The sequence below is a fragment of the Squalius cephalus genome (assembly GCF_949319135.1).
Source record: "Squalius cephalus genome assembly, chromosome: 4".
Classification (NCBI taxonomy): domain Eukaryota; kingdom Metazoa; phylum Chordata; class Actinopteri; order Cypriniformes; family Leuciscidae; genus Squalius; species Squalius cephalus.
This window is the reverse complement of record NC_137125.1, coordinates 51,734,829-51,788,123: the sequence shown is the minus strand read 5'-3', so window position 1 is coordinate 51,788,123 and position 53,295 is coordinate 51,734,829. Positions and strand designations below refer to the sequence as shown.

At 38.0% G+C, this 53,295-nt stretch overlaps 1 protein-coding gene across 1 annotated transcript; it reads right to left on the bottom strand.

Moving 5' to 3' along the window:
• Positions 1–7,983: 7,983 nt before the first annotated feature.
• LOC307157033 (B-cell receptor CD22-like) lies at positions 7,984–48,077 on the bottom strand (the record flags this gene model as incomplete). The annotated part of the gene is made up of 14 exons (XM_079868778.1): positions 7,984–8,254; positions 10,618–11,175; positions 11,262–11,328; positions 15,342–15,429; positions 19,589–19,888; positions 27,099–27,365; positions 28,270–28,536; positions 36,819–37,085; positions 39,727–39,993; positions 41,025–41,291; positions 41,384–41,716; positions 43,367–43,713; positions 43,860–43,923; positions 47,924–48,077. The coding sequence occupies 13 exons, from the start codon at positions 48,075–48,077 to the stop codon at positions 10,858–10,860; spliced, it is 3,006 nt and encodes a 1,001-aa protein (XP_079724904.1). The 3' UTR covers positions 7,984–8,254; positions 10,618–10,857.
• Between the last annotated feature and the right edge of the window lie 5,218 nt (positions 48,078–53,295).

Sequence of the window (53,295 nt, the reverse complement as noted above, 5' to 3'; positions counted from 1 at the left end):
TAAAGGCAGGTGCACAGACAATTCAAAAATAATAATGATTTAATCGGAAAATTATCTTACCCAGATGTTTAACATAATAAAAGATTTAAGAAGCTTAAACTTAATGGTCCCATGAAATGAAAATGGCTGTTTTTGCTGGTTGTAGTCCATGTCTGTAGCTCTTGAGCTCATCTTTCTGTATACTTTTGACCAAATTAAAGTTTAGCACATGTACAAAAGACATACTAATATTGTTGATTCACTGTACAGTAAATTCAAATGCTTCAAATAGTATAAGAATGTCTTGTGCGTCTCCAGCTGTGCAAACGGATGAATTTTATTGCTCAATCGCAATCCCAAACATGAACTGGTTGTGAAGGAAGTGGCTTGAATTGGTTCATGTTGAAAGTGTCTGTGGGGTTTTTCCAGGCTGTGATATGAGCAAAATGTAGTCGTAACGTCTCACAGCAGCAGCCAGTTTCTAGAAAACTGGGCTTGTCAAACCAGTTGTTGGGGTTTGTGAGGTGTAAGCTTGTGTCTGGAGGGAAGCATATCAGGAGAGAGTTCAGCCATTCAGAACGAGAGTAATTTATAAAATGTAATTAACTTTAAAGTCACCCTACAATAATAATAATAAAAAGACAATTATTTTTATTTTATTTTATGTAATACTTCCTTATTATAAAAGATTTATACGTGCACAACATTATTATTTTTTAAATTAATGTGCCTAGTAATCTTTAATCAGAATAGATCCCCTCCCTCTTATTGGTGCCAGAACCTGTCACACAGCAAACACAGAACGTTGGCACAACGTATCCAACCTTCTAACAACGTTTTATCAACATGGCCAAAAGGTTGCTATAACTACGTTGTGTGGTGAAGGTTGTTACAGCGTTGTCACAATGTTGACATTGAACCACCGTTCATGGCCATTGTCTTTAGGGTGTCTGGACAATCACTAGACGTAGTGGTGGAAATTTTGATTCTTTCCAGAGACTCGTTCATTTTCAGTTCGTTCACCAAAATGATTCGTTCAGACTCGTTCACTGATTCGTTCAGTGACAATTTCTTCATAAATACTGCAGCAGGTGGCGAAAAAGAGTGTATTTTATGATATGTTTTAACGAACGTATTTACTTGTTAAAAAAAACTGATTTGGCTTTGTTAAAATTTGTGCCTTATTTACTAAATTAATAAAATAAGTCTAAATAAGAGGTTCAGATGACCAAACCAAGGTTTTCTTGCATAATTAACATTTTAATTGTTTGGTCAGACATACACATTCATAAATCTGGGATTATATTAAACGTTGAGTTATGTTATGTATGTTAAATATGATAAACAATTATACGCACACCTATAACTGCGCTTTGAATGAGATTGAATCACATGCTAAATGACCGATCTACCCAGTACTCTCATACACGAACGAAAGTACCAGTTTGATCAATTCGTTCACGAACGAGATCTCTCTCTCGTTCAGACTCAAAACAGAGCGATCTCGGTCAGTGACGGGCGTATTCGTTCAGTAGATCCAACTAATTACATGCCCCTTCACAGCCAGAACTGAAATGTTATTTGCTGACGTTACGCAAATGAGACCTAACCAATACTGTCATATTTTTTGGTTTGTTTTAGTTTTTAGAGAAGTGCATAGACATGAATAAAACGTAATTAATTCATTTTTGATCATACAAAATGAACACAAGTAAAGTAAATTTTTCAAAGTGCAAAATACCACAAAACTAAGTCTAAAACACACAAACAAAAGAAAAGAAAAGCAGGTAAAGAGAAGTGTAAATTTAAATCAAGTAAACCGTCAAGTACAAAATGACAATGTTAATTTGTCTTTGTTATATTTAACCATGCTTGCGTTATTAAACTGTTTTCATTACAATGGTAAAGTGTTAATTTCCTTCTTTGATGCAAATATGCTGACTACACAAACCCAGCTCTATCGGTTCGCCACCATTATCGTTCAAACAACTGGTTCTTTTCGTTCACGAACGACATGTACCAGTTCGTTCACGAGAAGATCTCTCTCTCGTTCAGACTCAAAACAAAAGCAACTCGTGCTGCGTTCCAGTCCACTTTTAGACACGCACTTGCGAACTTCCCTAAGCACTTCCCCTCGGGGGAATCCCTGCCGCCATTTTGAAGTGCGTTCCACTTCGTGAAGTGGACAAGGGAAGTTTAAATGGACAGACCCTCGTTCCCTCGATTTTGACCGAGGGAGCGAGTCTGCTTCAAATGTACACTTCAGGCACCTATATGTCCCACAATGCAACACGATTGTGACGTCACCGCATATCTCGTCTAATCACCACCACACAGACAACTCTATGATATATTAATTATAATTTTTTTTAAATTTAAAACAACCCAAACACACCTATAAACATTTGGATGCTGCATTAAACAAATTCTTAAAGGGAAAAAAATGTAAATAATAAATCAACTCCACAGCTGATTCCAAGTGATCAAGGGCTTAGGACGTTCCAGTTCAGCCCATTGCAGTTTCCGCCAGTAGTGGGCACTCGCAATGACGTACATCCGAGTGAACGAGACGAAGGGAAGTTAGCAAGTGAAGGGCATGACAATTTTGGACTGGAACGCAGCCTAGGTCACAGTCAGTGAAGGGCGTCAGAGAACGGGCTCTGAGGGCGTATTCGTTCACTACATCCAACAAATCACATGCTCCGTCACATCTCATACTCGAACGCTTGAGGTTTAGTCATTCTTGACAGGTTGAAAACACAGAGCTATCCAGTTCACTGAGCTGCGCATGCGCTGCAATAGCGCCGCGCGGCGGTGGAGGGAGGAATTTCAGTGAACGAGAAATATGAGTCAATGGATTACGTGAACGAGAACGATTCGTTCACCTAAAAGATTCGTTCAAAAAGAACGATTCGTTCACGAACGTAACATCACTAACTAGACGACATATGTACTCGTCACTGCCCTGAAGCGCGAAAATCAGACTTTTAAATTTCAACTGACCATTGGGCCGTCTCTCATTCTTCATCGAGCAATCCATACGAGAATTGCGTTTAATTTACCTCAGCTAAATAAGATACGTAATTATTCAAACACAACCTACAACGTCCTTGTCTAATGTGACATTTACATCTTCTGGTCAGGTATGACACATATTTAATAACTTTATGCCAAAAGTATGAAGCCAAAATGACTTTAATGATGAGTAATTGATTTCAGCACGTAGCTGCACGTTATGCTTTTTCCTTTTTTTTTTTTTGAAAAAGCACAGAGAAAAAAATGTTTGTAACTGCTCGCACAACTGTTTATTTTTCCTTTCATTTGTCATCTCGTTTCTTTGCTAAATTTTCTCATGTCTGCTCATGCTAGTTAACGTTAATCCACTCCCTGTTTTGTTTTCTCCCAAATGTAGGCTACGACTTTTGGAAGTGCAATTTGATTACCATATGCAGTTTTAATAAAGTTGACTTAGGTAACCTTCAACTTATGTCATTTTTACTCTTCAAAGTGTACACTTGCAGATGTTGATTATAAGTAATTTACTGTTAGGCCCATAAATAATAATAGGGATAAACAATATTTAAAAAGTATATAATTTTTGAACATATGACTAATTAAAAATTAACCACAAAACATGCTAAATAAAAAATAAAAAAGGCCAGAACGTCGCCTCTCAGTTGCTGAATGTCGCGCAACAACGTTGCTAAAGCCCTGTCGCGTCACTGCCCTGAAGCGCGAAAATCAGCCTTTTAAATTTCAACCGCCCGTTGGGCTCATTGTGTTGTCTCGTTCTTCATCGAGCAAGGATACGCGAGTATTGCGATTCTGCTGCTCTGTTTCTATAATTAATGTGTTAACATAAACTCTATTACGGCTGTGACGCGTCTATTTAAAATGGCAGCTGCATGAATCAACAGAGTTTCAAAATACATACTGTGTGAAACATAACTGGAAAGCATGTACCTTACATGTAAAAGCATGCAGACGCTACTATGTGGTCACGTAGTCAGAGAAGTAAGTAGTTTGAACTTCTTAAGTGTTTCCCATTTCACACTACTCTTATATTTCTTGTTTAAATATATATTATGTGTGTTTCACGTCCTCTTAGTTGCTGTTGGGTTTTTTAGCCTTTATTTCGAGTGCTGCTTCATGAGACATGCTACAAAATGGCCGGCAGTTTTACGTGTTTAGTTTTGAAAGAGCAATATTTTCTGAACACAAATGTACCATTTATATTTTCTTAATCAAAGTAATGACATTACCCATTTATTTTTTTTAAAGAAAAAAAATGATGACTTCCTTGTAAGACTAGTGACTAGCGGTTTATGCAACCGGCCCCAGGCCTAAATGACTTATTAAAATATATATTAAACTTAAAACAAAAACAGAAATACAAATATTTTTAATTGAAATATTACTAATGACCTAAATAGAAGAGGTTAATTTAACAGCATTGTTCTTTGTCAATATTTCATCTCTGATATTTATGAAAACACTTATCTTCAGTCTTCATCTTGAAGGTTTTTCTAGAGATTGTACTATATGCATTTTTTTTTTCATAAACACTGGATGAAGCTGATTACAATTATAATCTTTTTTAAAGAAAAAAATAATACATTTTGAATAGAAAATGAAGACACTGATGCATAATAAAATACATTATAAAAAATAATGTTTTAAAATGTAATGTTTTATCCCTCCAGAAGGAGCTCCTATTTTTAAAGGAGTTTCTGCCTGAAAGTGTGACACCAGAAGAAGCTGACTGTGTTCTCAATCACAAATAATGTCCAACATAAACGACACACTGATGTACGTTTCCCACTGCTGATCTGGTAAGAAAAGAAATGCTTGTTCAAACTCATGCTATTTTACAGAAATGAACTTCTGACTCCTATATTTTCTGTAAGATCTCTGACCAAAGGTCATTAGGTAATGCTTTAGAGTAGGTTTTCACTTGTTATCATTAGTAAACGGGCAATTCCAGCGTTATGGACGTGACATTTGCAGTCAAAACTTGAAATATAAATTCTCAGAAAATGCATTTAATACCAATATATTGTAAACGTCTGTTTATATATCCATACTCCCTTAATAAAGGAGTCCAGACATTAGAAAAATATCAGTCTACGCATGCGTTTTATATTTAATATGAGGGAAATACACATGCGTTACGGACGTGACAAAAAAAATCTCTAACTTTTTGTTGCCAAAATATTTTTTAGTAATTCTGTGAATTACACTGCTCAAACCAAAAGTAATAGTACCCACCGAATGAAGAAGGGTTGGCTCTCCACAGAACATAAAATATTCATTTTATGTTATTTTTCGTTTTTGCATTTATGAGGAAAAAACAATGTTACGGACGTGACAGTTCTCCGTTACGGACGTGACCGCTCTGAAAACGGCACTAAAATACTGCTTTAAAACGTTCACAGAGACCTCAAACAGGCATTTAAAACACCAAATATTAAGGATTGGTATTATAAGCAAAAATAATATTTGATGTTTGTTCGAAAATCGTACCTCTCCCCCAACATGCTCACCGGTAAAACGGCGTTCACTCAAATCCTGCTCCAACATTACATTTGAGTAGGCATTTAGTCTCATATTAATGTTTAAATAAAATAATTGTATTTTTTATTTCATATGTTGATTTATATGAAAGGATAACAGCATGAGTAAGATCATAAGATGCGCAATATATCGGATACAGTATATCAGCGGGCAGACATGATTTTGACCAATTCTTTAGTTTTTTTTTTTTTTGTAGAAAGCTTTTCTTTAATGTGAATTTCGTTTTGTATAAATTGTAACTTAATTTTAATCAATGTTTCATCAACCAATTGCCTGGATTTTTTAAATAACAAGAAAATAGGCTATAGCAGACAATATAATCAGGACACAGAGGCGCCGTCGCGTGAAGTGGAGCGCGCCTCATAAATGAACCGAAACTCCGCGTATAATGTATACTTGCCTCACATACCTGAGAAATATATCTATAGGACGTCTGAAATGTCTACTTTTAAACTACTTTTAAGTCGTGAGTCAAAATGATTGCAATATCACTATTATTTTGTCAGCTTGATCGCGGGATTATGATGAATATTCATGTTTTAACCAAGAGGGAAAAACAAGACATCCCGAAGGAATTGTCCTATGGCTATAAGACACATGCTCTTCTTTAAGTTGTACTGTATCATATACTACCTTCTGATATTCATATTTCGTCCTGTAACTGGCAGAGGAAGAGAAGATCCGTTCATGTGCGCTTTATCCGCCGCGCACTGAGGCGCTATATACAGAAATATACCACGCCGTATTAAAGAGCGGTCTCTATTGTTTACATTTTGTTATAAAATAGACTGAATTTGAAAGTTGAGACATTTTTTCATATTAAAACTAACAAAGCACAAATATTATTGCAATTATTGGATATGCACTGAATATATGGTAAGCCTGAAACCGATCACAAGTGCTTATGATTTGATGTGAAGCGTTCGTAACGGTCACGTCCGTAACGCATTATTATGGTTGTTCAGAGCAAAGTAGTGGAATGAAATGTCGATCCAAGTAAGCATAAACATAGTTTAGCTTTGCATATAAAGTTTCAAGTTATTTGCATTTATAATTTTTATATTATATAAACTTAATCTTTAAAACGTTACGGACGTGACAGAGCACTGAAGCGTCGAGACCTCTTTATTAAAGCCCTTATAAATTCAACAAGCAGTGCTGTTATGACCAAATTAGTATATTTATTTCTCAGGCATGCCTCCATATTTCAGCAAAATGCTTTATGTTCAAATTAAGTTTTTAAAAGGGGGGTCTTTGATACCTCTTTTGAAAGCATGAAATATGGCTGGTTGAAATGAAAATTTTAGCATTGTTGCTCACCTCATATGTGGTGGAAAAACAAGGCAATTTTCTTAAAATTTCTGATACAGCACATTAATACAGTATATTACAGACCTAAATGGACAACTTAAAAGGGGTTTTGATCTTTAGGTAAAAACTTTATTTTTTCATGGTAAAGATGACCTTTGTGTGGAATTGCCCAAACACGAATGAATGATGAACAGTGCTTTGTTAATATTAGTTAATGTTAATTTCAACATTTACTAAACAAATTTTGCATTACCTAATGTTAAAGGGATGGTTCGGAGTAAAATCAACCTAGGGTCCTTTGCACCTTGACCTCGAGCCAAACACCCCCCCAGAAGCCTTTTCTCCCTTGGTTGAACATTATTAAAGTTAGAGCTTGTTTAGAGAAATCAACCAGATGGCTTATTGCAGGAGCTAACGGATCCAAGGATAAATGACTTAGCAGTTATCCTTGTAACTCAGGATCCGGGTTAGCAGTAGCATGAGCCGTCAGGCAAGTGTTATTTAAATAAACTCCTGATGTACTTACAAACTTTCCAATGCCTCGTTTTATGAGTACAGAACCTATTTGTACTACTGTATAAGTTTGTTACCATTCTGGGCATTATTAGTGGGGCAATTTAATTTGCATATTCATAGGACCGCCTATACTAAATGAGTCAAGGGTGTAGAGTTATATTCAAACTGTTTTAAACATTTAAATATGTAATTTTGGTGATCAAAGATGAGTTTTAAGGGATAAAATACAGGGGGACTTTAAGTGTTACTGATTATTTAAAGTAATTTGCCATAAAGTAGCTCATTTCTGTCCATCATAATGTTAGTTCATTCATATTGTATATGGATAGTTCATAAAAGAAGATATTTTGAAGAACATTGGCAAAACACTGGAACATTTTTCAAATTATCTTCTTTTATGTTCAACAGAAGAAAGAATGTCCTACAGGTTTGGAATGATAGAATTGCAATTTGTTGGTGAAAATTTGCTTGAAAAATCCATTTGTGGTGTTTGAGTTATGCATAAAAATTTGAAGGTTTCGGTTCATTGTAAAGGCTTGTTCACAACAAGAATGATAACTATAAAATCATAACAATAATATTGTCCACAGTCACACCAACGAACAATATCGTTCTGTTTATTATAAGTGCGCTCTGCAGTTTTGTTGTCTACTGCTTTAAATGCTTGAGCTCTTTACAGCAGGATGGATTCTGATTGGCTGTCAATGTTTTTATCGTTCATCAGCTGGATTTTTTTTTTTTAAAGTCGTTTATCTTTCGTATCGTTGTGGTTTTCGTTATAGCTATTGGTCTAAACAGGCCTTCACTGTTCAACAACATCTGCACTGACCAACGGTAAAATTGCATTCTGTCCGAGTTGGTACTATCATGTGACCTTTTGTCACGGTCATGTGACCTACAGCGTCAGCTGCGCAGGGATTAAAGTTCTCCGTCGCTACGACGGATTTCCGTCATTGCGGGTTCCAGTCTGTCCTTAAAGTCTTAAATTCACTTTTCATAATTTTAAGGCCGTAAATAGGCTTTCATTTCTCAAATAGTGTAATAAATATCTTAATTTTAGTTTGAATAGGTCTTAAATTAAGGAAAGACGAGGTGTATTCACCCTGCTGAGGGGGATGTGATCAAAGCCTGGAGTGGAGCAAAAGCATGTTCCTCTCTCCACTCTAAGCACTCTGTAATCACTTCGCTCATAGTCCACTCCGGGTTTTCAATTACCACTCACGGAAAGTGCATGTCAGGCTACAGCTGAGCGCTGAGGTAGAACTATATTTCAGTGACACCCTTATAATGCAGGTAGGGCTGGGCGATATCGATATAAAAAATATATCGATATATTTTTTAAATGCGATATGGAATTAGACCATATCACATCGATATAGTTCAAATTTGCGCTGTGATCCTTGCTCCCCGCGCCTCCGCTCCTCCTTTTCCACACTGCGTGCGTGTTTAGAGCATGTTATGTTATGAGAGGCGAATCATGACTACTTCAGAAAACCCAGCACAATAGGAACTACCAGGCAGGCAGTGACATAAGTGTACGCTGAAATAAAGTTTTTCACCTCAGAAAAACGGACTTTCTTGTCCTGTCAGTCGTTATCCTGTTCTCGTAGCGCACACTCAATTGCACGCGCAAATTCAGCGGCGCGCGCTGTATCGCCTCACTGATCAAGTGCAAAATAAACTACGAGCATGCAACGCCGTTACGTTGTAAATTACACGAAATAAAAGTAATGCAGGTATGATTCTCATTCTATTCACCAGTTTCCATGTTTCATTAACAGTTATTGTTAATATTGTGTATTCACCATGGCAACTGTCGTTTCCATATAACCCCAAAATGCCACTATTATTCTTTGTGTTATTTTTTATATTTTTAAATGACTGTAGTGGCTCATACCAACATTGTATTAACAAAAACTAGTTTGGGACTGCTATTTAATAGCTTTATCCTAGGCCTAATGTTTACAGTGCTATGCATAAGTTTAGACACCCATACTAAAGTTGACTAAAAAGAGGAATAAAAAATCATCTTTTGGAAACTGAACTTAATGCCTTAATTTGAAAAATTAGGAAAAATCCAACCTTAAAGGACACCAATTTTCTTTGTGAATAAATAATGTATCGTAAATAAATAAATGTTCTTCCTTAAAATACAGGGTGCATAAGTTTGGACACCCCTATGTTAAATTCCCATAGAGGCAGGCAGATTTTTATTTTTAAGTATTTTTTTTATTTATTTTTTAGGATATGTGCATCCTGATAAAGTTCCCTTGGCCTTTGGAATTAAAATAGCCCCACATCATCACATAGCCTTCACCATACCTAGAGATTGGCATGGTTGTATTTCAGTTAGCCTAATAGCTAGTTTGATTTGCATTGAGAGATGATCTTATGGAAAGTATCTCTAGGTATGGTGAATGCTATGTGATGATGTGGGGCTATTTTAATTCCAAAGGCCAAGGGAACTTTATCAGGATGCATATATCCTAAAAAATAAATAAAAAAAATACTTAAAAATAAAAATCTGCCTGCCTCTATGGGAATTTAACATAGGGGTGTCCAAACTTATGCACCCTGTATTTTAAGGAAGAACATTTATTTATTTACGATACATTATTCATTCACAAAGAAAATTAGTGTCCTTAAAGGTTGGATTTTTCCTATTTTTTTAAATTAAGGCATTAAAGGTATAGCGGAGGATCTTTTTACTTCCGGGTGGATACCCTATACTATTGGTCCTCCTAATTGTCAATCATTCTGGTGAATCAATCAAACTTTTCAAAAAGTGGAGAGGGCGGGACTTTTCTAAAATTCGGAAAGATCCTCTGCTATACCTTTAAGTTCAATTTCCAAAAGATGATTTTTTATTCCTCTTTTTAGTCAACTTTAGCATGGGTGTCTAAACTTATGCATAGCACTGTATTTATTAGTACTAGTCTTTACTATTAGTCATATTCTTACAATTTATGTTAAGTAAAGGGGAAAAGTAACTTACTTGTGTGTTAACAAATTTTGTGTAAACGTGTTATAATTTGCATATAAATTATTAATTATATTAGTATGTTCCATGCCTGGTTTTCATAGATTAAAATATAGCTTTTAAAATACGCCTACTGGCAATATTAAAGCGGTTTAAAACGTCTCCCCTTAAAACGCTATTGGTCTCGACTATTTAAAAAGTTAAAGGAATATGACTTGGCCTAAAAAAAAAATTTCAGTCAGAAGAATTTTTTTCACTTTAATCCCTGGCTGCGTCACTTCACTGCCATTCACAACTCCTCTCCCGGGGCCTAATTGGTATAATAAAGTGTTCATTGAATGCACACTTGAGAAGTAGTAGGTCATCCCGGGTACATTTAGCCTACTGTTTTTTTTTTTTAATACTATGTATTCGGACATGATACTTTTTCGCATACTGTATAGTATAGCAGGGAAGTATTCGATTTTGGACAAAGTGCAACTGTTCCTTTTCTGTCTTTAAACAACCAAGCGACGGGTCATGTTTTCATAAATCATGTCTTCTGATGACACATCCGGGATCTTCGCCCTACTATCTTGTGGGCTTTGGTCTTCCTTGAGGTCGGTTGCAGATGCTGCGTCTCCTGCAGAATGATGACGGATCTCAGCATATTCCTCGGTCAGCGAGGAGGCGCCCCTGATCTCTCCTGACGGCGGCTCTGCGTTCGTGAAGTCGATGGTGGAATAATGAAGAGATTCTGGTGATCTTGGTGTAACGGCTGACAGCATGTCTTTATTCCCGTAAACACACTCGCCGTCTCCATGGGAATCCGTGGCCTGATGGAGCAGAAACACAGCAGAATCAGATGAATGTCTGTTTGTGATGTCTTTGAAAATGAATAGTGTGAGTGTGTTTAACTCACTATTTGAGACAGTATGAGTCCAGATGTGTCGTCTTGCCTGGTTCTTGAAGTTTTGGGATTCCTTCTTCTGAAAAATGTTTTTAGGCTATCAAAAAATAGATTTGATTTCTGATATAATATGTCAATCAGAATCACAAATCCTCCTTGTGATGAGACTAGTAAAGTAAAAGTCTCATCAAATCAATGTGATCTAACTGTTTATTTAGCTTCACACTGCAAAAAATGATGTTCTTCTGTATTTTTGTCTTGTTTTCCAGTACAAATATATGAACATTCTTAAATTAACCCTCTGGGGTCGGCAAACGCGCCCGCGCGTTTTGCTGGATTTTCTTCACATTGTAGCACAATAAACTTAAATTACTCCGTCATTTATGGTCATACAGAAAAAAGAAATATAAAAAAAAGAATCTGTGATATTTCTACTTTTGTATGTGTCCACTTAAAATCAAATCAAAACATTGTGCTTTTGTAAAATAAAGAAAATAAACAGGGTGTGCTTTCTGCCTCCCCGTCGTGGTGAACCTTTTTTTCTTGAGCACGTCTATAAACTGAAACAAAACTCAGCGAATACTTGTCACACATTTATGAGCCATATACCTTTATAAACATTTAAGTGTGTACTTTTAAATGATCGGATTCAAACTGAAAACAAATATTCTCTGTTTAAGTAATTTGTATAAAACCAACCAGATTTATAAGTCCAGTATCTCAAACGCTTGCTCATTATTTTTAATTTGACCATGCCCACGCGCGCAAAAGAGGTTCACATGCAAATCTCCTCATGGAATGCGAACGCGCTCGTTACCTCAAAAACAAAGCACGAAAAAACTTCACAAGTCTCTGTTTTTCGTCGAGTTTGAAAGACGTGCCGTGAGCTTACATTGGATTTACCTCAAAAGAAGAAGAACGCGATTTGAAGACAAGAAAGATGTAAGGTAAGAAATTCTTACATATTAGTTTGTTATTGTTGCATAAATTTCACATTGCAGTTGAACTGTTGCTAGATATATGGTGAATATTATAATATTTAGACCCGTGTTTACTGTTACTGTGTTTGTGGATATCTGCTCAAACGTAGATATGTATATGGTAACCATAATGTTTCATATTTTGGTGCGCGATCGCGTTTGAAAAGCAAAACGCACCAAACGGCTTCATGTTTTTACTATTATCTCATTTCATATCATCATAACGAATGGAAACATTTGAAGTAACATAATAATCAATATATTTTTCTCTAGCGTAGTTGTTACTGAAATCTTTTGGAAGATTTATAGGCTGCTATAGGTTATTGGTATTATTATTTTATGCAGCACTGCCCATAGCCTATGCCTACAAGGCACAACAAACCTGGTGTTCATTATATTATATATTGTTGGAAACATTTGTGTGTGTGTGTATTCTGTGAATTTTAAAAAGCAATTTTAACCAGAAAAATCTAAAATTTATTCCCAAAATCGTGCAGGCCTTTCTCTTGATATCAGTATGTTCACTTTTTTTTTTTTTTTTTTTCAGGGACCAGATGCCACTGAGTCCTGCTGACTTCAACATTCACATGAGTCTCTGTACATGAACATGGTAAAGTGAAAATCAAACACCTTGGAAATGAAAGGTATGTACAATGTTTTTAGGAATGGCACAAAGGTCTCTGTCTTTGGATCATTGTTTTCAATAAGTGCTTTTTTGTCATTTGTTTTGTATCTTTGGATTATGTTGTGTTGTAAATAAATCCAAACACTCAAAAAGCCATTCTTTTTTAAATCTCCTCATTCTTTGTGCAAGGTTGCTCAGAACGATGGGGCCTGATAGCTCCTAATAGGGCCGTTAGGGGAGGGTCTTTGTCTTTCTCAGGTGTGAAAAGCTTACATATTAATGATGTGATCACACCTCCCGCATAAAGCTTTCTCACATAAAACACGTCTTACAATTTTTAAATCAATATATTGTCTTATCTGAATGAGAAATCAGGGTGATTTTCACATAGTTTTGGAGTAAATATTCTAGGCTACGTGATACAATTTTCAAAAGTCTTGTGAAGAAATAATCAGTATGGGTTTCATGGCCTTATTTCAGTGAGATTTTTTTTGGTATTTTCACAAACCACGCATAAATGTCATTATCTCAAAACTACAAACTTTTACATACATGCTGCTGATATATTATTGTAGCAGAGTTTGTGCTGAATACAGTGTCATCAGACTTTAGCCATGAAAATGTCACAAGTAACAGAAATAAGCACAAATGTCAGAGCATGTCAGAACACCTCCAGGGCCCAGAAAACACCTCAGACCCCAGAGGGTTAAGACACATTTACTTGAGAAGCAAAATGGCATATAAAAGTCTTGTTTTCTGAAAAATCTATCATGTTTAAAACAAGAACAAATATCTGCCAATGGGGTTAAAAAAGTGTATTTTTCTGAACCCATTGGCATTTTTCTGAAAACAAGACTTAGGGCCCTATCTTGCACCCAGCGCAATTGACTTTGTACACCGACGCACTTTGATTCTCTCATCTACACAGAAGCAGCAGTTTTCATTTTTGCAAATCATACATTATTACGATAGATAGATAGATAGATAGATAGATAGATAGACAATTTATTATAAAAACATACATCTAGCTTACACATTTACCCAAATTATCATACGCCTTTTTAACCGAAGTTAATTTGGGCGGGTTTCTCCATCCCCAACATCCCTGACGAGAGCGTTGTTCTCCTCGGCTGTGAACCGCTCCTCGCGTGCGCCTGGCAAATCCGCCGTTATAATCCATACAACCGGCACATCCGGGAACTTAACTGTAAATTTCGTAACCGCCCATTTTTAGGGGAAAACAAACCAGACTTCCCATAGACTTCAATACAAAATAGCGGCACAAAACAACGTCCGTACACAGCCGGCAGACGTGTATAACTTCAGAAATCACTTAGATGAAATATGTCGAGTAATTATATGTCCACCCTGCCTTCCATAGAGCGTGAATGATACATTTATAAACTTAATTTGGGCAACTTAAAAACATGTCCCTACCAGCGTCAAGTTGGTCTAACCCCACCCATTGGCCAGAAGTGTATTACCTGGATATTTACTCGTACTTCATCGAGTCACCAGGTAGCCAGTGAATAATTTTACTTAGGTTTTAAGAAATAAACATCTTTAAATGTATAATATTATGTCTTTATATTTAGAGTGGCTACTGAGTGCACTTTTCTGTCCAGCCATACAACTAGCCTGATTTAGCTTTCGATAGCATCATCCGTAATTCATGATATTTCCATAACAGCAAGATATTGATGATGATGGCAGGCAGAGATGGGCATCAATACATGGAAATGTATTTAAAATAAAATAAAAATACAAAATACTATGTGGAAAAATTTAATTAAATACAAATACATAATAGGAGTAGCCTACTGTGTAAAAAAAAAAAAATGTTTAAATACAAATTACATGTTTGTAAGGGTTAGTACACGTCCTCAATCCAATACTGTGTATGGCGCTCGCCGGTTTGTTTTCCCCTAAAAGTGGGCGTGAACCTTTCCAGGGACGTTCTATGACGCTACGCCGGTTGTATGTATAGGAATCCGCTTTAGAACAAGCGCGCCTACTCTTAAAGGGAATGTGAGATGACGCTCTGATTGGTTTATTTCACGTTACGCCCAAACCACACCTATGAATAATGAAGCTACTTCAGACCAACCCATTTTAGATTTGCGCCTGGCGCAAGAGTCATTTATCCCGCCAGGAAAATAGCAACAGCGCCAAGACCCGCCCACAAAGTTACTTGCGCTTTGCGCTTTGACACTTGCGTTTCAGATCGTTAAAATAGGGCCCTTAATGTCTAAAGTCATTTTGCTTCTCAAGTAAAAGTATCTTGATTTAAGAACGTTTAGATATTTGTACTGGAAAACAAGACAAGCATATTTTGGAGTGAAACTTTTGAACACGTTTACCAGAATAGCCGAAAAAATCTCTGTAATCATCTATAGTTTAGCCTCAGCTCATTATATATTGGACGAGTTATGTGATAATCATGTTTTTTTTGTCTTTCCACAAATGACATTTGTCTGATGTACCCACCGTTCATTGTAGACTGCTATGATGCACAAGATCATCATCGCTGATGCGCCGACAGCAGCTCCGAGCAGCATAGACGGGTGATGGAAACCTGGAAAGCAGTGTTTTATTGCTCAGAGGTTGGTCTTAGGACTCTTAGCTCAGGACTCTTAAATGAGATCATTTAAGTGTCTAAAATGTTTCTCAGGAGGGATAAAAATGAATGTGAAGAGCAGCTCAGATCATTTGATTATAGATTTGATTCAAGTTCATACTGAGATCTCTGATATTTGATTACAGACTTTAGTGTCTTGGCAAATATGAGCACATTTCTCTGGAGAAAAGTTTCCATTTGGTCTCCATTTGATCTCATTGCTGTCTAGGAGAAAGAATTCCCCTGTGGAAAAGAAGTACACTTCAGCATACTAAAAAGTAAGAGAAAAATGTAATATTTAAGAGTGAACTGAAGGTAATGTTTTCAGACACATAATTGCATGTTATTTATAATTATAGTTTAAATTTATATTAAATTCAATTAGCCAAACATAGAGTTCTTTTTTAATTCCTCAATCACTTCTATTGTCTTTGAAATATGGTGAAAGTGTGCAGCCAAATACTGATAAGCATGTATGTAAACTAAAATAAACTTTAATGTAATTTCTTTTGAAAATTGAGTAACTTTATTTTACACTGTCCTTGTTACATGTTACATGTAGTTACTATAGTAATAAATATAAATTATGCATAATTACATGCAACTAACCCTAACCACACCCTAATCATAAGTACATGTAGTTAATTATTATTACTAAGTACTTAAATGTATAATTACACTATAACACAGACACCTTAAAATAATGTTTAACCGAAAATTGTAGGTTATGCATATTTAAACATATTTAAATGTTTTTAATTACACATTTGTAATGAAGCTGCTTTTAATATATTATCTTTAAAGTCCAACTGAAATCAAAATTGACCCTATTTACTTTGTTAGCGCATATTACTAGTCTTGTGGTGAAAAATTAATCCGTGCAAGTTAATACACAGAAAAAAATTGTTTGCCGTCATAATCTTTAATCAAAGTCTGAAAAGTTACTTCCAGTCTGGAATGGCTGATGATGTAGGTTTGACGGCTTGGGTTGGGAAACGCTTAACCACTCCCCTGGAGAGGAGGAGCGCTAAAGTAAAACCCTGCCCTCTGTTCAATATTCCGTTTCACTGGGAAATACGTCACAACACTGGAGAAAAGTCGTTTGCAACTTCCGGTTCACGCGGACTTTAAATGTAATATTGAATAACACACTAATATTACAATTAAAATTTTAATCGAGTACTTTGTGTGCTTTTAATATGTTAGTCAACACATCAAAACAAGTCTACTTCTTTAAAGCACAGCAAAATGTATTAAAACAATAATTTAAAATGTGCTTTAAAGTTAAACTTTTAATTTGGCATCATTACAAAGTGCACTTTTTAAAAGTGCAAGAAACAGTCATGAACGTGTAATCTCTATAAGTAAACTTGAACTGCAAGTACAGATTTTTAATACACTTAAAGGAACACTCCACCATTTTTTCATATTAAATTATGTTATTCCCTTAACTAAGACGAGTTGATTCATACCTCTCTCGTCTCAGTACAAGCACTCAATCGCTCTGGCGCGCGGCAACATTTTGATAGCACTTAGCTTAGCCCAGTTCATTCATTAGGGACCAAACAGAGATGAAGTTAGAAGCGACCAAACACCTCCACGTTTTCCCTATTTAAATACAGTTACACGAGTAGTTACACGAGGTGGAAGTAACGAATTACAACTACTCACGTTACTGTAATTAAGTCGTTTTTTTGGGTACTTGTACTTTTTTGAGTATATTTTTAAATCTGTAATTTTACTTGTACTCAAGTACATATTAAACTAAGTAATCTACTTCGCTACTTGTAAAATCACATTTCGTAACTGAGTATTTGAATTGATATTCAAATCTTTGACCGGCATTTCGGTAGCTAATAAAAATATTCGATCGTAAACGGACCAATAAAACCCCTGATATTTGGACTGAATTAAAACCGCCGCAGTCGCAGCAGGTTTTGGAGAGCTGGTCATAAGTGAAGGAGGCGAGGAGCTCAGAGTGATTAATGGCTGGACTGAAAGTTAGGAGAAACAACAATCTACATCAGGGGTGTCAAACTCAGTTCCTGGAGGGCCACAACCCTGCAGAGTTTAGCTTCAACCCTAATTAAACACACCTGATCCAGCTAATCAAGTTCTTCAGGATTACTAGAAACTTCCAGGCAGGTGTTTTTGGAGCTGGTTGGAGATAAACTCTGCAGGACAGTGTCCCTCCAGGACTGGAGTTTGACACATGTGATCTACATAGTAGTATTGTCAAAATATCTATATTTTGATGCATATCAATACTGAAATATCTGTCAATACTCATTTTGGCCTATAGGCCTACACCGATACGATACCAGCTGCGCGTTCTCATTCTCTCATCTCAACGACAGCGAGTTTGACACACCCGCCTCCTCTCAGCGCGTGATTGCAGGTAGGCCTATTGCGCATAATTTTATTTATATCTGCGATTTTCTATGGCATATTTTAATGGCAAATGTCACGAGTGCAATATTATAACGCGAGGGCACATTCATGTAATCGCAGAAAACTGGACGCAAGCTCTCAAATATACGAATGAACTGGACTCAGATATTGAGTGTGCGCTCTCGGACTGTGTCATATCATGTGCAATCGCGAATCTCTCCAAGTGGTTCTCACTGCAGACTCAAATGACGTCCAGCTCCAATCTCTCCATGCTCTTGAATTAAACGTTGTCAAAAGTTATGAAAAATCTAGTCTTTTTTGCAAATTAAATTCAGTTTGAAATCAAGCTTCCTTGTGCTGTGTGTGAGCTATTGCAACAGTTAACGTTACCCTATTGTAAAGAAAAATACACTGAGTGAGTAAATATTTAAGTTAGATTATTGTAATGGTTATTGATCAATGTTTAAATATGTAATCAAAAGCCTAAATTAAAATTTCACCGTATAAGGTGGACGTGTCTCTTCAGAAGACTTGAATTCAACTTTTCCATTCAAATAGATTACTGTTACAATGAGTGTTGTGCTTTTCGATGCTTGAAAATAATGATAGCCTTGACAAAATGGATGGACAAAAATGAAGATATTAAAATATTTAGTATGTGGTAGTTTTCCCGATGGTATTAAAAATTATAGGCTAGGCCTACTGAATATTGACATATTTCAAGGTGTCATATTGAAGTTAGAAATTCCAGTATCATGACCACTAATTAATGTCCTTCGACAATAAGGTAAAAACGTGTTAAAAGTAGCTATTTTCTACATAAATCTATGATTTGGTTGAATATTTATTGGTAATACATTAACTATCGCCAGCTAAAAAGTAACTAGTACTCTGAGTAGTTTTTGAGAAGAGTAATTTGTACTTTTACTTAAGTACTTTTTTGACACCAGTACTTTTACTTGTAATTGAGTATTATTTCAGCAATGTAACGGTACTTGTACTTGAGTACAAATTTTCAGTACTCTTTCCACCTCTGTACACGACCAAGTATGGTGACACAAAATAAAACGTGGCACTTTTCTAAGCGGGTAAAAAGGGTAACTATAATGGTGGAATAGCACTTGGGAGCACTTCGACTCAGCGCAGTAAAAAGTCATGCCTAAAAAATCCTCTCCCCCTCTCCCTCTCACTTCTGTCATTAGAACCAACGTGACTTTTTACTGCGCCGAGTCGAAGTGTTCCCAAGTGCTATTCCGCCATACATTATAGTTATCCTTTTTACCCTATATAGAACTCTAGGGTTCTTGAATTCATTTTTTTTTTAGATCACTTTATACCAAAAAGGTTCTAAGGAGAAATGTCTTAAATGATTGCGAAAATACATTAATGTTTAACGGGTCTTTCAGTTTTTTTCTAATGATTAAGTATGTTTATGAGCTGTTTAATTAATAAAATGTAATTAAAATAAAAAATTAATCAAAACAAATTAAGGACAACTAAATCTATAAAATCATCTCTAAAAGATTCTATATATGAAGCACCGTACAGAAACTTTTCTTCTAAGAGTGTATACTTTTAAGATTTGAAGTACACTACAAGCGCACATTCAATTCAAATTAAGTGCACTTATTTTTCAGAAGGGTTAAGATATTCTAGAGATCTCATTTGTGATCATTCTTGTTGATCAGATAAAGCTGTTGTCGTGCGTCAGAGAAGCGAATCTCACGTGTCTCTGTCCCGGACGTCCGTGTGACGGGATGAAACCGTTGGCTGGCGCTGGCGGTGCCGAGAGTGTTTGCACTGAAACACTGCAGGACGTCCGTGTCTGTGAGAAGGTGATGGATGGTCAGGATGCTCTTCGAGCTTGTGCTTCCTAAAGTTTCATTCCTGATGAACGTGTTTGTAGAATTGGTGAGAACATTTCCAGATCGATGCCACTCTAATTTAGGCGAGGGATTCCCATGAGCCTCACAGACACACGTGATTACGTTGCTTTTGTTGCAAGAGCTGGAGATTTTGGGCGCAACTGAAAGAGACAATAAGATCATTAACTGTAGTTTCTGTGTAGGATCAGAGCAAAATAAAACAGCTTGAGGACCTGTTTCACTTAAGAAAAACTGAGAAAAACATCTCACTAGAGCTTTTCACACTTGAAATATAGTTAACTCTGGGTCACACTAAAAACTGGGTTAACAGAATTCTTGGTTATCTTGCTTCACGTTTCACATTGGGGTTAACATTTATTCCTGAGTATTTATAAACACAAACCCTAAATGTTCTTATTTGCATATTTGCCATTCAGCCACATTGCACATCCTCATCGACTGAAGTATCAAGTTTATACCGAATGGGGTTTCGGACTATAAAGGTAAGAATGATATGGTCTCTTCTTCACAACAATTGTCACGTTTTCTGGCACCATTTGACAATTTCCCTTCAAACGCTAAACTACTGTTTATACAACGCCCATGACTGTTCAAAGCATGTGCTTATGAGCCACGCGATTGGCTGTTTGTTGCTAAGCGTTTAGCCGTAACATTCTGACACAGATCATTTCACAGTGCACTGGTTGCAACGCAATGCGGGATTAATGACGGCAAATTAGCAGTGCTACTCCTGTTCCCGAGCAGGATTTCATAACCCCGGGTAAAAAGCGGTGCTAACGGCACTTCTAAATTACAAGTGTGAAACATTCCTTTACCTTGGATTAAAAGTGCCCAGATAGCATGTAACCATTGAAACAATGTTGAGTCAGTGTTGATGCGTCAACGCTGATTACATTGAAATGACATTAGAAAGTGATGTTGTTTTACCATCACTCTTGCACCCTCAGTTAATATTGAAATAATGTTCAGATTTCAACCACAAATCAATAGTGTTAATATTGCTTCAACATAAAAAAGTGATGTTGTTTCAACATAACTTTTGCACCCTCGGTTAATATTGAAATAATGTTCAGATTTCAATCACAATTCAATGGTGTTAATATTGCTTCAACATTACAAAGTGATGTTGTTTTTGCATCACTCTTGCACCCTCAGTTAATGCTGAAGCAATGTTGAGATTTCAACCAAAAATCAACGGTAATAGTATTGATTCAACATTACAAAGTGATTTTTTATCAACATCACTTTTGCACCCTCAGTTAATGTTGAAACTGTTGAACAAAAAAGCAATAGTAATGCTACTGAATCAACATTACACTATGATTGATTCTACATCACCGATGCTGAATCAATACTGAAATTAACACAAATAATCAATGGTAATATTGAATCAACGTTACACTAAGATGTTGAATCTACATCACTGCTATTGAATCAACACTGAAATTAACTAAAATAAATCGATGGTAATATTGTTGAATCAACGTTACACTATGATGTTGAATCTACATCACTGCTGTTGAATCAACACTGAAATTAACAGAAATAATCTTTGGTAATATGGTTTGATCAATGTTACAATGTGATGTTGATTCTAAATACATTTTGTTGAAACACTGAAAATACAACTGAAAAGGAATGTCAACCAATGTTGCCATCTGATGTACTAAGTTAATGTTGAAACATTAATATTTCAACTACACTTCAATGATGCGTCAACAAATTCCTGACCAAAAATTTGGCAAAAACCTTTTAAAATATAAATGACACATTTCCAGCAGTTGAGTTAATTTATTTTATTCAATCAATCAATCAATGACAAAAATATATTAAAAGATCATTCTTTAAAAAAGAAAGAGGGAGAAATAGGACAAAAGCATTTCAACCTTTTAAAATAAAATTGGCTTCAGAAGTCTGATGTCATAACTACAGGTGGTCCAACGGTTCAGGTTTTTAAAAATCTGTCATACATCAGACTACTGCCTCTTTTCCTTTGGGTTCTCTGAAATCTGAAAAAGAAAGCATGATGTTACTCGAGAACAAGTCAATTCAGTTGCCACATTCAAGAATGTTAATATACTAAACACAATACGATTCACTTTTTAAAAAAAGTTGCTGAACACAAAAATATTCTAATTATGATTAAAGTATCGTTAAATTCTGATTATTTCATTTATTTTTCTAAAATCTATTAATGCTTCAATATCAAAAGAAATCACTATAACAGGGGTGTCCGATTTTATCTCCAGCCCTAATTAAACACACCTGAGGCAGCTAATCAAGCTAATCAAGGTCATTAGGATCAATGGAAACTTCCAGGCAGGTGTTGGAGCTAAACTCTTCATGAAGAGGAACAAACACCTATGAGCTATAGCCATTAACTATATCTCAGTTCATTTTCTGTGAAACTACATAGCATTCAAGTAACAAGTTTATCTTGTAGAATAAAAGAGCTTAGGTTTTTTCAATGAAAATTTCTTTAAAGGGATGGTTCAGCCTGAAATGAAAATTGTCATCATTTACTCACCCTCAAGTTGTTCCAAACCTGTATGAGACTCTTTCTTCTGTTGAACACAAAAGAAGATATTTTAAAGAATGTTGGTAACCAGAAAGTTGATGGTGGCCATTGATTTCCATAGTAGAAAATAAATACCATGGAAGTCAATGGCTACCATCAACTGTCTGGATGCCAACATTCTTCACTCTATCTTCTTTTGTGTGCAGCAGAAGAAAAAAATTCATACAGGTTTGGAACAACTTGAGGGTGAGTAAATGATGACAGAATTTTAATTTTGGGCTGAACTATCCCTTTAAAGCTGCAGATTCACCTTATGTAGACCTTAATCTCTTTAAATATCACAAAATAGCCATGTCAGTCACTTTCTTAATAAACACAAGATGTTTTTTGTTATTGTGTTTCAGTGGAAACAAGCTAAACTGATTGGAATTCAGTTGCATTTCTCAAATTTAATACAGATTCAGGAATATGAATGATTACCTGATTAAGCAGTGATAAGGCACAGGATATCATCAAGTCCCAGGTCAGGTGATTATGCTGTCGACAACAACTCGGTGTATAATCAATGTCAGCATTATCAGGAGGGGGGTGCTTTTTTTTTTTATTGTCCATCTTCGTCGGCCTTCATTCCTACTAAAGGAGCAATGTGCTCTGCATGCAAGCACTGATGGATGCAAGACATGGGCTATGTTTGCAGTGTAACTTTCTTGCTTATGTTCATGTCTCCTGCACTTCAAGAAATGTGTTAAATGACGTTAGAACTTTATTCAGGAAATTCGTAATAAACTTTACTAAAGCAACGTGCATTTTTTAAGTATGTAGATGCACCATTGTTTGAAACTGTGCTAGAGAAGTCATGCAAGTATGTCAGGTGCTTCACCAAACAAGACTTCTGTATAGGATGCACCTATGTTTTCTCTCTAATGAGGAAGCGTAACACTACTGAGAAGTGCGCATACAAAACCAAAATGGGCGTTTACCAATCAGTGGCCAATTTCAAACTACAATAAATGTTTTTCAATCATTTTTCAACAGACTTGCTAAACCACCCCACCCCTAAACCAAGCCCCCAGTGGATTAGAGCAAATCAGGTAAAGCGGTTGAAAATGGCCATTGTGGTTTGAAAACGCCCCACTGATAGATAAACACCTACTAGTGTTCTGCAGAGATATGAATGATCTTGTGCTCATCAACTACAAATCACTGTTAGTTCAATGTCACTGTCTCCACCCATGTGTGCTGTTGGCTTTCATTAAAATTTCAATGCTGATCCAACACACTTTAAACACTGAAATGTCAATCTCAACCAAAATTATGGTTTGGATCAAAACTCAACATTGTTGAAATAAATCGCACAGATAGCATGCGAACATTGATGCACTTTACTTACTTTGAAAATTAATGTATGTTAGTAGATTTAGTAACAATAAATAAAATGCAAGTAAAAAGCATGCTAAAAATAGAAATACATTATATGCACCATTGTTTGAAACTCGGAGAGTTCATGCATGTCAAACACACAAGACTTCCGTATAGGACGCACCTTGTGTTTTCTCTCTAATAAGGAAGCATCAATTAACTACTGAGAAGCCCACATGCAAAACCAAAATGGGCGTATACCAATTAGTGCCAATTTTCAAACTACAATTGGTGTTTTTCAACCATTTTTCAAAAGACTTGCTAAAATCATGAGGGCCCACCCCTAAACCAAACCCCCAGTGTATTAGAGCAAATGAGGTAACACCATTGAAAGTGCCCATCATGAACTGAAACGCCCCACTGATTGGGAAACACCCAGTAGTGTTTTGCACAGATACATGCCTGCAAGATCTTGTGCTCATAAACTAAGACTCACTGTTAGTTCAATGTCACTGTCTTCACCCATGTGTGCTGTTCCCTTTCATCAACATTTCAATGCTGATCCAACACACTTTAAACACTGACATTTTGATGTCAACCAAAATGATGGTTTGGATCAAAACTCAATATTGAATCAATGTTACCATGCTGTCTGGGTGGTGTTTAAAATGATGATAACCCAGGGTTAAGTGCAGTGTGAAAAGCCTTACTGAGTACAAAAATGAATAAGATAATGACAAGAACTGAAGAAAACCCCCATAACTGAGAGCTTATAGTGTACTGAAGTAGAAAAGAGAAACAAGCAATGATTTCAAAGTTGCGGTTACTGTTAGTTCCTTTAAGTCTGCAACATGCCACTCTGGTGAAAATGCCATTATTGCTCTGACAAACTCTTTAAAGCTGCATTTACTCTGCCAGAGGCTTTGTCATCAGTGGCTGGCGGTGAGGGGGCTTTCCACTACTGCCTAGGAACGTTTGTGAATGATATTAACGGATGTTATTCTATGTTTTAGACAGCGAATCAGTTTTCTTTTGGAGCGAAAAGATGAAATATAAATGGAATCAGTACATAAAATGCTTACTTTTAAAGATTAACGAAATAGCGAGTTCTCTTTGCTATCGTGGCCATTTATCTGTGGATGTTCATTCTGTTCAGGCTCAGAGTCAGCACAGCGAGGACCACCATATATACACAGAGACATATGCTAAATTAGGGAAGTTGCTGACCGCTAAGATTAACTTCTCCATATTGCCACAGACAATCCACTACAGGATGCAGTCTTGTATCACTCGAGCTCAACTGACTTCACTCGCTTTCATACCTGTCATGGCATTGCTCTGAGTAAGATCTGTTGGTTGTCACTCCCAAAAGTCACTTTTCATTTACATAAAGTTAAACATATCTCAACTTTGTTGCGTCGCTGGACACGCTAGAGGAGCATGATTCTGGACGAATTGAGACGATTTTTTGTTTTGTTTAAAATTCTCGCATGATTCTGAATGGACAACTAAACAAAACAACATGTAATTTACCAAAGGCTCTGACAAAATGTTAATTGCTGTAGTGTAGTCTATAAAGATTATTATTTTTATTTTATTTTTTTAAGTCGGGTTGAATGAATGATTCAACGACTCGCTCAAAGAATTCACTTGTTTCATTACTGGATGAATCAGCGTTTTTGAACAAATCTCTTGAATGAATGATGTAATGACGAATACATTTTTTAAAAGTCACTTGTTGTCTGTGTAACAATTTAATTGATACAATCTTTATTTGAAGCATCAAGTTACATTCACAAGGTGATTTACTGTATTTTGATCGCTACTGCAGACATCGGTGTTTATATCCAAACTATAAACATTTCTCCCAGTACTTCTATGATAAAATAACAATACTGTGTGGTTGAAAAGACTGTTTGTGAAGCTGTTTCATACTTATACATCACAACTGCTCTCTCCGCCAACGCAGATCTGAATGTTCGCTGTGATCATATTTGTGAAATGTTTAATAATAGACATATAGCTGAATCGCTGTCATTTAGGAATAAGATTGCATGGGTGTTTGAATCTAGATTGTGATCTTTTAACAATTAATCATACAGTTGTTAGAAACGCCTACATCCTGTTGCCAACGGTCAGTCGCTTGTGTTGCCGGAAATCGGCAGCTCTCCATTGAAATGAATGGTATCATGTCAGTTATGCGCATAAGTGTCGTGGTCAGTGTAAACAGGGCTTTACAAAGTAGTATTCAATTGTAAAAAGTGTCAACATTCTGTCACTTACTGTATACACCAAACCCGTATGACTTTCTGTCATGCATGTAACACAAAAGTAGATATTTTGAAGAACGTTGGGAACCAAACAACATTGGACCCCATTGACTTCCCTTGTATGAACAAAAAAAAAAAAAAGAAAGAAAAACACTGAGACAATATCTCTCTCAAAAAAGAAAGTAAGTCATACAGGTTTTGGATGACAAATGATAAATGACAGAATTTTCATTTTTGTGTAAACTATCCCTTTACTTCAAACTGTACACTTGTAATACATGCAAGCAATATACATGCCGCTCTGCTTTGAGTCTTTGCATGTATTACTATGTAAAGTGTGTTTCTGGCATTTTTTTACACATCTTTTAACAGAAGTACAATTTTAGAGATGTGCAAATGTTTGTACTGGTATAATTAACTTTTTTTCCCTCCATGTTCTGTACCGTGAAGTCTTGTATTAGTCATCTAATCATATTTTCGCATTACTTTAACATAAGCAATTGACTTGATGTTCAAGGAACTTTAGAGAACTTGAGATGTCAGTTACCTTTTTCTCTTACATTTAATCACATTGCATTAGTATTATAAAAAAAAGGCTGTTGACAGCTTAATGCAATTTCACTTGCTTCAGTGCAGTTTCACAAAGGTTTCATATTGAAACGTTGCATTTCAAAACTTGAACATGTTGCTCTGTAGGGGAACCAAATCTCCTGTGTTCTTTCCATATTTTCTGTATATGAAGAAAACACCCATGCAAAAATGTTACACACATTTCACAGCATTTCTAGCATGCAACTGAACTGCAACTTACTGTATTGTTGGTCACCGTCAGCCTGTCATACGTTTTTGTTTTTACGAATGTCAGTATGCATCCTTCATATAAGATATTTAACCACTGTGTAGTTTATTTGATCAAATAGTCTTTACCGTAAGCTATACATCAAGTCCTTTAAACATGGTTTTGTGGTTTTTGCAACTCTTCAATAGTGTCTTTTCAGTGCTGAAAGTCATATTGTGACTGCGTGAAACCATATCATCGCATGCCTTTATGGTAAATTTCACCTTTTTAATCTCAATACATGTTTATTTTCACCATAAATATTGCACTTTGCATCCAAATACAATGCAATGTTATGCTTTTGCTGTAAGGGATCAGATTAAATAAGTGAATATAACAGTGCAGTAATTTTTCTTTGTACTCACACTGAGCATCCAGTTCAATTGTTGCGCTGTGTTGGCCATGCTGGTTTTGAGCTGTGCAGCGATACCGTGTGGAGTGTATAGGGTTAGACACAACGTAGGTATGATTAAATCCGGTCTGGAGGAGCTCAAACTGAGATCCGGTCTCTTTGTACCAGGTGAAGTTGAGCACCGCTGGTTTTGCATCAGTGCTGCAGGTCAGAGTCACTGGACAGCCCTCCATCATAGAGCCGGAGGGAAAGAATGACAGTGATGTGTTTTTTGGGGCATCTGAGGAAAAAAGATGTGTAGTGTAGTGTAGCAGTTCAAGATCTGGGTTAGTAACTGAATAGCTGTATGTTTAAACCTTGTTATTTTACAAGTTTCAGTCAGATGTAGGCAGTATGTTGAAGCATGTGTGCAAACATCTAGACGAACACAATACAAAATAACCGACAAAACACCATGTGTCTGTATTTCACCTATCACGTTGTTCACTTTACACTAGCTGTGTAATGGTTTTAATTAGCTATTGTGCTTAAGCAAATCAAACACAGACTATATGATGAGAATTTGTAGTAAACATTATAGGACTGTTTTTCATTTGTCGACTGGACAGTGTGTTAGTCTGAACTTAGAGCAGCTGCACTGTGAGCAACTGAAGCACATCTGGGAATAAATCAAAACCCACTGACACTGAACATAAATTTGCAGTTCAGTGATGTTCAAAAACGTCAGTATCTACAGACAGGCCTCATTACTTGGATCATTAATGTAAGGGTTTGCACATTAAAATCCTAATCAAAATAACATTTTCTTTTTTTGTTGCATTGAGTATATTATGAGAAATCAATGAATTCAATCCTCTTGAATGTGAGTAACTGATTGATAATAGCGATGGCCAAACATTCACAATGGACGTCCAGCAGAATTCAGGCTGTCACAGTAGATAGCATTATGACAATCTTCCACATTTGTAAAATAATAGTAAAGACATTTACTGCAAGTATTTGCAATAAAAGTGAAGGTTTTTAAATGTGTTAAAAATATGAAATATATTTAAAATATATGCATTAAAATATGTATTTAATTTAATTGTATTTTTATTTATTTATTTTTTAGCTTTTAAGTCTGAAATCTGAAGTCTGATATAGTAATGACTGTGAGTAAATTAGAAGAGACTCTTGATACTCACACTGGACGTCCAGCATCACTGATGCGTTCTGAGCGCCGTGTTCGTTCTGAGCTGTACAGACGTATCGTCCGCTGTGTGTCAGGTCGGTGTTGCTGATGGTCAGGTTCTGTCCGCTCTGCACTGGTTTCAGTGGTTCTTCAGTGTCTCTGTACCAGGTGTAGTTGAGCACTGGTGGGTTTGCATCACTGCTGCAGCTCAGAGTCACTGAACGGCCCTCCAGAACAAAACCAGATGCACTTACATGCGCAGATGTGTTTTTAGGAGCATCTAATGGAGAAGAAAAAAATTTAGGCCATCAAAAAATTATGTTGGATAATTGTAAAGTCATTAATGCAATGAAATAAGACTAATGTAAGTATGGAAAGGAATTTGTGACAAATAAAAATGCTTTTCAAAGGAGTGGTTGATTATTGTAAGAATTGAGAAATTAGGAGATGCCGGACTGTCTGGTTGAAGAGCGACCAGACCCTGAGAGGACAAAGAGGACCTCTCTGGAAATTAACATTTGAACTCCCCCTCGTGCACTATTGAGACGAAAGTCTCACCTCAGAGTCATCCTAATCTACATCTCTTTCCCTCATTCCCCCCTCCTTCTCCCCCATGCGAAGATCACCAAAAACTCACCCAAGAATATATGGTTTAATGTGAATGATTAACATCGAGAATTATACATATTTAGTATCATTTGAAATGTCTCAGGGTGACTGGTACAAGTGTCACATTCCCAAATAAGTAAAAAAAAGGTTATAAGGTATTTAAGAGTTTAGGGATAACTGGCACACAAGGAGGGGTTGGTCTCTAGACAAATGGTCTCCCTACAACCAAAGGTGTCAACTCTGAATGCAAATTCAGATGTTTCCATGTGAAAGAGGTCTGTCTATATAATGGAATGTAGCAAGGGGTTGGGGCCTTCTGTTACTCAGATGAGCCCATGATGTTGAAGGACCTCAAAGAATTCAGCCTCATGTATTTTAATGTTGGGTTCGCATCTCTTCTCTTTATTCCAGAGCATTTGATGTTTTGTATCGATTATCTTTGAATTGATTATGAAATTGGCATGATACATTTACCTGACATAATAAATTGTTACATTTGATTATTCTAACCGACTTTGGCATTATTTTCATTAAAGAGTTAAAAGGAATAGTCAAACATTTCCTCACATTTAATGATGCACAGATATCATTAAAAACCTTTTCATTTATGGAGTCAGATGAAATAACGAGAAAATACATATTCAAATGTATTGCATTTTTCACTTTTCTAACTTTAGTTAGTGTGTAATGTTGCTTTTTGAGCATAAACAACATCTGCAAAGTGACAATGCTTAAAGTTCAAAGCAAAGGGAGATATTTGCTTTTAAAGAAATAGTTTTTTAAGGACTACAAAAAACGGCTGGTAGAGACTACACGAGCTTCCTCCCGGGTTAGTGACATCACTAACCCTACAATTTACACAAACCCGCCCCTGGGAACGCGATTAATAGATTATCAAGACATAATATGCTAATCAATGACCAGAAGATAACTACACATTAGGGATGGGCATTCGATTAAATTTTCTTAGTCGATCGTCGGGAGAATTAACGATCGACTATCGATTAATCATTAATATTTTTATATTGAAATTCATTATTTCTTTAACTTTTTATAAATTAAAAATGCAATGAAAATACAAAAATACAGTTTGTTTGTCCTCGATGAGATCTTTATTACAAGAAGATCAACTTGTGGCAGTGAAACGTCTCGGTTACGTATGTAACCCTCGTTCCCTGAGTAGGGAACAGAGACATTACGTCGGATGATGACGAATGGGGTTTCGCTTAGAAAGCCTCTCACCTTCGAGTATATAAAACGAGCCAATGGCCATGAAATGCCATGGGTCTGCGGAATTTGCATAGCGTATCTCCGCCCCACGCCGGGGGTATATAAGGAAGTACGCCGGCAACATGCAGATATGTTTCTTCGCTGAGGAGCCGAGACTGAACTCAGGCGTTCCAGCGGTACAGCGGAAGTGGCAGGGAGACGTAACGTCTCCGTTCCCTACTCAGGGAACGAGGGTTACATACGTAACCGAGACGTTCCCTTTCGTAGTCACTCCGAGTTACGTCGGATGATGACGAATGGGGTTCCCAGTGTAATCACGCCACCTCTCGACTGTCTTCCAGTGCCCTGCGTAAGTCTGAGCTCCCTGTCGTGAGACTGGCACGGACGAAGGACTCCTACTTAACACAGGAATACCAAGGTACACTGGGAAGCATATCTCAGTGGAAATATGCAATTATGCCCAGCCCGAAGGGGGGGGACTTGGAATACACCTATGACCCCGGGGGGCTGCATATGGAGTATCACTGGGGTGTCCAGCCGCAGGTGGAATATTTCAACCCCAGGGGTGGCAAGGTGGCTTGCCAAGGGAAAGACACATGCTCAGAGAGGCTTACAGTGGAAATACACATGTGGGGGTCACCCAGAGGGGGAACCATGCACATGGAGGCACCTAGCCAAGCGCGAAAGCTGCCGGTGGCATAACTCTGGCGTTGACGTCGTCAGTGCTGGAGGAGACTCAGGGCTTATTAGGCTCACCTGAGGAGAATATCGCACGTATCCCGTCCGTGGAGAGGAATGGCGAGCAAGCGAAGACACCTGAGCAGAATCTAGTACCGGCTAGTTGAAGCGAGTACATGAGAAGAAACTGGCTCCACTCGGAGATTGTAGAATCTCGCGAATGTGTTAGGTGTCGCCCAGCCTGCAGCTCTGCAGATGTCTGTAAGCGAGGCGCCATGCGCTAGAGCCCAAGAGGATGCCACACTCCGAGTGGAGTGGGCCGTCACACCAAGGGGGCATGGTCAACCTTGCTGCTGGTATGCCAAAGCAATGGCGTCCACTATCCAGTGAGACAACCTTTGCTTGGAGAGAGCCTTTCCCTTCAGCTTCCCACCATAACAGACAAAGAGCTGGTCTGAGGTCCTGAAACACTGCATTCTGTCGACGTAGGCACGGAGTGCGCGTACTGGACAGAGCAGTGCCAAGGCTGGGTCTGCCTCCTCCAAGGGCAGCGCTTGCAGGTTCACTACCTGGTCTCGAAAGGGAGTGGTAGGAACCTTGGGCACATATCCAGGCTGGGGTCTCAGGATCACGTGAGAGTTAGCCGGCCCGAATTCCAGGCACGCTTCGTCAACCGAAAATGCCTGCAGGTCCCCTACCCTCTTGATGGAGGCCAATGCAACCAGGAGCGCTGTCTTAATTGACAGGAACTTAAGCTCCACTGATTGCAGAGGCTCAAAGGGAGCACTCTGCAGGGCAGTTAAAACCACTGAGAGGTCCCAAGAGGGAACGAGAGGAGGGCGAGGAGGATTCAGTCTCCTGGCTCCTCTCAGGAACCTGATGATCAGGTCGTGCTTTCCCAGAGACTTACCATCAACTGCGTCGTGATGTGCGGCAATGGCGGCAACATACACTTTCAGGGTGGAGGGAGACAGCCTTCGCTCCAACCCTTCTTGCAGGAAGGAAAGCACGACACTGATCGGGCATTTCGTGGGTTCTTGATGTTTAGGAGAACACCAGTTGACGAAGAGGTTCCACTTCAACGCATAGGCATGTCTCGCGATGCTCTAGCGGAAGTGATGGTAGCCTCCACCGCTGGTAGTAGGGTACTCAAACCTGCCTCGTCCCGTCCAGGAGCCACACGTGGAGGTTCCAAAGATCCGTCTGGGGATGGAGTCTCCATTCTCCAGCGAGAGGCCGAAGCCGAGACAGCTCGTCGGCCGCCTGGTTCAGGTCTCCCGGGATATAAATGGCTCGAAGCGACCTCAGATGCTTCTGACTCCATATGAGGAGGTGGCGGGCGAGTTGTGACATACGGCGGGAGCGCAGACCACCTTGACGGTTGATGTACGCTACAGTCGCAGTATTGTCTGATCGGACTAGTACGTGTTGACCCCTGAGCAACGCACGGAAGCGGTGCAGGGCAAGACGTACAGCCAACAACTCGAGGCAATTGACATGCCAAAGGCACTGGGGTCCTGTCCAGGAGCCCGCGGCAGCATGTCCATTGCACATGGCGCCCCAACTCGTGGTGGAGGCATCTGTTGATACAACAACATGCCTGGAAACTCTTTCCAAGGGCACTCCGGCCAGAAGAAAACTGAGGTTCGACCACGGGGGTGAAGGTCTGACGGCAGGTCGGAGTCACTGGAACTCGGAGCGTGCCGTGATGCCATGCCCACCTCGGGACTCGATCGCGAAGCCAAAGCTGAAGCGGTCTCATATGAAGCAATCCGAGCGGCATGACTGCGGCTGCGGATGCCATATGCCCCAGGAGCCTCTGAAATAGTTTCAGTGGAACCGCACTCTTGCCCTCGAATTGGCGAAGACAAGTCAGCAGTGACTGCGCGCGCGCTCACTCGTGAGCTGCGCGCACATGGCGACCGAGTCGATCTCCATACCGGGAAAAGAGATCCTCTGCACGGGGCAGAGTTTGCTCTTCTCCCAGTTGACCCGAAGGCCCAGATGAGCTAGGTGCCAGAGCACTAGGTCCCTGTGTTCGCAAACCTGGTCTCGAGAGTGAGCTAGGATTAGCCAGTCGTCGAGATAATTCAGGATGCGAACCCCGTGTCCCCGGAGGGGAACAAGGGCTGCCTCGACGACTTTTGTAAAGATGCGAGGAGACAGGGCTAGCCCAAATGGGAGAACCGCGTACTGGTATGCCCACCCCTCGAAAGCAAACCGTAGGAACGGTCTGTGTCGAGGTAAAATGGAGACATAGAAGTAGGTGTCCTTCAGGTCGATCGCTGCAAACCAATCCTGCGGCCTCACACACTGGAGGATGCGTTTGGCTGTGAGCATCTTGAACGGCAGCCTGTGAAGGGAGCGGTTCAAAACGCGCAGATCGAGGATTGGCCGTAACCCACCGGATTTCTTCGGTACAATGAAGTAAGGGCTGTAGAAGCCGGACTTCATTTCGGCTGGAGGGACAATCTCGATGGCACCCTTCGCCAGTAGGGTGTCGACCTCCGCTCTCATGACAGGGGCATTGCCACTGACTATAGTGAAGCGGACTCCCCTGAAGCGCGGAGGAGACCGCGCGAACTGAATCGCGTTGCCGAGCCTGATGGTTCTCGCGACACAGCAGGACAGTCTGGAAAGCTCTAGCCAGGCTCCCAGAACTGCGCCAGCGTGGTCATTCGAACCACAGACGTACCGCCATGGAGCCCAGCCCGGGACATGGGGGAGCTTAGAAAATGAACTCTCAGACACCCCCACATCAACCTGGCTAAGCCCATGTCTGGACCACACTAGTGGACATCACCTGACCCAGGATCACGCAGGTACCGATGTCGCCTGAGCGAGGTCAGCAGTGTGCGCGGCGGAACAACCAGGCCAGGCATGGGAGGCATAGCGTCCCAGCATAGGGGCGTGGTTAGAGTTTCCGCGTTCTGCCAGGGTTGGCCAGGGAAGGACTAGCGTTCCACTGCGGCCGGTTCGGACAGAACTCCCGGGACAGCACTGCATCGAAGGCGCAGGCGACACACAGCACTGCATGACCGTGCCACGATAGTGACAGGGAACATACAGACCATGATCGCCGTGCGATCGAAAGCAGCAAAGGCGGAGGACACCCGCGGGCCGCGAAAGTCACGTGGACTCTCGCGGAGCGCAGGCGTCCTGATGCACGTCCGGGAGAAGCTTACAGCGCTCGGGGGAGGGCGGGGCCACTCCAGCCGATGCTTTCAGCTGCCCGGGAAAGCATGGCTGACAGCTCTGGATCGGTCCCGGCAACGATGGCACTCCCGTGGGAGGCAACGCTGTCGAAACTTCATTTCCAGAGGAATCAAGCCCGCCTTGTGATGCTGTGAGTGCATGACACCATCCGCCAGAGCCCCGAATGAAACACTGGGTCCCCGAAAGAAACCAGGCACACACGGAATCTCCACGGTTTGCGATGTGGAGGGGGGTGTGGCCCGAGGAATTGACTCGTCGGTTGTTGTGCCACACCGAACCCTCAGATCACCCTGGCCACCAGCCAAAGTATCCTTTCTCGAGGAAGAGATAAATTGGGGTGTGGCAGAGGGGACTCTACTCACATGGAGATCATTGAGTCTTGATCTATAAACATCGCGATGGTCATGTTCCCGCAATGAAAACATGACTCATCAACGAGCGCTGCCGAGCGTGATTAAGCCCAACACGCAAAACAGCGCTCGCGACCGTTAGGCAGATGAATTACGCACACACATCCAGGAAATAGAAAATACACGGGCGAACCGTCTTGAAAAAGACGTGCCGCTTGCAGCTCTTTTAGAGAGTGGAAAAGCTCAGCAGAGTGCTGAAGCGCCCAGGGAGAAACACACTCACTGTCGGCAGATTACTGCACAAATCAGCAGCAGGAAATGCGATCTCGCTGGAACACGCCGTCACACCAACACACTGAAGAGCCGCTCGTCTCGAAGAGATTTGAGATGACACTCAGAAGGCTTGTGGAGTGAAGTACTGGACTTGGCTCCGAAGCGAAAACATATCTGCATGTTGCCGGCGTACTTCCTTATATACCCCCGGCGTGGGGCGGAGATACGCTATGCAAATTCCGCAGACCCATGGCATTTCATGGTCATTGGCTCGTTTTATATACTCGAAGGTGAGAGGCTTTCTAAGCGAAACCCAATTCGTCGTCATCCGACGTAACTCGGAGTGACTACGAAAGGGAACTGGACGTTCGGTAGACTTGAAGATATGCCCTGCGGTGCTCTAAAACAGCGGAACCTGCAGCTGCGAGCCGGCGTTCTTAAACAGAGACCCATGGCCACTTCATCCGTTTTCTGTGATCGGATAGCTATCCGATCATGAAAAGACCAAATGTAAATGCCCTCCGAAACGCATTCGAGACGGATTTAAACCCGATCGCTCAAACCACTTCAGGAGGAGATCTGAGACGCATTCCAGATGAAACTGGACAAGAGTAAATGCATCTGGTTGTTGAAACCACATATGTAAATTTGACTTATCCCAAAAATGCTAAGAAATAAACGTGTGAGAGCGTGTTATAGGCTATATGTCATGTTATAGCCATATATGACGACGCTACTTCAACACGCATCACCACAGATGAGCATCTATTCATCAAGCCAACGTGCAATCGCATATCAAAGTGAAAGTCATTCATCAACACACAATCATCTTCATTAAAAGTAAAGAACCGAAATGATCTTACCAGGGCTGTTGCCGCATCTTGTTGCGGGCTTTGATTTAGAAATTTTCGCTGATGATCAATAAAATGCAGCTCATATCAGTTGCTTTCGGTGACGTGCAACAATTTAAATATGCATATAGCGCGGGAATTCAAGATCGGATTTATATCCGTTTTGCAAAAACACATTTATGTGACCAGGTGTAAATGGAATCGTTTTGATAAATCAGATAGCTATCCGATCTGAGAAAACGCATGAAGTTCCCATAGAACTTCTGCACCAGTCTACTGATTTCTGTTGAGAAAGATAAGCATGTTGACATGATCTGGGATCAGACGCGACCGCAACCTGGTGACAGCCAGTCCAGCCACCGAAAACACCCGCTCTGAGGGGACTGACGTTGCCAGGATGCACAGGTACCTCAGCGCTAAAATTAATTCCATTGCTTCAAGACTCACACTACGCAACGCAACCTGCATTAGTTTAATCGATAACAAATAAACGTGATCGACGAAATTCTTAACGATCAATTATCGATCGTCGATTAATCATGCCCATCCCTACTACACATAAGCTACATAAATTCATCAACTAAACATTAAGAAATGTCCTCTTGCTTCTACATGTTGTCACTTCTTCTTGAGTCTTTCCATCATTGTCTGAATCCGGTTTGAACATAAAAGGCTAAAAGTTTTTGAAATTTTCAGTGCATGTCTGTGTGAGTGCAAGCTGTTGAAGCTCCGCCCCCTGTGCTGGGAGCAGCAGCTCATTTGCATTCAAAGGAACAGACACAAAACTGTGTTTTTGCTCACCCTCAAAAATTGACAATTTTAACATGCTATATAAAAATGTCTGTGGGGTATTTTGAGCTAAAACTTCACATACACACTCTGGAGACATCAGAGATTTATTTTACATCTTGTGAAAAGAGCATTATACCACCCCTTTAAATAGTACACATTTTCTCATCCATGTAAAAAGGGTCCGCTGTCAGCAGGTTAAATGACTACAAAGTCATGTTTATTATATTTGCATTTAGTTCTTGTCGTTCACTGTACATTTACAAGCCTAGTAAAGGTTGAAAAAACTGTTTTAACGAAGATCATTTATAGTAGCGGTTGTTTTTATAGTTTATAGTTTTTATATTTAAAAATATATATAAAATAATTTTAACATAATATGTATAATTTATGTTTTGTGTATTTATTTACACTATTCCTCTCTCTTTTTCTCTGCATATAAAATAAATTATATGCAATATTTTATACTTCTAGTATATATATATATGTGTTTATGTATTAAGTCTGAAATCTGAAGTCTGATATAGTATTGACTGAGTAAATTAGAAGAGCCTCTTGATACTCACACTGGACGTCCAGCATCACTGATGCGTTCTGAGCGCCGTGTTCGTTCTGAGCTGTACAGACGTATCGTCCGCTGTGTGTCGGGTCGGTGTTGCTGATGGTCAGGTTCGGTCCGCTCTGCACTGGTTTCAGTGGTTCTTCAGTGTCTCTGTACCAGGTGTAGTTGAGCACTGGTGGGTTTGCATCACTGCTGCAGCTCAGAGTCACTGAACGGCCCTCCAGAACAAAACCAGATGCACTTACATGCGCAGATGTGTTTTTGGGAGCATCTAATGGAGAAGAAAAAAATGTAGGCCATCAATTTTTTTTGTTTTTGTGTGTGGAATAATTGTAAAGTCATTAATGCTATGAAATAAGACTAATGTAAGTATGGGAAGTAATTAGCAGAGGTGGGAGTAAGTCACACATGTGCAAGTCACAAGCAAGTCTCAAGTCAATTTTGTGAAAGTCAAGTCAAGTCACTGCTTTATGTCAAGCAAGTCAAGTCAAGTTGTAGCTTGGGTCACAAGTCACTGGCAAGTCATACAAACGTTTGATGATTTCACTGAATTTATATATTAAAATAAGTTAAAACTACAGAAGTTGTGGACTATGGTTTTATTTGCAACATTTTTTTAAAAAAATATGCATTTCCACATACAGCTGAGTGGTTACTACAATAAAAATCTAAAAAATAAAAAATAAATAAAATTTCAAACTACATAGCCTAAAATGTAAATGTAACTGAAATTAGGCCAACGTTAAAGCATGAAAAAATAAATATGCCTCAAACATTGCAGAAGACCATTAAAAGGTATTAAACAATTCACAATTCAAGTATAATGGTTCCTATGCCACCAAATGGCATTCTTCAAACTGGCATCCCCTTTAAATAAGTTATATATTTTTAATTATGAAGTTAAAACCGCCAATAGGTGGCGCCAAATCACCGTCTTAATGTACGAGTCATAGAAGCATTCATTCAACTGATTTGTTCAAAACGGCAGATTCATTCTGGAACTAAGCAACTACGTCACTGAATCACATATGCATAACTCTTTCTGTGGCTTGCTTGGAACTATTGTCATTGGAGAAATAGAGCAAAAACAGAATATTTGGAATATTATGTCTAAAATGTCACATCACAATATTCACTCTTTGTTTACTAAACAGTTTTATAAAATCATTATCACATTTGCAATCGCGCCAATATTCTGGAAATATTTTTTTAATATATGTTATAATTATAAAAATAACTCATACTAGGGCAATTTTTCCACCACATTTTGAATTTTGGGTGCATATTAATTCTGCTGGCATTTTGCCCCCAACCCCCATCTAACCCTGCTTTAAGAGAAACATAAAACACGACAAAACATTAACAGTTTTCTATGTTGTTTTTCATCATTGGAAAGAACGACATATTTGGCTTTAAAGCATGATTGGAAATAAATGTGGCAAATGTTATACAAAACATATGCCATCATTAATTATCATTTGAATATTGACAACATTAAGCTACATTTGAAAACATAATTGTGTATAAAGAGGCATGCTGTTTTGACCAATATTCTCTCTAGATTTAAAGATAGTCAAGTTAACTATAACAAACAGGTTAAACAAGCCATAGCTTACTTTTAGACGTGGTGAATGAAGTTCGACTGTTCGAGGTTGTGATGGTCGTCCGATATCACTTTCCAGTTATTATGCGTACAGCAAATCTTCTTGTATGAATATGGTAAATTTTAGTGTTTATATCCAAAAAGAAACGATGCTGGGAGATGTTTTTGTGTTTAGCGTGCTCACCGCGATGTATGTTTTTTTCTGGGCTTGTGCAGCGTCACACAATCGCGCAGAATCTGATGACTGGCGTCAATGGTTCCGTTGCTTTCATTTTGTTCATCAATTGATGTTGCGATGATTTATATAAAAATGTATATCAAGTCATTCTCGAGTCATACAGTTCAAGTCAAGTCAAGTCAAGTCTCGAGTCATTGGATCTCAAGTCAAAGTCAAGTCGAGTCATTTTCTTAATTTAGTCAAGCAAGTCTCAAGTCCTTAAATTTGCGACTCGAGTCTGACTCGAGTCAAGTCATGTGACTCGAGTCCCCCATCTCTGGTAATTAGTGACAAATAAAAATGCTTTTTAAATCGTACACATTTTCTCATCCATTTAAAAGGGTCTGTTGTCAGCAGGTTTAAGGACTACAAAGTCATGTTTATTATATTTGCATTCAGTTCTTGTGACTTGTCATCCACAGTACATTTACAAGCCTAGTAAAGGTTGAAAAAACTGTTTTAGCGAAGATCATTTATATTAGCGGTTGATAATGCTACTCTGTGCAAAACAATTGACCTTAAATATTTGGAATTAAAGTAACAGTGGAGGTTTTATATATTATGTTTAATATTAATATATGTGTGTGTGTGTGTGTGTGTGTGTGTGTGTGTGTGTGTGTGTGTGTGTGTGTGTGTGTGTGTGTGTGTGTGTGTATGTATGTATGTATATATATATATATATATATATATATATATATATATATATATATATATATATATATATATATATATAATAACATTATTTGATATTGTATTTTATGCATTAAATACATTTATTGTTGACATTTACATTAAAATATATGTATGTAAAAAAACTTTGATATAAAACCTTCACTGTATTTTTACTTTCAAATATTTAAAGTGAAGTTTTTATATTTAAAAATATATATAAAATAATTTTTAATATGTATAATTTATATTTTGTGTATTTATTTACACTATTCCTCTCTCTCTCTCTCTGCATATAAAATAAATTATATGCAATATTTTATACTTCTAGTATATATATGTGTGTATGTATAAAGTCTGAAATCTGAAGTCTGATATAGTAATAATGACTGAGTAAATTAGAAAGAGCCTCTTGATACTCACACTGGACGTCCAGCATCACTGATGCGTTCTGAGCGCCGTGTTTGTTCTGAGCTGTACAGACGTATCGTCCGCTGTGTGTCGGGTCGGTGTTGCTGATGGTCAGGTTCTGTCCGCTCTGCACTGGTTTCAGTGGTTCTTCAGTGTCTCTGTACCAGGTGTAGTTGAGCACCGGTGGGTTTGCATCACTGCTGCAGCTCAGAGTCACTGAACGGCCCTCCAGAACTAAACCAGATGCACTTACATGCGCAGATGTGTTTTTAGGAGCATCTAATGGAGAAGAAAAACAATTTAGGCCATCAAAAAATTATTTTTAATAATTGTAAAGTCATTAATGCGATAAAATATTTGCTTTTAAAGAAATTGTTTTTTAAGGACTACAACAAACGGCTGGTAGAGACTACACAACATTCCTCCTGAGTTAGTGATATCACTAACACTAAAATTTACATAAACCACGCCCCCGGAACACGATTTATAGATTATCAAGACAGAATATGCTAATCAGTGACTAGAAGATAACTACACATAAGCTACATAAATTCATCAAGTAAACATTCAGAAATGTCCTGTTGCTTCTACATGTTGTCACTTCTTCTTGAGTCTCTCCATCATTGTCTGAATCCGGTTTGAACATAAAAGGCTAAAAGTTTTTGAAATTTTCAGTGCATGTCTGTGTGAGTGCAAGCTGTTGAAACTCCGCCCCCTGTGCCGGGAGCAGCAGCTCATTTGCATTTAAAGGAACAGACACAAAATGGTGCGTTTTTGCTCACCCTCAAAAATTGACAATTTTAACATGCTATATAAAAATATCTGTGGGGTATTTTGAGCTAAAACTTCACATACACACTCTGGAGACATCAGAGATTTTTTTTACATCTTGTGAAAAGAGCATTATACCACCCCTTTAAATCGTACACATTTTCTCATCCATGTAAAAGGGTCCGCTGTCAGCAGGTTAAATGACTACAAAGTCATGTTTATTATATTTGCATTTAGTTCTTGTCGTTCACTGTACATTTACAAAAAAAACTGTTTAAGCGAAGATTATTTATAGTAGCGGTTGCTTTTATAGTTTATAGTTTTTATATTTAAAAATATATATAAAATAATTTGAATATAATATGTATAATTTATATTTTGTGTTTATTTACACTATTCCTCTCTCTCTTTCTCTGCATATAAAATAAATTATATGCAATATTTTATACATCTAGTATGTGTGTATGTATAAAGTCTGAAATCTGAAGTCTGATATAGTAATGACTGTGAGTAAATTAGAAGAGACTCTTGATACTCACACTGGACGTCCAGCATCACTGATGCGTTCTGAGCGCCGTGTTCGTTCTGAGCTGTACAGACGTATCGTCCGCTGTGTGTCGGGTCGGTGTTGCTGATGGTCAGGTTCTGTCCACTCTGCACTGGTTTCAGTGGTTCTTCAGTGTCTCTGTACCAGGTGTAGTTGAGCACCGGTGGGTTTGCATCACTGCTGCAGCTCAGAGTCACTGAACGGCCCTCCAGAACAAAACCAGATGCACTTACATGCGCAGATGTGTTTTTAGGAGCATCTAATGGAGGAGAAAAACAATCAGGCAATTATGTTACGATTTACAGCTCTAATTCTAGATGATCAGTCAGAATTGATTGAAATATGTCTTACACTGAACACGTAGCGTACGGGACTTGTGTTTTGTGACCTGCTTCTGAAGCTGGTGTGTTACAGTGCAGGTGAAATTGGCTAAATGATGACGGTGAGTTACAGTGAAGATCAGATCAGAGATGAGCTCAGTTTTCTCCTGACGCTGCTGTTGTGTGACGCTCTCGTTGAGGAGGTGTTCAGGAGACGAGCTCCATGTGAAAACGGCTGGACGAGAGGAACAGAAGATCTTAGTCGAGCAGCGCAGATTCACAGAGCTTCCCTCCATCACCTCCTTCACCTTCTTCACCTCCTGCTGATCCTTAAACAGACTCACTGTGGGTTCGGGTGGAGACTCTACAACACATAGAGATGCAGTCAAACATTACAGGATTATCATATCCAATAACGAAGGCACATATTGTACTGTAGTAGATTTATTTTTCAATGCAACTTATTTTGCAACTTATTTGCATTAGCCGCCGATTCATTAGCCGCTATAGACATTATGCGCAAGAGAAACAAGCGTGTAGACATCTTTAGAATTTTGTGTTTTTGCTGTAGCTCTGTATATTTCTATGGCAGCGCTGTTGAAGAGTAGCTGGTAAAGTGGATTTATTTATTGTAGAGTTAATAAAAGTTATCATGGGCATTGTAATGTCATAAAAAAATCCCTGTAGGCCTGGAAGATTTTAAAACAAGCGTTCATTCATAAATCCATAAGATCTTACATGCTGTGGAAATACAAACCAGAAGACAGAACAGGAGCACAGTGTTGAAATTGATAAATAATAACTAACAAAGTGCAGTTAATAGTAAAACTACTTGCGCTACAAACCATAGTGTTTTATGATTATGATAATAAAGGAAAATTATGTGATAATGGGCTACTTGCACAACTACTTCCGCGTTCTACTTATTACATATCGGGAGTTTCTGGTTAGAGCGTTCAGCGCACATACATGAGAATGCAGATTAACACTACGTTTTATGGATGCCAATTGATGGTCTTGAGGCTGTTGAAATGTTCCTATAAATATATTTTCTTTCCAATTGTTCATTCTGAATAATAAATAGGCTAAATATATTTATCCACTAACCTGCAGCAGTCCTATGTCTTCTCATTAACAGTGTTTTTCTCTTAGCCTACTTATACCTGTTTAGTTTACATTTTTTTTATGAATTTGACTAATAAAAAGGATTGCTTGTGTGCATTGGTTCTTTATTTAAGTCTTTTTAAAATAGTTGAATAAATGAATGCTCGCGAGGTGCCTGTAATGATGTTAAATAGGCTATTTAATTAATCTTCAACAGTAACGCACACAGCATAGAGGAGAATGACAGTCAACTTCTTTGAATATTAAGCATTTTGGGCATGAACATGTAAATAGTAAAAAGATTGACATTGAAAAATGACACAGAATGATTAAAATATTTAATCCAAGTAAATAAATGTTCGTGGTTCGTACTGATGTTATTCATCTGTTTTCACACACTTCAGCGTTGCGGTCACTAGTGTAGACGAACACTGACACACTGTGGTGAAATAATGCGTATTTTTAACAGCTTTCTCAGATTGGCTTGGTTTGGATTAAAACTTCATGTTCCGATGAGTTTGAAAAATTCTGCACACAGTAAACATTAAAAAATCCCTTCTTCTGTCAATAAAAATGACCACATTTTTAAATCTTATCGCAGACACTCATTTTAGGTGGTGTTTGTTCAACTCATTGACCACAGTACATTGAAAGTAAACATAACCGGAAATAAGTGATATGTATTGTTTCCAAACGGAAGTGCGTCACGGAGTTCAGTGCAAGTGGTCCATTATCAGTTTGCAATATAGAGCTGCATAATGGACTGTTTTGTACAGGTAAATAAATTTTACGCACAATTACATTACAGAATATTAATTCAGCAAAGGAATAATAATAAATGGCCACACTGCACTTACATTAAGATAGATAGATAGATAGATAGAAGCAGCATAAACAATATGACACTCACCTATGACGCCAATTTCAACTTGGGAGTATTCATTCTTTATGTAGCTAAATTTAAGTGTATCTTTGCCTTCAATTCTTAAGAAATATGACCCATTATTACTCGGATGGACATTATCAAAGCGGGTGGTGCAGTTTTTCTCTGTAGGAGTGCCAAATATTTCTCCTTTTAAAGATGCAGTGCCAAAGCTACTAGAGTCAAACACTACAGTGGGAGAGTCTCCGTCTTTATACCATATTCTCTTTACATCTTTAGTGAGTTCTTTTTCATATTGTTGACCAATATCAAATGTGCAGGGTATGAAAACACAGGATCCTTGTAGAGCTTCTACTTTCTCCGGCAGACTGATACTAAAGCCACAAAAAACTCCTAAAACACACAGACAAGAGGAACTGATCACACAGAGTTTACATGCAGAATAAACGGCTGCACTTATTCATATGAAAATGCTTTCAGAATATTAATTCAGCAGAGGAATAATCTATAAGAATGAAACCTTGTATCAGACATCCAGTGAGGAGGAACGTCACAGATATTTCCATCATTTATATTCACTCCACCTTACAACAGAAAATACAAACACACAATCATATACACTCTTAAAATAAACTGAAGAACCTTTAACATCCATTGAATCTGTCCATTCCATAAAAGCTTCTTTATAGTGAAAAAACAATGTTCTTTAGATTATTAAAAGGTTCTTCATATTAAGAAAAAATGGTTCTTTTAGGAAGTGTTCCCTGAAAGTTTCCATAAATTGCTCTTCTATGGAATCGCAGTGAAACATCGCCTTTATTTTTAAGAGTGTATAAACTTAACAGCAGTTATTTCCTTTTTAAACTTTGGTTTAAACACTATTTATAAATCCAAAAACTATTTTTCATGAGTGAGAGAAATGTCATGAGAAAAAATACAGGCTACTAAATCAAAACTCTAAATCACTGAAAAATCTTAAATGTTTTTTTTTTTTTAGAAAGATTAAAAACAGTTTCATTTTGAACATGTTTTATAACCTGAGTGTCAAAAGACTGAAAATCTCTAAACGACAGAAGTTTTAGTGTGTTGTGTGTAAATGACTTACCGGAGAAGAGTGAAAGAGCGACTGTGACTCTTCTACACTGGATAGAGGGAGATCTGTGTGTGAAAACAGCACGTCTTTACTGCTATTAGAGTTTTACCACTTCCCCTTTCAGTCCGAACCAAATAACTATAGCCTGACTGAGTAATATATGCTAATCAGTATGAAGCTTATTGAATAATATTAAAAAAATAAATTTATATTTACTTGAAACATCTTGTGAAATCCAGTAACGCTTAATAATTACTAAATATTATTCAGGAATAAGTGTTGAATCACATTTAAAACGCAATCTGTTAAGGAAACATTAACATTTAATTTCTTCGTGTATCTTACTTTTTAAGGTTGGCTACTACAGTATTACAGTAAGAAACATGGTAAATTCAGGACTAAATAGCTTGCAGATTCTTTCTTACCCAAGATATTGAGTGAAACCGAAAGCAGAACAGATTTCAACAAATACTGCTGTTTTGTTTCATGTTTGTTTCTCTAATTCCGACACCGATGATCAAATGTATGGAAGCTTGTTTCCAATTACACCAAAAATTAGTCATTAAGATCAATAAAGTTTTAATGAATATTTTATTTTGCCTATATTAACAATGGGGTTAATATGAAAATGACAGTTACCATGGTGAATACACAATACTAACAAGAACTGTTAATGAAACATGGAAACTGCTCCTGGTGAATAGAATGAAAATCATCCCTGGATGCAAATCTTTATCAGCTAACACACGACGTACCAGTAACGTGATTTATTGGTATTTTACTTTTATTTCGTGACTTACTAATTTACAACGTAACGAAGTTGCATGCTCATAGTTTCCTTTGCACTTTATATACAGTGAAGCGATGCACAGTGCGCGCTGCCGCATTTGCACGTGCAATTGAAGAGTGTGCTCTACTAGCACAGTATAACGGCTGACAGGAAAGGATTATTTCAGCGTACACTTACGTCACTGCCTGGTAGTTCCTATTGTGCTGGGTTTTCTTAAGTAGTCGTGATTCACCTCTCATAACATAACATGCTCTAAACACACGCACGCATAGTGGATTTTCTTTTGTAATCGCGGATTTGAACGATTATGTAATCATGGCATCCGTAATCGTAATCGCGATTAGAAATTCGATTAATTGTGCAGCCTTAGTTCAAATGCATGGTTTAGTAATCCAACAGGCAAAAATAACAGAAGGTACTAGCAACACATAAACGCTAGCTCGAACAAGATCGGACAAACACTGAGTGAAGGTGGGGAACTTAAATACACATTGTGCTTAACTAAATGATGAAGAGCTGTGATAAAGATTAGTGTCCATGGGAACTGATGAGTGGCGGGAAACTCAAACAAAGGAACACGTGACTAATGAAAACAAACTAAAAGTCCATTAAAAAAGAAACTAATAACCAAAACAACTGATTTTTGTAACAAATGCATTACTAACTAATTAATTACTGTAATTTAATCACTTTTCCTTCAAAAAGTAAAGAATGGGATTACTCTAATTTTTCTGTAATTTATTTAGCCTACAGTTATGGTTTAATTCCATTAAATAGATTATAGAATAATTCTATATAAAACAATAGTGGATTTAATGTCAAAATTTTGCCTTTTATGGTAAAATGTGATGTAACCTTGCAATTTATTTGAAATAATTAAAAGCAGTTTCATGTCTATGTTTGTATTGTTCAACTGGTCAAGGTTGATATGGGATTTAGAAAGTAACTAGTAATAAGTAATGCAATCATTTTTAGAAAGAGTCATTAGTACAGTAATCTAATTACACTGTTGAAGCTTATGAATTGAAATCGTGAAATTTGTGTCAAGAACTAATAAAACAAGCATACCAGTCATTCTCTACCATGTAAACATTGTAAAATGTTGTCACTAAACATAATGAAATTCTGTTTAGTTACCAAATTGTTTTAGCTAAACTCAAAAGTTGGCAGCCCTGAACAACAGACGCATGTCCTCTCGTGATCTTTGGTGAGTAGCTACATTGGTGGCTTAATCCCCTGATTATTGTCGAAAGCCCCTGATCTTTTTGAAGATTCACTCACATTCTAAACGTAAAATAATATACATTTTAATATAAATTCTTACAGTTTGTTCTCCCTTGTCTAGTTGTGATGAAAAAGAGAAAAGGTTGTTTTCGATCTAAACAATGCGTTGAACAGACAGCTTAACTGTTGCGCTTTTTTAGTTTCTCGCACCACGTTTCAGAACACAATGTCAAGTTAAGCGTTCAACTTTGTGTAATGTAGCTGAGAAATGCAAGCTAAGACGAGGATCTAAATGCAGGGTGATTTAATAAAGTAACAAAGAACAAAGGAACAAAGGAACAAAACCAGGGGAATCACAGGGAAAGAGGCAACCATTACACGTAAAACAACTGACAAAGTAACAAGTGAAACACAAGGGCTATAAATACACAGGGACAAACAAGCTAAACAAGATAACAAAGGGGCGTGGCTAATTAGAAACACCTGGGAAGACTAATAAACAAGAAAAACTACAAAGGACTAAAAAACATGGCACAGAACAGGAAATAACAAAAGTCCACACAAGACAAGGGGAACACAAGACAGGAATCATGACACTTTGACACCCAGTGCTCTTTTCCATTTTGTTCACTTTAAAAAAAAAGCACAAACGTGTTCGTTCATTTAACTCAAAGCAGTTTTAAAACCTTCATAATAAAAAATAAAACCTTCAATAATCAAAAAATTGTATTTTATTATATCAAAATATCAACCGCTCAGTGTGTATCACTGAGAAACGTCCTGCTCGAGTTGTCCTTGCGATGGAGGTTCGGGTTGAATGACTAGTTCTTCCAGTGTTTCATCATCGCACTCGCGCTCGGATTGATATGGTAAAATCGACGTCATTGTTCGTTACTGTGTTTAGTTTACGGTGTAGGAAGTCTCAGGACAAGCAGAGCTGACGTTGTTATTGCAATGGGCGCTCGACACGCACACTGTACGCTGTAAACCAATCACAACAGACTGAGCTCTCTGGCCAATCAGAGCAGAGTAACTCGCGGAAAGGAGGGATTTAGAGAGATTGATTCATCTGACGAGTCGTTTGAGAATCATTGAAAATGTGGTGATGTGCAAATGTATTTTATGAGAAAATGAAACAGTTTTTTGACCATTGATGCCTGTAAATCTGTGGTAGGAGACTCCAAAACAACATTAGGAAACTTTAAAATAGCATAATAGGGGCACTTTAACAAAGACGAATCTGTATTTAATTTGTACAGTTAACACTACAGTGTTATTTTACATTTAATTATTACATATCTGTACCTGAATACTACTGTTGGACCTTACTTTATTTGTAACTTTACCAATTACCATATCTATTATAACACTTTCATTACAAAAAATTCTCCATCAAACATTTTCACCATATAAATACACTATATTGTGGTGTAAATACTCCAGTCCAATATATAATGATTGTGGTTCTGAGCTGTACAGACGTATCGTCCGCTGTGTGTCGGGTCGGTGTTGCTGATGGTCAGGTTCTGTCCGCTCTGCACTGGTTTCAGTGGTTCTTCAGTGTCTCTGTACCAGGTGTAGTTGAGCACCGGTGGGTTTGCATCAATGAGTACGTTTACATGCACCCTCATAATGCGATTATAATGGGATTTTGGTAATATTGTGATTAAACTTTACCTCATGTAAATGTAATACTTCGATGAAACTAATGAGATTAAGCTTATAATCGTAGTAAACATATTTGCATTAAACGCAATAAACAGGAATTTAAACACCTTAAAGGGATAGTTCAGCGAAAAATGAAAATTCTGTCATTTACTCACCCTCGAGTTGTTTCAAACCTGTATAAATTTCTTTGTTCTGCTGAACACAAAAGAAGATATTTTTAAGAAATTCGGTAACCAAACTGTTGATGGACCCAGTTGACTTCCATAGTAGTTTTTCCCATACAATGAGTCAATGGGGTCCATCAACTGTTTGGTTACCGACATTCTTCAAAATATCTTCTTTTGTGTTCAACAGAGGAAGAAATTCCTACAGGTTTGGAACAACTTGAGGGTGAGTAAATGATGACAGAATTTTCATTTTTGGGTGAACTATCCCTTTAATCTCACGGATGCCGTGTGTTGTTCACACAACTTCATGAATGAACTCTGTGATATTTTTTTTAATTTTCTCTTCTCCAAATCACTAAACTGTCAACACAACTTGCTGCGCAGTCTCTGCTCCGTATCTTCATCCAGACGAACGCGACGGCAGTGTAGGCAAACCCGGTGTAGTGCCGAATTCTGTGACTTTAGTAGGTGCTGTAGTGATGGTAGGGTTAAGATTAGGAGTAGGTTGGATTAGCACAATACAGCGCCTACTAGGGTCACAGAATTTGGTGGGTCACAGAATTCGGCGTAACACCGGCAATGCAATATCATGGCACAGAATAATATCTAGTACCTCCTTAAAAATGTATTGTGAATTTGATATGAGTAGATTAAAACATTCATACTGTATGCCTATCTGAGTGTGTTATAACCATACTTATTAGTGAATAATCAGAATAATAAAAAATTGCATGTAAACTGTGAGTGAAGAGTTTTGCTGTGTCATGTAAACATCTTACTGTGTTTAAGACCTAGTCTGATTATTAGAAATAATCACATTATTGGTGCACATGTAAGCGTAGTCACTTCTGCAGCTCAGAGTCACTGAACGACTCTCCTACAAAACCAGCTGCGTTTGCAGACACAGATGTACATGTTCATCTAAAGGAAGAGAAAATCAATCAAGCAATTACATTATGATTTACAGCACTAATTCTAGATGATCAGACAGTGGCTCCTCATACAAAAGTGTCTTTTCAGTGCTGAAAGTCATTGTGACTGTGTGAAACAAAGTATACATCACATAATGCTTTTATGGTGAAATTGTATCTTTATCCTGTCAATCCATGTTTATTGTATGACCATAAACAATGCACTTTCTTTGCATCTAAATGCAATCTAGATTGTGTTATGCAGTTACTGTATTACATTCACAGCATTTATGTCATGTTGTGTTGGCCATGCTGGTTTTAAAAATGATTTATTACATGAAAATTATAAAACAGTAATATTATTATTTCATATTTAACATTTTAAATATAATTTTTATGTTTAATTTATATAGTTTAAGGTTATATTTTAGCTTTTAAGTCTGAAATCTGAAGTCTAATATAGTAATGACTGAGTAAATTAGAAGAGCCTCTTGATACTCACACTGGACGTCCAGCATCACTGATGCGTTCTGAGGGTTTTGCCCTCCTGTGGTGATTTGTGTGAATTACACTGTTGCAAATCGAATCTAATAAACATAAAAGTGTTTCACCCTCCTGTGGTGATTTTTGTAAATTACACCATTGGAAATCGAGTCTAATGAACATAAAAGTCTTTCACCCTCCTGTGGTGATTTGTGTAAATTACACCGTTCCAAATTGATTATAATAAACATAAAAGGGTTTTGCCCTCCTGTGTTGATTTTTGTGAATTACACAGTTGCATATCGAGTCTAATAAACAAAAAAGTGTTTCACCCTCCGGTATGCTTAATGTACAGCTATGCAAATCTTTTTCCATAAACACTGGATGAAGCTGATTACAATTATAATCTTTTTTTGAATAGAAAATGAATACACTGATGTATAATAAAATACATTATAAAATAATGTTTGTCCCTCCAGAAGGAGCTCCTATTTTTAAAGGAGTTTCTGTCTGAAAGTGTGACACCAGAAAAAGCTGACTGTGTTCTCAATCACAAGTAATGTGCAACATAAATGACACACTGAGGTCAAGTACGTTTCCCACTGCTGATCTGGTAAGAGAAGAAATGCTTGTTCAAACTCATGCTATTTTACAGAAATGAACTTCATGACATTTTATATGTCTTCTGACATATATACTTATATTTTCTGTAAGATCTCTGACTAAAGGTCACAGACTTCAAATCTTATTAGGTAATGCTTTAGAGTAGACATGTGCCGGTATTCGGTAATGCGATAAATCGCGGTAATGAATATGCACTGTTGGAAAGTTTTCTTTCATCGAAGCAAGACCAGGAGACGTTGGGATAAGCAGAAGTGATTTATTGGGATCTTCGCTGTGTGTCGTCTGTAGTGTTCTTCCAAGTCTAACTCAAGACAGTTGCCTTGCAAATTTATAGACATTTAGGGGGACGGATTTACATTGAGGGTTGAACAAAGCATGCAAATTAAAGGGATACTTCACCTCTGGAAAGATGAATGTGTATTTAAAATAGGTCATTTATGTAGAAGAAATGTGAAGAATTTTTTTAATTTGGAGCTTTCTAGACTGAGAAAAGCCAGAAAATGTATTTTTGGCTCATGTGGATGAAAGACAACAACTCCCAGAATGCACTTGCTTCGCTGCCCTAGGAGGCCACGCCTACTGGTAAGAGAGCGCAGTTTTAAACAAGGTTAGGCTACCAGTGAGTCTCCGTGACGAGTCTGCCTGGGATTTCGGGATCGCCCAAAATGTCCGGGATTCGGCTTTTGCGTTCTCCAGTCGCCATTCATTATGTTTACTGTGGCGAGCAGGACGAGGCTGACGGCCGCAGGAGAACGTCGCGAGGCCGGTGGCGTCATTACTGAGACGCGCCGGTCTCGCAAAGGAGGTGCGGGAATTTTCTTAGCAATGTTAAAACGCACATCAACCGATCACTTGTTTAGCGTTCATGTAAACACTACATTCAGATTCACCAATCGGAATGAATTCAGTTAGATTGAAACGAGGTGTGCATGTAAACAATGAATGGCGACCGCAGAAAGCAAAAGCCGAATCCCGGACATTTTAAATGATCTCGCCGGCCGGACAAGTCAGGGAAAAGGAGGATGGTAACCCCTACTTACTCAGCTTTTTTCTACTACTCAACTTTCTCCTACTATTCAGCTTTCTCCACAGAACAAGAGCCTGCTAGCTTAGCTTCCAAAGAAAGACGGCTGACTGTGTGTACATTCTGTGAGTGAGATCCCACCCTGTATGGGCGGGCTGAAAACATGCGGGACAGCCCCTACTGCTGGCTGTAGTCTTTAGCCTCTGGCCAGAAAATCCTCCGATGACGCAAAATGACGATTTTTGCGTCATCGGAGGATTTTTTCCAGACAAAAAATACATAAATCTCGGGTCTCAGGGGGATATGAGGGTGGAAAGCATGGTAATTCGAAAATACTACAGGTTTTCTACTAATACAAAGCTTAATGCTAAATCCTGAAGTATCCCTTTAAGTATACAGGTTAAGGAACCCGCCCCAGACTCCAGCGTGTTACCAGTCTCTATCCAATCAGCATAACCATTCAAACGCATATGTGCTAATCCAATCAGCCCAACGATTCAACGTCTGGGCTGTGAAACTGGGACTCCAAGAGCCATTAAAGACAATAAGGAGAAAACAGGAATTGCAACTTTGCATAGCAGAATCATTATCTCAACCTTAAGCGCTAAATACAATATTCTTTACCGTGATGTTATGTATGGAATAGGGGTGGGCGGTATGACCAAAATTCTGTTTCACGGTATGACTAATTTTATTTCACGGTAACGATATATTTCACGATATAGTTATTTATATATGTTGTTATTCTCGAAAAATCGACAAAAAGGGCTTTGTATAACAAATAATCCCAAATACTTTAGAAATGAAAAGTACTTCACTTTGTTTGAATTTTCTTTTTCTTTTATTTGGTAAATTATTTCTTTGGTAAACTATTTTTAATAGCTAAATATAGCAAACAAAACACTCTCGTCAACTGTTAGATGAACTACCCCCAACTGACTGATATTAAATACAACTCATAGGTGCAATTAAACTTTAAATAAAGTGTTGCTGAATAATTTTTCAGTCTCATGTTATTGATTTACTTCATCAATCAGTTTATAATATCTGATTATTTTATACTGAATTATTCTATTTCTATTCATAATAAATTAGTTACTTCCTTTTAATTTGGTAGGATATTAGTAGATACTAGTTATGTTTAAATGTTTTTCCGGTACATTTTTTGCCATGTCTGCTTATTATACTGCGTTTTAAAGGGCTTGCATGTTTTGCTCTTTTTGTGATAGGCTATCTGGCAACCCATCACCTAAAGCTTTAATCAAGAGACGTTCAGAAGCGTCAAGTTCATAAGTGACTAGGAGAACAGCAATATGAAAACCGAACAGCAGCTACTGTTAGTGTTGACTAAGTAGTGTAAATTATACACACCTTGTAACTGCGCCATTATTTTACATAGCTCAGTGAACACCGACACGCCGCGCTCCCTCTCAGTGCGTGCACGCGCGCATCTTTTGCATCAGTAAAATGCGATCGGTTAATTGTGACAAGTTGTAATCACGCATTGAATCAAAGGAAATTTTTATCAGCTGGTTCAGTGGCCAATTGTTTTGGATTTAGAAATATAACTCATAGTAATTTTTCCTCAGATACAGGATTATACATTCGCTTTAACAAGCAAGTTCTTCATTACCACGGCAGCCGCTCGTGTGTCATGCTGAATGCGAGTTTTGTGTTTAAAAAGTAACTATACATAAGAGACGGAAAGATGCATTTAGCTATACATTATTTAAGGTTATTTCTATTCGTTACGATATTGATATATGAACTGTTGTCAAGTAAGCTTCATGCTTTCCCCGTTGCGATCGTGCACTCCTCTAAACTGTAGCCTACGGGTGCCGCACTGCTCTAGTTGAATGCTGCGCCTTTTCCCCCGAAATAACAACGCTTTAGAAAACTTAATTCCTTTGTGGATCTTGATCTGCTTTCTCCATGTTTCTTTGACAAATCGCAGTGTCTCAGTCTCACGCAC